This window comes from Delphinapterus leucas, chromosome 7, assembly GCF_059928025.1.
Source record: "Delphinapterus leucas isolate spDelLeu-1000000601 "Yukka" chromosome 7, BTC_Dleu_Yukka2, whole genome shotgun sequence".
NCBI lineage: Eukaryota > Metazoa > Chordata > Mammalia > Artiodactyla > Monodontidae > Delphinapterus > Delphinapterus leucas.
This window is the reverse complement of record NC_143135.1, coordinates 118,838,876-118,910,964: the sequence shown is the minus strand read 5'-3', so window position 1 is coordinate 118,910,964 and position 72,089 is coordinate 118,838,876.

Below are 72,089 nucleotides of genomic sequence, written 5' to 3'. Positions count from 1 at the left end.
CCTGCAGTTTTGCGGCCAGCTCACAAGAAAGCGAGCTGAAGAAAGGAGCTCAAGGGCACTGTATTTCACAAACCTGCAGAGTTATGAATGACAGCTATCGTCCAAAAATGTATTGAAGTAAGTCTTCGAAGAGGACTTGAAAGCGGGACAGAATTTCAGGAAAACGATTTCAGGGGGTAGACTGGAATTGCACTTAAAGCATAGGAAAATAGGCAGAACGTCGACAATGATGCATTTGGCCAAAAAGGGCATATGCGTTTTATCCTGAATATATTCAGGAAAAAACGCATACGCCCATTTTTGGCCAACAAAGCAAGCGTGTTTAGGAAATCTGCACTACAATGAAGTCTCACTGCCCCCCGGTCAAAAGGGCCATCTGAAAAAAGTGTAAAATCCAGAAAGGCAGGACAGGTCATGGAGAACAGGGAGCCTCGTTATACTGATGGGCGGAATGTAAATGGACAACAGCCACTCTGGAGAAGTGTATGGTGTTTCCTGAAACACGTAGGAAACAAAGCAACACAGCCTATGGCACTTCCACTTATGGTCCTATAGCTTAGGGAAATTAAAATCAAAAACACACAGCCACCCCAAAGTTTGGGACGGCTCTGTTTACAAGAACCTCGTCTACGGTACAAGTTAAATATCCGAGAAAGCAAAAAATGGATAAAGAAGTTGTGGTACGTACGTATAATGGAATAACACTCAGCAATGAAATCTACGTCATCAGGCCCATAGCGGCATAATGAGTGGATTCAGATACGAGGATCCTACGAGAAATATGTCACACAGAAAAAGAAACATCATAAGATATCACTAATACACGGAATGTAAACTTGGCTACACATGAACTGAATTACAAAACAGAACAGGGTCGCCAATTTAGAAAACCAACTTATGCTTGCTTTTTGGGAAAGGTGAGTTGGGGTGCTGCATAAAAACAGAGATTGAAATTCGCACAGACACCGTTCCATACGCCAAATATGTAATAGACAAGACCTACTCCTTGCTCAATGAAATAGACTCAACACCCCATATTCAACGCCTAGGAATATACCTGCCTAGGAAGAATCTTAAAACCCATGGATTTATATGTCTCCGTAAGAGAATCAAGCGTGTGTTCAGTGGCCTAAACGCAGCAGTGAAAATCCGATAAATCACATTATCAAAATAAATTTCAAAAACAAAACACAATGACAGTGAAATAGAGAGCAATTCTTAAATAATTCACTCAGGGCTTCTGATGCAACCTGGATTTACCACATCTACACAAAGAGCTGGGGAGACATAAGGCCGGACACTTCGGCCTGATAGCTTTGGTGAGGTTTGGTGAGCAAATGCAGACCCTTTGAAGTCATACTGCATGGTACCCATTCCATGGGTCCCAACTCTCCAGGTTTAAGGGATTCTTCCTTCCGCTAAATCATGTATGGGAAACCCAGAGTGTGGTCCACCATGTGATTGGGAAACGTTTTCAAATGCATCTCAGTTTTCGTCCCTTTATACTCGGGTTCACCATTCCAGACGCTTAACTAACACTCTCCCCACTTGGAGAGTCAGTGCCTTTAACCTCCTGTTTTGCACATTTTGCAATTTCTGCGCAAGATGAACAGGAATAGGGAGAACCAGTGAGAGCCTAGCTGTAGTTGTCTGCACGTGCAAATGTAACGCTCATTTCCCACCAGGACGAGGAATTAAAAAAACGCTCAGCATGCCCTGCCGGAACAAGACTAGGGCCTGAAGCAATCCTGCGGTTTTGCGACCAGCTCACAAGAAAACAAGTTGAAGAAAGGAGCTCAGGGGCACTGTAATTCACAAACATGCAGAGTTATAAATGACAGCTATCGTCCAAAAATATATTGAAGTAAGTCTGCGAAGAGGACTTGGAAGCTGGGCAGAAAATCAGGAAAACGATTTCAGGGGGTAGACTGGAATTGCACTTAAAGCATAGGAAAAGACGCAGAACGGCGACAATGATGCACTTGGCCAAAAATGGCGTATGCGTTTTTTCCTGAATATATTCAGGAAAAAACGCATATGCCCTTTTTGGGAAACCAAGCAAGCATGTAAGAAATCTGAACTACAATGAAGTCTCACTGCCCCCCGGTCAAAAGGGCCATCTGAAAAAAGTGTAAAATCCGGAAAGGCAGGACAGGCCATGGAGAAGAGGGAGCATTGTTTTGCTGATGGGCGGGATGTGAATTGCCAACAGCCACTCTGGAGATGTGTATGCTGTTTCCTGAAACACGAAAGAAACAAAGCAACACAGCCTATGGCACTTCCACTTATGATCCTATAGCTTAGGGAAATTAAAATCAAAACCACACAGCCACCCCAAAGTTTGGAACGGCTCTGTTTACAGGAACCTCGTCTACGGTACAAGTTAAATATCCCAGAATGTGAAAAATGGATAAAGAAGTTGTGGTACGTACGTACAATGGAATATCACAGAGCAATGAAATCTATGTCATCAGGCCCATAGGGGCATAATGAGTGGATTCAGGTACGATGATTCTAAGTGAAATAGGTCACACAGAAAAAGAAACAGCATAAGATATCACTAATACACGGAATGTATACTTGGCTACACATGAACTGAATTACAAAACAGAACAGGGTCTCCAATTTAGAAAACCAACTTATGCTAGCTTTTTGGGAAAGGTGACTTGGGGTGCTGCATAAAAAGAGATTGAAATTCGCACAGATACCGTTCCATACGCCAAATATGTAATAGACAAGGCCTACTCCTTTTTCAACGAAATGGACTCAACACCCCATATTCAACGCCTAGGAATATACCTGCCTAGTAAGAATCTTAAAACCCATTGATTTATATGTCTCCATAAGAGAATCAAGCGTGTGTTCAGTGGCCTAAATGCAGCAGTGAAAATCCAATAAATCCCATTATCAAAATAAATTTCAAAAACAAAACACAATGACAGTGAAATAGAGAGCAATTCTTATATAATTCACTCAGGGCTTCTGATGCAACCTGGATTTACCACATCTACACCCAGAGCTGGGGAGACATAAGGCCAGACACTTCGGCCTGATAGCATTGGTGAGGTTTGATGAGCAAATGCAGAACCTTTGAAGTCATACTGCATGGTACCCATTCCAGGGGTCCCAACTCTCCAGGTTTAAGGGATTCTTCCTTCAGCTAAAACATGCATGGGAAACCCACAGTATTGTGCACCGTGTGACCGGGAAACGTTTTCAAATGCATCTCAGTTTTCGTCCCATTGTACTCGGGTTCACCATTCCAGACCCTTTACTAACACTCTCCCCACTTGGAGAGTCAGTGCCTTTAACCTCCTGTTTGGCACAGTTTGCAATTTCTGCGCAAGATGAACAGGAATAGGGAGAACCAATGAGAGACTAGCTGTAGGTGTCTGCACGGGCGAATTTAATGCTCATTTCCCACCAGGACGAGGAATTAACCAAAGGCTCAGCATGCCGTGCCGGAACCAGATTAGGGCCTGAAGCAATCCTGCGGGTTTGCGGCCAGCTCACAAGATAGCAAGTTGAAGAAAGGAGCTCAGGGGCACTGTAACTCACAAACCTGCAGAGTTATAAATGACAGCTATTGCCCAAAAATATATTGAAGGAAGGCTGCGAAGACGACTTGTAAACGGTGCAGAATTGCAGGAAAATGATTTCAGGGTGTAGACGGGAATTGCATTTAAAGCATAGGAAAAGAGGCAGAACGTCGACAATGATGCTCTTGGCCAAAAAGGGCGTATGCGTTTTTTCCTGAATATATTCAGGAAAAAACGCATACGCCCTTTCGGCCAACCAAGCAAGCATGTTAAAGAAATCTGCACTACAATGAAGTCTCACTACCCACCGGTCAAAAGGTCCATCTGAAAAAAGTGTAAAATCCAGAAAGGCAGCACAGGCCATGGAGAACAGGGAGCCTTGTTATGCTGATGGGCAGGATGTAAATTGCCAACAGCCACTCTGGAGAAGTGTATGGTGTTTCCCGGAACACCGAAAAAACAAAGCTACGGAGCCTACGGCACTTCCACTTATGGTCCTATAGCTTAGGGAAATTAAAATCAAAAACACACAGCCACCCCAAAGTGTCGGACGGCTCTGTTTACAAGAACCTCGTCTACGGTACAAGTTAAATATCCCAGAATGTGAAAAATGGATAAAGAAGTTGTGGTACGTACGTACAATGGAATATCACTCAGCAATGAAATCTATGTCATCAGGCCCGTCGCGGCATAATGAGTGGATTCAGGTACGATGATTCTAAGTGAAATAAGTCACACAGAAAATGAAACATCATAAGATATCACTACTACACGGAATGTAAACTTGGCTACACATGAACTGAATTACAAAACAGAAGAGGGTCTCAAATTTAGAAAACCAACTTATGCTTGCTTAAGGGGAAAGGTGAGTTGGGGTGCTGCATAAAACCAGAGATAGAAATTAGCACAGATACCTTTCCATAAGCCAAATATGTAATAGTCAAGACCTACCCCTTGCTCAACGAAATGGACTAAACACCCCATATTCAACGCCTAGGAATACACCTGACTAGTAAGAATCTTCAAACCCATGGATTTATATGTCTCGATAAGAGAATGAAGCGTGTGTACAGCGGCATGAATGCAGCAGAGAAAATCCGATAAATCCCATTATCAAAATGAATTACACAAACAAAACCCAAGGACAGTGAAATAGAGAGCAATTCTTAAATAATTCATTCAGGGCTTGTGATGCAACCTGGATTTACCACATCTACACCCAGTGCTGAGTGAGACATAAAGTTGGGCACTTCGGGCTGATAGCATTGGTGAGGTTCGATGAGCAAATGCAGACCCTTTGAAGTCATACAGCATGGTACCCATTCCATGGGTCCCAACTCTCCAAGTTTAAGGGATTCTTCCTTCAGCTAAAACATGCATGGGAAACCCACAGTATGGTGCACCGTGTGACCGGCAAACGTTTTCAAATGCATCTCAGTTTTCTTCCCCTTTTACTCGGGTTCACCATTCCAGACCCTTTACGAACACTCTCCCCACTTGGAGAGTCAGTGCCTTTAACCTCCTGTTGGGCACACTTTGCAATTTCTGCGCAAGATGAAAAGCAATAGGGAGAACGAATGAGAGACTAGCTCTAGGTATCTGCACGGGCAAATTTAACGCTCATTTCCCACCAGGAAGAGGAATTAACCAAAGGCTCAGCATGCCGTGCCGGAACCAGATTAGGGCCTGAGGCAATCCAGTGGGTTTGCGGCCAGCTCACAAGATAGCGAGTTGAAGAAATGAGCTCAGGGGCACTGTAACTCACAAACATGCAGAGTTATAAATGACAGCTATCGTCCAAAAATATATTGAAGGAGGTCTGCAAAGAGGACTTGAAAGCGGGGAAGAATTGCAGGAAAACGATTTCAGGGGGTAGACGGGAATTGCATATAAAGCATAGGAAAAGAGGCAGAAAGTCAACAATGATGCTCTTGGCCAAAAAGTGCGTATGCGTTTTTTCCTGAATATATTCAGGAAAAAACGCATACGCCCTTTTTGGCCAACCAAGCAAGCATGTTAAAGAAATCTGCACTACAATGAAGTCTCACTGCCCCCCGGTCAAAAGGGCCATCTGAAAAAAGTGTAAAATCCAGGAATGCAGCACAGGCCATGGAGAACAGGGAGCCTTGATATGTTGATGGGTGGGATGTAAATTGCCAACAGCCACTCTGGACAAGTGTATGGTGATTCCTGGAACACATAAAAAACAAAGCAACGAAGCCTACGGCACTTCCACTTATGGTCCTATAGCTTAGGGAAATTAAAATCAAAAACACACAAACACCCCAAAGTTTCGGACGGCTCTGTTTAAAAGAACCTCGTCTACGGTACAACTTAAATATCCCAGAATGTGAAAAATGGATAAAGTAGTAGTGGTACCTACATACAATGGAATATCACTCAGCAATAAAATGTATGTCATCAGGCCCGTCGCGGCATAATGAGTGGATACATGTACGAAGATACTAAGTGAAATAAGTCACACAGAAAATGAAACATCATAAGATATCACTAATACACGGAATGTAAACTTGGCTGCACATGAACTGAATTACAAAACAGAACAGGGGCTCAAATTTAGAAAAACAACTTATGCTTGCTTAAGGGGAAAGGTGAGTTGGGGTGCTGCATAAAACCAGAGATAGAAATTAGCACAGATACCTTTCCGTAAGCCAAATAGGTAATAGTCAAGACCTACCACTTGCTCAACGAAATGGACTAAACAACCCATATTAAACGCCTAGGAATACACCTGACTAGTAAGAATCTTCAAACCCATGGATTTATATGTCTCCGTAAGAGAAAGAAGCCTTTGTACAGTGGCATGAATGCAGCAGAGAAAATCCGATAAATCCCATTATCAAAATGAATTACACAAACAAAACACAAGGACAGTGAAATAGAGAGCAATTCGTAAATAATTCATTCAGGTCTTGTGATGCATCCTGGATTTACCACATCTACACCCAGAGCTGAGTGAGACATAAGGTTGGGCACTTCGGGCTGATAGCATTGGTAAGGTTCGATGAGCAAATGCAGACCCTTTGAAGTCATACTGCATGGTACCCATTCCATGGTTCCCACCTCTCCAGATTTAAGGGATTCTTCCTTCAGCTAAAACATGCATGGGAAACCCACAGTATGGTGCACCGTGTGTCCGACAAACGTTTTCAAATGCATCTCAGTTTTTGTCCCCTTTTACTTGGGTTCACCATTCCAGACTCTTTACTAACACTCTCACCACTTGGAGAGTAGGTGCCTTTAACCTCCTGTTGGGCACAGTTTGCAATTTCTGCGCAAGATGAACAGGAATAGGGAGAACCAATGAGAGACTAGCTCTAGGTGTCTGCACGGGCAAATTTAACGCTCATTTCGCACCAGGAAGAGGAATTAACCAAAGGCTCATCATGCCGTGCTGGAACCAGATTAGGGCCTGAAGCAATCTTGCGGGTTTGCGGACAGCTCACAAGATAGCGAGTTGAAGAAAGGAGCTCAGGGGCACTGTAACTCACAAACCTGCAGATTTATAAACGACAGCTATCGTCCAAAAATATATTGAAGGAAGGCTGCGAAGACGACTAGAAAGCGGGGCAGAATTGCAGGAAAACGATTTCAGGGGGTAGACGGGAATTGCATTTAAAGCATAGGAAAAGAGGCAGAACGTCAACAATGATGCTCTTGGCCAAAAAGGGCGTATGCGTTTTTTCCTGAATATATTCAGGAAAAAACGCATACGCCCTTTTTGGCCAACCAAGCAAGCATGTTAAAGAAATCTGCACTACAATGAAGTCTCACTGCCCCCCGGTCAAAAGGGCCATCTGAAAAAAGTGTAAAATCCAGAAAGGCAGCACAGGCCATGGAGAACAGGGAGCCTTGTTATGCTCATGGGTGGGATGTAAATTGCCAACAGCCACTCTGGAGAAGTGTATGGTGTTTCCTGAAACACCTAAAAAACAAAGCAACGGAGCCTACGGTACTTCCACTTATGGTCCTATAGCTTAGGGAAATTAAAATAAAAAACACACAGCCACCCCAAAGTTTCAGACGGCTCTGTTTACAAGAACCTCGTCTACGGTACAAGTTAAATATCCCAGAAAGCGAAAAATGGATAAAGAAGTTGTGGTACGTACGGACAATGGAATATCACTCACCAATGAAATCTATGTCATCTGGCCCGTCGTGGCATAATGAGTGGATTCAGGTACGATGATTCTAAGAGAAATAAGTCACACAGAAAATGAAACATCATAAGTTATCTCTAATACACCGAATGTAATCTTGGCTACACATGAACTGAATTACAAAACAGAACAGGGTCTCAAATTTAGAAAACCAACTTATGTTTGCTTAAGGGGAAAGGTGAGTTGGGGTGCTGCATAAAACCAGAGATAGAAATTAGCACATATACCTTTCCATACGTCAAATATGTAATAGTGAAGACCTACCCCTTGCTCAACGAAATGGGCTAAACACCCTATATTCAACGCTTAGGAATACACCTGACTAGTAAGAATCTTCAAACCCATGTATTTATATGTCTCCATAAGAGAATCAAGCATGTGTACAGCTGCATGAAGGCAGCAGAGAAAATCCGATAAATCCTATTATCAAAATGAATTACAAAAACAAAACACAATGACTGTGAAATAGAGAGCAATTCTTAAATAATTCATTCAGGGCTTGTGATGCAACCTGGATTTACCTCATCTACACCCAGAGCTGAGTGAGACATAAGGTTGGATACTTCGGGCTGATAGCGTTGGTGAGGTTCGATGAGCAAATGCAGACCATTTGAAGTCGTACTGCATGGTACCCATTCCATGGGTCCTTACTCTCCAGGTTTAAGCGATTCTTCCTTCAGCTAAAACATGCATAGGAAACCCACAGTATGGTGCACCGTGTGACCGGGAAACGTTTTCAAATGCATCTCAGTTTTCGTCCCCTTTTACTCGGGTTCACAATTCCAGACCCTTTACTAACACTCTCCCCACTTGGAGAGTCAGTGCCTTTAACCTCCTGTTTGGCACAGTTTGCAATTTCTGCGCAAGATGAACAGGAATAGGGAGAACCAATGAGAGACTAGCTGTAGGTGTCTGCATGGGCAAATTTAACGCTCATTTCCAACCAGGAAGAGGAATTAACCAAACGCTCAGCATGCCGTGCTGGAACCAGATTAGGGCCTGAAGCAATCCAGTGGGTTTGCGGCCAGCTCACAAGAAAGCGATTTGAAGAAAGGAGCTCCGGGGCACTGTAATTGAAAACCTGCAGTGTTATAAATGACAGCTATCGTCCAAAAATATATTGAAGGAAGGCTGCGAAGAGGACTTGAAAGCGGGGCAGAATTGCAGGAAAACGATTTCAGGGGGTAGACTGGAATTGCATTTAAAGCATAGGAAAAGAGGCAGAACGTCGACAATGATGCACTTGGCCAAAAAGGGCGTATGCGTTTTTTCCTGAATATATTCAGGAAAAAGCACCTACTCCCTTTTTGGCCAACCAAGCAAGCATGTTAAAGAAATCTGCACTACAATGAAGTCTCACTGCCCCCCGGTCAAAAGGGCCATCTGAAAAAAGTGTAAAATCCAGAAATGCAGCACAGGCCATGGAGAACTGGGAGCCTTGTTATGCTGATGGGTGGGATGTAAATTGCCAACAGCCACTCTGGAGAAGTGTATGGTGTTTTCTGAAACACCTAAAATACAAAGCAACGGAGCCTACGGCACTTCCACTTATGGTCCTATAGCTTAGGGAAATTAAAATCAAAAACACACAGCCACCCCAAAGTTTCAGACGGCTCTGTTTACAAGAACCTCGTCTACGGTACAAGTTAAATATCCCAGAAAGCGAAAAATGGATAAAGAAGTTGTGGTACGTACGTACAATGGAATATCACTCACCAATGAAATCTATGTCATCTGGCCCGTCGTGGCATGATGAGTGGATTCAGGTACGATGATTCTAAGAGAAATAAGTCACACAGAAAATGAAACATCATAAGTTAACTCTAATACACCGAATGTAATCTTGGCTACACATGAACTGAATTACAAAACAGAACAGGGTCTCAAATTTAGAAAACCAACTTATGTTTGCTTGAGGGGAAAGGTGAGTTGGGGTGCTGCATAAAACCAGAGATAGAAATTAGCACATATACCATTCCATACGTCAAATATGTAATAGTCAAGACCTACGCCTTGCTTAACGAAATGGGCTAAACACCCTATATTCAACGCCTAGGAATACACCTGACTAGTAAGAATCTTCAAACCCATGGATTTATATGTCTCCATAAGAGAATCAAGCATGTGTACAGCTGCATGAAGGCAGCAGAGAAAATCCGATAAATCCTATTATCAAAATGAATTACAAAAACAAAACACAATGACAGTGAAATAGAGAGCAATTCTTAAATAATTCATTCAGGGCTTGTGATGCAACCTGGATTTACCTCATCTAAACCCAGAGCTGAGTGAGACATAAGGTTGGACACTTCGGGCTGATAGCATTGGTAAGGTTCGATGAGCAAATGCAGACCATTTGAAGTCATTCTACATGGTACCCATTCCATGGGTCCCAACTCTCCAGGTTTAAGCGATTCTTCCTTCAGCTAAAGCATGCATGGGAAGCCCACAGTATGGTGCACCGTGTGACCGGGAAACATTTTCAAATGCATCTCAGTTTTTGTCCCCTTTTACTCGGGTTCACCATTCCAGACCCTTTACTAACACTCTCCCCACTTGGAGAGTCAGTGCCTTTAACCTCCTATTTGGCACAGTTTGCAATTTCTGCGCAAGATGAACAGGAATAGGGAGAACCAATGAGAGACTAGCTGTAGGTGTCTGCACGGGCAAATTTAACGCTCATTTCCAACCAGGAAGAGGAATTAACCAAACGCTCAGCATGCCGTGCCGGAACAAGATTAGGGCCTGAAGCAATCCTGCGGGTTTGCGGCCAGCTCAAAAGAAAGCGATTTGAAGAAAGGAGCTCAGGGGCACTCTAATTCACAAACCTGCAGAGTTATAAGTGACAGCTATCATCCAAAAATATATTGAAGGAAGGCTGTGAAGAGGACTTGAAAGCGGGGCAAAATTGCAGGAAAACGATTTCAGGGGGTAGACTGGAATTGCATTTAAAGCATAGGAAAAGAGGCAGTACGTCGACAATGATGCACTTGGCCAAAAAGGGCATATGCGTTTTTTCCTGAATATATTCAGGAAAAAACTCATACGCACTTTTTGGCCAACCAAGCAAGCATGTTAAAGAAATCTGCACTACAATGAAGTCTCACTGCCCCCCAGTCAAAAGGGCCATCTGAAAAAAGTGTAAAATCCAGAAAGGCAGCACAGGCCATGTAGAACAGGGAGCCTTGTTATGCTGATGGGCGGGATGTGAACTGCCAACAGCCACTCTGGAGAAGTGTATGGTGTTTCCTGAAACACGTAGGAAACAAAGCAACACAGCCTATGGCACTTCCACTTATGGTCCTATAGCTTAGGGAAGTTAAAATCAAAAACACACAGCCACCCCAAAGTTTGGGTCGGCTCTGTTTACAAGAACCTCGTCTACGGTACAAGTTAAATATCCCAGAAAGCGAAAATGGATAAAGAAGTTGTGGTACATACGTACAATGGAAAATCACTCAGCAATGAAATCTATGTCATCTGGCCCTTAGCGGCATAATGAGTGGATTCAGGTACAATGATTCTACGTGAAATAAGTCACACAGAAAAAGGAACATCATAAGATATCACTAATACATGGAATGAAACTTGGCTACACATGAACTGAATTACAAAACAGAAGAGGGTCTCCAAGTTAGAAAACCAACTGATGGTTGCTTATGGGGAAAGGTGAGTTGGGGTGCTGCATAAAACCAGAGATTGATATTAGCACAGAAACTGTTCCATAAACCAAATATGTAATAGAAAAGACCTACTCCTTGCTCAACGAAATGGAGTCAACACCCCATATTCAACGCCTAGGAATATACCTGACTAGTAAGGATCTTAAAACCCATGGATTTATATGTCTCCGTAAGAGAATCAAGCATGTGTACAGCGGCCTAAACGCATCAGTGAAAATCCGATATATCCCATTATCAAAATAAATTTCAAAAACAAAACACAATGACACTGAAAAAGAGGGCAATTCTTAAATAATTCATTCAGGGCTTGTGATACAACCTGGATTTAGCACATCTTCAACCAGAGCTGGGTGAGACATAAGGCTGGACACTTCGGGCTGATAGCATTGGTGAGGTTCGGTGAGCAAATGCAGAACATTTGAAGTCATACTGCATGGTACCCATTCCATGGGTCCCAACTCTCCAGGTTTAAGGGATTCTTCCTTCAGCTAAAACATGCATGGGAAACCCAGAGTATGGTCCACCTTGTGATTTGGATTCGTTTTCAAATGCATCTCAGTTTTTTTCCCCTGGTACTAGGGTTCAATATTCCAGACCCGTCAATAACACTCTCCCCATATATATATTCAGGAAAAAACGCATACGCCCTTTTTGGCCAACCAAGCAAGCGTGTAAAGAAAATCTGCACTACAATGAAGCCTCACTGCCCCCCGGTCAAAAGGGCCATCTGAAAAAAGTGTAAAATCCAGAAAGGCAGGACAGGCCATGGAGAACATGTAGCCTTGTTATGCTGATGGGCGGGATGTGAACCGCCAAAAGCCACTCTGGAGAACTGTATGGTGTTTCCGGAAACACGTAGGAAACAAAGCAACACAGCCTATGGCACTTCCACTTATGGTCCTATAGCTTAGGGACATTAAAATGAAAAACACAGAGCCACCCCAAAGTTTGGGACGGCTCTGTTTACAAGAACCTCGTCTACGATACAAGTTAAATATCCCAGAAATCGAAATATGGATAAAGAAGATGTGGTACGTATGTACAATGGAATATCACTCAGCAATGATATCTATGTCATCAGGCCAGTAGTGGCATAATGAATGGATTCAGGTATGATGATTTTACGTGAAATAAGTCACACAGAAAAAGAAACATCATAAGTTATCACTAATACATGGAATGTAAACTTGGCTACACATGAACTGATCTACAAAACAGAACACGGTCTCAAATTTAGAAAACGAACTTACGCTTGCTTATGGGGAAAGGTGAGTTGGCGTGCTGCATAAAACCAGAGATTGAAATTAGCACAGATATCTTTCCATAAGCCAAATATATAATAGACAAGACCTACTCCTTGCTCAACGAAATGAACTCAACACCCCATATTCAACGCCTCGGAATATACCTGACTAGTAAGAATCTTAAAACCCATGGATTTATATCTCTCCGTAAGAGAATCAAGCGTGTGTACAGTGGCCTAAACGCAGCAGTGAAAATCGGATAACTTCCTTTATCAAAAAAAATTTCAAAAACAAAACACAATGACAGTGAAATAGAGAGCAATTCTTAAATAATTCATTCAGGGCTTGTGATGCAACCTGGATTTACCACATCTACACCCAGAGCTGGGTGAGACATAAGGCTGGACCCTTCGCGCTGATACCATTGGTGAGGCTCGGTGAGCAAATGCAGACCGTTTGAAGGCATACTGCATGGTACCCATTCCATGGGTCCCAACTCTCCAGGTTTAAGGGATTCTTCCTTCAGCTAAAACATGCATGAGAAACGCAGAGTATATTCCACCATGTGATTGCGAAACGTTTTCAAATGCATCTCAGTTTTTGTGCCCTGGTACTCGGGTTCACCATTCCAGACGCTTTACTAACACTCTCCCCACTTGGAGAGTCAATGCCTTTAACATCCTGTTCAGCACAGTTTGCAATTTCTGAGCAAGATGAACAGGAATAGGGAGAACCAATGAGAGACTCGCTGTAGGTGCCTGCACGGGCAAGTGTAACGACCATTTCCCACCAGGAAGAGGAATTAACCAAAGGGTCAGCGTGCCCTGCCAGAAACAGATTAGCGCCTGAAGCATTCCTGCGGTTTTCGGCCAGCTCACAAGAAAGCGAGTTGAAGAAAGGAGCTCAGGGGCACTCTAATTCACAAACCTGCAGAGTTATGAATGACAGCTATCGTCCAAAAATATATTGAAGTAAGTCTGCGAAGAGGACTGGAAAGGGGGGCAGCATTTGAGGAAAACTATTTCAGGGGGTAGACTGGAATTGCACTTAAAGCATAGGAAATGAGGCAGAATGTCGACAATGATGCACTTTGCCAAAAAGGGCGTATGCATTTTTTCCTGAATATATTCAGGAAAAAACGCATACACCCTTGATGGCCAACCAAGCAAGCCTGTAAAGGAAATCTGCACCAAGGGCAGAAAGCTGTTGGGGGGATGGTGGTGTGAAGAGTTGAGAGATTGGGATTGACATGTATACATTTATATGTATAAAATAGATAACCAATAAGAACCTGCTGTATAAAAAATAAGATTAAAAATTAAAAAAAATAAAATTAAAAAGTAAAACAGAAAAAATATTCTTCCCTCCACATACATGTATTTATATGAATAAATTATTTCTATGCTTATATTTGTAAATGCAAAAAAGAGGAATGAAATCTACCTTGAACCAAAAACGAAAAATAGAAAAAACAAACAGAATCCACAAGTTACACAGAGGAAAACCATATCAGGACACTTGCTCCAGTTGTAAACAATTCTGAAGTTGGTCAGTGGTGGGGAATCATCTCCCATACAGCCAGCAGGCCCCACGCAACAAGCGTCCTCATTGCAAAGCTGGGGGACCGTGCTGAGGCATCTGTGAGTAAACGTGGTCCGAGCCCCAGGCCAGCTGCTGCTGAAATGTTCCCACCCTTCCCAGATAAAACACCTGAATATGTTCAAGGACTTGAAAGCCTAGAGGAAGGGCAATGGAGCCACACGAGTGATTGCATGCCAGCCAACTTGGTGCCTGCAGGCCAGCCAGGATGGTCCTGGCCCTGGGTGCTCTTCTGGAAGCTTTCCATTTCCCTGCCTGAGATACCCCTCCTGTCCCGGCCCCCACTGATTTCTTCCTTCCTCACGTCTGCCCAGGGAGAAATTCCAGCGCCAGGTGTGGGTGACACATCCTCTTCTTTAGCAGGTGGCATCTTGACAACTGCTGCAGAAAGTCCAGCAGAGCCCCACTCACACTGGGCCACCCACAACGCCGTGACCTGTCACTCCCTCCCACCAGCCCAGCCCCGAGACTGCTGACAGGGCAGAGAAAATGGCGTCAGGCACAGCTGCAGGGGTTCTTGCTGCCTGGAGCGGTGTTTATATTGATCTCAAAACAGGCACACCTGGGGAGGGCTGGCCGGCATGGTCAGGCTGCCCAGGTCAGCCAATCATCACCCCTCAGGGTCTCACAGTTGCAGAAAATGGAACTTGCTGAATCGGCCAGGTCCAAGGAACAGGTGTGGGCTCTTGAGAGTCAGGATAGACAATGGGCTGCAGCTCTGGCTTGTATTCTAATCATTTTATCTGGCCCATGAGTGGGAGACAGCTTCAAGAAAACCCTGGCCTAATAAGAGGACCCCAGGAGTCAGGGAGAGGAGGGGTGGGTGGTGGGTGGAGACAGAGGCCTGGTGCCCCGGGTGCAGTGGAAGTCTCTGGAAGACCAGGTGGTGGCAGGCCGTACAGAGTGATGCCCAGGGTCACAGACCTGTCGGAGTTGCTATTTGTTAGTTCAAGTCCTGCTCTGAGGTGCTCTGTGTCAGATCTGAGTGACAGGTGAGCTGAGAGTGCTCTGCAATGAGGGCAATGTGCACGGTTCCTGTGTGCCCTGCCCTGCCACAGTACCTGCAAGTGTAGCTCTGTATCCTGGGAGGGAGCTGACCACGAGAGCCCCATGGGCTGCAGGGGACCTGCCCAGGGAACCCCATATCCTGGGATGGGTCTGACCATGAGAGCCCCATGGGCTGGTGTGGAGGTGGGGTACCTGCCCAGGTGAGCTCCATATCCTGAGATTGGCCTGACCACGAGAGCCCCATGGGCTGCCAGGGGCCTGGTAAAGATGTCAGGATCGTCAGTGAAGCCACCGAGTATATACCTCCAGTAGTTCCTAATTCCTACACCCTGCTGGTCATTCTACCAACCACCAGGAGATGGTATTCTGTATTAGTCTTCAATGATGCCTTCTTTTGTATGCCATTAGTCCCAGAGTCACAAGAAATTTTGGCTTGTAAGTGGCAGGACTCAACATACAACTAAAACAATACATCCAGGCCGTCTTGCCCCAAGTGTTCAAAAATTCCCACACCATCTTTGGGGAAAGCTTAGCTAAAGACGTAAAAGTTCTACCTCTGGAAAAGGAAACACTCCTTCAATATGCTGACGACATTCTGATCACCAGCCCTACTAAGGAGGCCTCTGAACTACCAAGCCAATAAAGGATAGAAGTTGTCCAAGAAAAAGCTCAAATATCACAGACTACGGTGACCTGCCTGGGCTTCATTCTCACAGAAGGTCGGAGAAGCTCATCCCAGGAAAGGGAAGAAACAATTTACAGCCTTACCCCTTTCTAAAACTAGAAGACAGCTTAGGGGTTCCTGGGGAGGCCAGAGTTTGCTGCTTCTGGATCCCTAACTACAGTCTACTAGCTGGGCCTCTATATGAAACACTGAAAGGAAAAGATGATGATCCTTTTGAATAGAATCCAGAAGTGGCCTTTCAAGAATGGAAAGAGCAGTCAATTCAGACCCTTGCCCTGGAACTCCCTAATTTAGCTAAACCCTTTGACCTTTACATTCCTGGTGAAAGGTGAATTGCCATTGGAGTATTAGTGCAAAACCTGGGACCACTTGAAATGGAACAATGCAAGAATGCCATCCAGGTAGGATAAACTATAGTCACCAAGGGGCTTGGCCCACTGCAACATCTGGCCAACATACTGGCGGTATCTAAAAACCTGGAAATCAGCAGCCCAAAAGGCCACCTCCCTCCTAAGGGAAAAGGACCCCACGTGGTGTTCCTAACCCCCAACCATGCCCTGAAGTTGCAGGGTTTGCTCCGTGGGCACACTGACCTCCAGTGAGGAAGCCCTCCTACTCCAACATCCAGAGAGATATCCGGGGGCAACGGGGCACCATGACGACACATGTGACCATCACTTGACCTGGAGTTTCTCTCATAAAACAACAAGAGTGTGTCACAAAAGAGTAGACTACTGCTTGCAGGACTTACTGCACCCAGAGGGGAGGTAATAATCTTGGCAGGGGAACCGTATATCACGCTGTCACCATAGAAAAGCCTACAGACACCGTGATGATGGTGACCAGTAAGACCGGCTGGACTCCTGTTTACTTCAAAAGGCTGTTGACTCAGTGGCCATCATGGTCCTTCATCACAACTGACCCTGGACTGTCCGGGAGTTGAGCAGGCAGGGTCCTGACACCTGGTGCTGTTTTTACGTTAATTCAGAGGCCTAACTGAAGAAAGTGCAGACTACTAGTCAGAGCATCTAGGCTGGCAGAAACGGTCAGCCTAAAGTGTCTGAACAAATGTGTGGCGGGGTGAAAGTGGACCTCACAGCGTCACTGCACATTTCCTTCCCGGACCCTTAAAGGTCATTAGAATCTATAACACTTCCAATGCTCATGCTCAGGCAGATGAACAGGGAGGCTGGAGGCCTGGGGACAATCAACGTCACCTAGAGGCTGCTGGGGAGAAGTTCTGACCCTCGCCCACGGGTATAAGGGCTCCTAACTCAGCACTCAGCAGTTACAGAAGAAGGGTCTGCACCCTCAGCACTCCAAGAATGAGGAAGAGGACAAAAGGCAGAAGAGGGGTTTGTCCCAGGCAAAGCCCATTAAAAATCCCTGGGAGATAAAAATAGAATCTGGGCAATAAAATAAAGTCTAACCTTTTTTATCCTTTGTGCTTTGTCTAATTTCATGTGCTCCTAGGGTCCCGCATACAGAGGTTCCACACCCGGCACTTCAGACCAGATTTCCTAGTACAGAATGGCTGGGTCGACACATCAGGTCCTGGGGCCCAGTGCAGACTCCGCGATATAGAGCCTGAGCTGCAGCCAACAGGGCCCTCGAGAGCTCTGCCCCCTCCCTCCCACTGAATCTGACAGGATCTCTACACAGCAGCCCAGCCCACAGCCCACGGGGTAGCACATGCTCTCACCTCTCCATTCTCTGATCAAAATATAAAGTTTCCTTTGCTTCTGAACCAAACTCAGTCTCGATCTTTTGGCTCCAATGACACTGGGCGTGGGGACACTTGTTGGGGTCCACTCTGGAGGATCAGTAACAGAAATTGAGAACGTTGTAACTTCAATGAACAGATGTGTGAGCCAAACTATAATTAACATAGAACAGTGTATAAGGCTCGGGTAAAATAAGATGTTTCTAACACTTCCATTTGATATTTCCATCACTTTATTATAAGCAAGTTCAGTGAAAAGGTTTGTCTTATTTGTCAGGTCAATATTAGAGAAGCGAAGTGATTTCTTTCCAAGGATGTACATCTAATAATCTTGGTTAAAGCTTCAATCTTGTTTTAAATGCTTTTCCATTGAAAATGATACCTCTCATTCAGCTCCCCCATTTCTGAGAAGTATAAAATCTTATAATTTATTATTACCAAAGTGGAAAGGTGGTAGGAGGGATAAATTAACAGTTTGGGATTAACACATACACACTGCTATGTATAAAATAGATCGTCAACAAGGAACTACTCTATAGCACAGGGAACTACACTCAATATTTTGCAATAACCTATAAGGGGAAATAATCTGAAAAAGAATAGATATTTTTATTGACATCATCTATCAATGACAGTTAAAATGGAACCTAAGGGAAGCCGGTGGTCAGTGCTTCTGACCCTGAAGACTTCAATCATCTAAAGTTTGGACTCTGCCTACTTCCCAAGGCCCTTAATGAACCTATGTGTAGCCGTAGCTTAAAAAATTCCCCAGTTTGGGTAGCGGAGAGACACTGATTTTGAAAAAGCCCTGGTGTTCTCCTCACATGAACGGGACACTTCCTACAGCTAAAACATGCCTGTCACACCCAGAGGATGGTATATCGTCTGATCGGGAAGAGTTTGGAAAAGGCATCTCATCTCCTCATCTCCTGGTGCTCGGGTTCACCACTCCGGCGTCTTTACTAACAGTCTCCCCACTTGGAGATGTCAGCACTGTCAACATCCTGTTGCACACAGTTTGGAATTTGTCCAAGGATGAAGCAGAAGGAGGAGGAACAATGAGAGACAAGTCCTAGGTTTTCGGACAGACATATGTCACTCTAATTTCCAATCAGGAAGACGAATTGACCAAAGGCTAGGGTTGCCCATGGAAACAGAATAGGGCTTGAGGAAATCCCGCTGCTTTGTGGCCAGTTCCCATAAACACAAGTTGAAAAATGGAACTCAGGGACACTAAAATTCACGAAACTGCAGAGTTGAAAATATCTATCACTGAAAAATGTCTTGAGGAAAGTCAGAGAAAAGGACTTGTAAGCAACAGAGAAGGGCAGGAAAGGGATTGGATGAGGTAGAAAGGACTCGCCATTAAGCACAAGAAAAGGGGCTGAACATTGCCAACATTGCAGTTGGCCAAAAAGGGTGTATGCATCTTTTTCTGTATATATTCAAGAAAAGGGCATACACTTTTTTAGCCAACCAAACAGGTGGGCACTGGAAATCAATACTACAAAACATATCACTTCGCATCAGTCAGAAGAGCCTTCCTCATAAAGTGTAAACACCAGAAATGCAGGACAGGGCAAGGAGAAAAGGGAGCCCTGTGAGGCTTATAGTGGAAATGTATATTGCCAACGGTCACTCTGGAAAAGTGTATTGTGATTACTAAAGCATCTAAAAAATGAGCTACAGAGCACAGGGCACTTGCACTCATGGACGTATATCTTGGGAAAAAGAAAAATCGAGAGGACACAGGCACCCCAATGTTTACCGCCTCTCTGTTTAATATATCCTCGATTAGGTTATAATTTATATGTCTCTGGAGGGAAAAAATGGACAGAGGTGTGGCACTTATGTAGAGTGGAATATTACTCAGCCTGAAAATCAATGAAACATGGCCAGTTGTAACAACCCCAGAGGAGTTACGTATGATCATTTGAAGTCACATAATTCAAAAAGACAAAGACATACGATATTACTAATACATGGAATGTAAACGTGGCTACAAATGAACTGAATTACAAAAGAGAACGGGGTCTCAAATTTAGAAAACCAACTTATGCTTGCTTAAGGATCAAGGAGAGTTGGGGTGCTGCATAAAACCAGAGATTGAAATTAGCACAGATACCGTTCCATAAGCCAAATATGTAATAGAAAAAACCTACTTCCTGGTCAACGAAATGGACTCAACACCCCATATTCAGTGCCTAGGAATATACAGGATGAGTAAGAGTCTTAATACCTATGGATTTATATGTCTCGATAAGAGAATCAAGCGTGTGTACAGTGACAAAAACGCAGCAGTGAAAATCAGCTAAATCCCATTATCAAAATAAATTTCAAAAACAAAAAAAATGACAGTGAAATAGAGAGCAATTCTTAAATAATTCATTCAGGGCTTGTGATGCAACCTGGATTTACCTCATCTACACCCAGAGCTGCGTGAGACATAAGTTTGGAGACATCGGGCTGATAGCATTGGTGAGGTTCAATGAGCAAATGCAGACCATTTGAAGTCATACTGTATGGTACCCTTTCCATGGGTCCCAACTCTCCAGGTTTAAGCGATTCTTCCTTCAGCTAAAACATGCATAGGAAACCCACAGTATGGTGCACCGTGTGACCGGGAAACATTTTCAAATGCATCTCAGTTTTCGTCCCCTTTTACTCGGGTGCACAATTCCAGACCCTTTACTAACACTCTCCCCACTTGGAGAGTCAGTGCCTTTAACCTCCTATTTGGCACAGTTTGCAATTTCTGCGCAAGATGAACAGGAATAGGGAGAACCAATGAGAGACTAGTTGTAGGTGTATGCACGGGCAAATTTAACGCTCATTTCCCACCAGGAAGAGGAATTAACCAAACGCTCAGCATGCCGTGCCGGAAATAGATTAGGTCCTGAAGCAATCCTGCCGGTTTGCGGCCAGCTCACAAGAAAGCGATTTGAAGAAAGGAGCTCAGGGGCACTGTAATTCACAAACCTGCAGAGTTATAAATGACTGCTATCATCCAAAAATATATTGAAGGAAGGCTGCGAAGACGACTTGAAAGCGGGGCAGAATTGCAGGAAAACGATTTCAGGGGGTAGACTGGAATTGCATTTAAAGCATAGGAAAAGAGGCAGAACGTCGACAATGATGCACTGGGCCAAAAAGGGCGTATGCGAATTTTCCTGAATATATTCAGGAAAAAACGCATACGCCCTTTTTGGCCAACCAAGCAAGCATGTTAAAGAAATCTGCACTACAATGAAGTCTCACTGCCCCCGGGTCAAAAGGGACATCTGAAAAAAGTGTAAAATGCAGAAATGCAGCACAGGCCATGGAGAACAGGGAGCCTTGTTATGCTGATGGGTGGGATGTAAATTGCCAACAGCCACTCTGGAGAAGTGTATGGTGTTTCCTGAAACACCTAAAAAACAAAGCAATGGAGCCTATGGCACTTCCACTTATGGTCCTATAGCTTAGGGAAATTAAAATCAAAAACACACAGCCACCCCAAAGCTTTAGACAGCTCTGTTTACAAGAACCTCGTCTACGGTACAAGTTAAATATCGCAGAAAGCAAAAAATGGATAAAGAAGTTGTGGTACGTACGTACAATTGAATATCACTCACGAATGAAATCTATGTCATCTGGACCGTCGTGGCATAATGAGTGGATTCAGGTACGATGATTCTAAGAGAAATAAGTCACACAGAAAATGAAACATCATAAGATATCACTAATACACGGAATGTAATCTTGGCTACACATGAACTGAATTACAAAACAGAACAGGGTCTCAAATTTAGAAAACCAACTAATGTTTGCTTAAGGGGAAAGGTGAGTTGGGATGCTGCATAAAACCAGAGATAGAAATTAGCACAGATACCATTCCATACGTCAAATATGTAATAGTCAAGACCTACCCCTTGCTCAACGAAATGGGCTAAACACCCTATATTCAACGCCTAGGAATACACCTGACTAGAAAGAATTTTCAAACCCATGGATTTATATGTCTCCATAAGAGAATCAAACATGTGTACATCTGCATGAAGGCAGCAAAGAAAATCCGATAAATCCCATTATCAAAATGAATTACAAAAACAAAACACAATGACAGTGAAATAGAGAGCAATTCTTAAATAATTCATTCAGGGCTTGTGGTGCAACCTGGATTTACCTCATCTAAACCCAGAGCTGAGTGAGACATAAGGTTGGGCACTTCGGGCTGATAGCATTGGTGAGGTTCGATGAGCAAATGCAGACCCTTTGAAGTCATACAGCATGGTACCCATTCCATGGGTCCCAACTCTCCAAGTTTAAGGGATTCTTCCTTCAGCTAAAACATGCATGGGAAACCCACAGTATGGTGCACCGTGTGACTGGCAAACGTTTTCAAATGCATCTCAGTTTTCGTCCCCTTTTACTCGGGTTCACCATTCTAGACCCTTTACAAACACTCTCCCCACTTGGAGAGTCAGTGCCTTTAACCTCCTGTTGGGCACAGTTTGCAATTTCTGCGCAAGATGAAAAGGAATAGGGAGAACGAATGAGAGACTAGCTCTAGGTGTCTGCACGGGCAAATTTAACGCTCATTTCCTACCAGGAAGAGGAATTAACCAAAGGCTCAGCATGCCGTGCCGGAACCAGATTAGGGCCTGAGGCAATCTTGTGGGTTTGCGGCCAGCTCACAAGATAGCGAGTTGAAGAAATGAGCTCAGGGGCACTGTAACTCACAAACCTGCAGAGTTATAAATGACAGCTATCGTCCAAAAATATATTGAAGGAAGGCTGCGAAGACGACTTGTAAGTGGGGCAGAATTGCAGGAAAACGATTTCAGGGGGTAGACGGGAATTCCATTTAAAGCATAGGAAAAGAGGCAGAACGTCGACAATGATGCTCTTGGCCAAAAAGGGCGTCTGCCTTTTTTCCTGAATATATTCAGGAAAAAACGCATACGCACTTTTTGGCCAACCAAGCAAGCATGTTAAAGAAATCTGCACTACAATGAAGTCTCACTGCCCCCCGGTCAAAAGGGCCATCTGAAAAAAGTGTAAAATCCAGAAAGGCAGCACAGGCCATGGAGAACAGGGAGCCTTGTTATGCTGATTGGCGGGATGTAAATTGCCAACAGCCACTCTGGAGAAGTGTATGGTGTTTCCCGGAACACCGAAAAAACAAAGCTACGGAGCCTACGGCACTTCTACTTATGGTCCTATAGCTTAGGGAAATTAAAATCAAAAACACACAGCCACCCCAAAGTGTCGGACGGCTCTGTTTACAAGAACCTCGTCTACGGTACAAGTTAAATATCCCAGAATGTGAAAAATGGATAAAGAAGATGTGGTATGTACGTACAATGGAATATCACTCAGCAATGTAATCTATGTCATCAGGCCCGTCGCGGCATAATGAGTGGATTCAGGTACGATGATTCTAAGTGAAATAAGTCACACAGAAAATGAAACATCATAAGATATCACTACTACACGGAATGTAAACTTGGCTACACATGAACTGAATTACAAAACAGAACAGGGTCTCAAATTTAGAAAACCAACTTATGCTTGCTTAAGGGGAAAGGTGAGTTGGGGTGCTGCATAAAACCAGAGATAGAAATTAGCACAGATACCTTTCCATAAGCCAAATATGTAATAGTCAAGACCTACCCCTTGCTCAACAAAATGGACTAAACACCCCATATTCAACGCCTAGGAATACACCTGACTAGTAAGAATCTTCAAACCCATGGATTTATATGTCTCCGTAAGAGAATGAAGCGTGTGTACAGCGGCATGAATGCAGCAGAGAAAATCCGATAAATCCCATTATCAAAATGAATTACACAAACAAAACCCAAGGACAGTGAAATAGAGACCAATTCTTAAATAATTCATTCAGGGCTTGTGATGCAACCTGGATTTACCACATCTACACCCAGAGCTGAGTGAGACATAAGGTTGGGCACTTCGGGCTGATAGCATTGGTGAGGTTCGATGAGCAAATGCAGACCCTTTGAAGTCATACAGCATGGTACCCATTCCATGGGTCCCAACTCTCCAAGTTTAAGGGATTCTTCCTTCAGCTAAAACATGCATGGGAAACCCACAGTATGGTGCACCGTGTGACTGGCAAACGTTTTCAAATGCATCTCAGTTTTCGTCCCCTTTTACTCGGGTTCACCATTCTAGACCCTTTACAAACACTCTCCCCACTTGGAGAGTCAGTGCCTTTAACCTCCTGTTGGGCACAGTTTGCAATTTCTGCGCAAGATGAAAAGGAATAGGGAGAACGAATGAGAGACTAGCTGTAGGTGTCTGCACGGGCAAATTAAACGCTCATTTCCCACCAGGAAGAGGAATTAACCAAAGGCTCAGCATGCCTTGCCAGAACCAGATTAGGGCCTGAGGCAATCCTGCGGGTTTGCGGCCAGCTCACAAGATAGCGAGTTGAAGAAAGGAGCTCAGGGGCACTGTAACTCACAAACCTGCAGAGTTATAAATGAGAGCTATCGTCCAAAAATATATTGAAGGAAGGCTGCGAAGGCGACTTGTATGCGGGACAGATTTTCAGGAAAACGATTTCAGGGGGTAGACGGGAATTGCATTTAAAGCATAGGAAAAGAGGCAGAACGTCGACAATGATGCTCTTGGCCAAAAAGGGCGTATGCGTTTTTTCCTGAATATATTCAGGAAAAAACGCATACGCCCTTTTTGGCCAACCAAGCAAGCATGTTAAAGAAATCTGCACTACAATGAAGTCTCACTGCCCCCCGGTCAAAAGGGCCATCTGAAAAATGTGTAAAATCCAGAAAGGCAGCACAGGCCATGGAGAACAGGGAGCCTTGTTATGCTGATGGGCGGGATGTAAATTGCCAACAGCCACTCTGGAGAAGTGTATGGTGTTTCCCGGAACACCGAAAAAACAAAGCTACGGAGCCTACGGCACTTCCACATATGGTCCTATAGCTTAGGGAAATTAAAATCAAAAACACACAGCCACCCCAAAGTGTCGGACGGCTCTGTTTACAAGAACCTCGTCTACGGTACAAGTTAAATATCCCAGAATGTGAAAAATGGATAAAGAAGTTGTGGTACGTACGTACAATGGAATATCACTCAGCAATGTAATCTATGTCATCAGGCCCGTCGCGGCATAATGAGTGGATTCAGGTACGATGATTCTAAGTGAAATAAGTCACACAGAAAATGAAACATCATAAGATATCACTACTACACGGAATGTAAACTTGGCTACACATGAACTGTTTTACAAAACAGAACAGGGTCTCAAATTTAGAAAACCAACTTATGCTTGCTTAAGGGGAAAGGTGAGTTGGGGTGCTGCATAAAACCAGAGATAGAAATTAGCACAGATACCTTTCCATAAGCCAAATATGTAATAGTCAAGACCTACCCCTTGCTCAACAAAATGGACTAAACACCCCATATTCAACGCCTAGGAATACACCTGACTAGTAAGAATCTTCAAACCCATGGATTTATATGTCTCCGTAAGAGAATGAAGCGTGTGTACAGCGGCATGAATGCAGCAGAGAAAATCCGATAAATCCCATTATCAAAATGAATTACACAAACAAAACCCAAGGACAGTGAAATAGAGAGCAATTCTTAAATAATTCATTCAGGGCTTGTGATGCAACCTGGATTTACCACATCTACACCCAGAGCTGAGTGAGATATAAGGTTGGGCACTTCGGGCTGATAGCATTGGTGAGCTTCGATGAGCAAATGCAGACCCTTTGAAGTCATACAGCATGGTACCCATTCCATGGGTCCCAACTCTCCAAGTTTAAGGGATTCTTCCTTCAGCTAAAACATGCATGGGAAACCCACAGTATGGTGCACCGTGTGACTGGCAAACGTTTTCAAATGCATCTCAGTTTTCGTCCCCTTTTACTCGGGTTCACCATTCCAGACCCTTTACGAACACTCTCCCCACTTGGAGAGTCAGTGCCTTTAACCTCCTGTTGGGCACAGTTTGCAATTTCTGCGCAAGATGAAAATGAAGAGGGAGAACGAATGAGAGACTAGCTGTAGGTGTCTGCACGGGCAAATTTAACGCTCATTTCCCAGCAGGAAGAGGAATTAACCAAAGGCTCAGCATGCTGTGCCGGAACCAGATTAGGGCCTGAGGCAATCCTGTGGGTTTGCGGCCAGCTCACAAGATAGCGAGTTGAAGAAAGGAGCTCAGGGGCACTGTAACTCACAAACCTGCAGAGTTATAAATGAGAGCTATCGTCCAAAAATATATTGAAGGAAGGCTGCGAAGAGGACTTGTAAGCGGGACAGATTTGCAGGAAAACGATTTCAGGGGGTAGACGGGAATTGCATTTAAAACATAGGAAAAGAGGCAGAACGTCGACAATGATGCTCTTGGCCAAAAAGGGCGTATGCGTTTTTTCCTGAATATATTCAGGAAAAAACGCATACGCACTTTTTGGCCAACCAAGCAAGCATGTTAAAGAAATCTGCACTACAATGAAGTCTCACTGCCCCCCGGTCAAAAGGGCCATCTGAATAAAGTGTAAAATCCAGAAAGGCAGCACAGGCCATGGAGAACAGGGAGCCTTGTTATGCTGATGGGCGGGATGTAAATTGCCAACAGCCACTCTGGAGAAGTGTATGGTGTTTCCCGGAACACCGAAAAAACAAAGCTACGGAGCCTACGGCACTTCCACTTATGGTCCTATAGCTTAGGGAAATTAAAATCAAAAACACACAGCCACCCCAAAGTGTCAGACGGCTCTGTTTACAAGAACCTCGTCTACGGTACAAGTTAAATATCCCAGAATGTGAAAAATGGATAAAGAAGTTGTGGTACGTATGTACAATGGAATATCACTCAGCAATGAAATCTATGTCATCAGGCCCGTCGCGGCATAATGAGTGGATTCAGGTACGATGATTCTAAGTGAAATAAGTCACACAGAAAATGAAACATCATAAGATATAACTACTACACGGAATGTAAACTTGGCTACACATGAACTGAATTACAAAACAGAACAGGGTCTCAAATTTAGAAAACCAACTTATGCTTGCTTAAGGGGAAAGGTGAGTTGGGGTGCTGCATAAAACCAGAGATAGAAATTAGCACAGATACCTTTCCATAAGCCGAATATGTAATAGTCAAGACCTACCCCTTGCTCAACGAAATGGACTAAACACTCCATATTCAACGCCTAGGAATACACCTGAGTAGAAAGAATCTTCAAACCCATGGATTTATATGTCTCCGTAAGAGAATGAAGCGTGTGTACAGCGGCATGAATGCAGCAGAGAAAATCCGATAAATCCCATTATCAAAATGAATTACACAAACAAAACCCAAGGACGTGAGATAGAGAGCAATTCTTAAATAATTCATTCAGGGCTTGTGATGCAACCTGGATTTACCACATCTACACCCAGAGCTGAGTGAGACATAAGGTTGGGCACTTCGGGCTGATAGCATTGGTGAGGTTCGATGAGCAAATGCAGACCCTTTGAAGTCATACAGCATGGTACCCATTCCATGGGTCCCAACTCTCCAAGTTTAAGGGATTCTTCCTTCAGCTAAAACATGCATGGGAAACCCACAGTATGGTGCACCGTGTGACTGGCAAACGTTTTCAAATGCATCTCAGTTTTCGTCCCCTTTTACTCGGGTTCACCATTCCAGACCCTTTACGAACACTCTCCCCACTTGGAGAGTCAGTGCCTTTAACCTCCTGTTGGGCACAGTTTGCAATTTCTGCGCAAGATGAAAAGGAATAGGGAGAACCAATGAGAGACTAGCTCTAGGTGTCTGCACGGGCAAATTTAACGCTCATTTCCCACCAGGAAGAGGAATTAACCAAAGGCTCAGAATGCCGTGCCGGAACCAGATTAGGGCCTGAAGCAATACTGCGGGTGTGCAGGCAGCTCACAAGATAGCGAGTTGAACAAAGGAGCTCAGGGACACTGTAATTCACAAACCTGCAGAGTTATAAATGACAGCTATCGTCCAAAAATATATTGAAGGAAGGCTGCGAAGAGGACTTGAAAGGGGGGCAGAATTCCAGGAAAACGATTTCAGGAGGTAGACGGGAAGTGCACTGAAAGCATAGGAGAAGAGGCAGTACCTCGACAATGATGCACTTGTTCAAAAAGTACATATGCGTTTTTTCCAAGGCCCTCCTTAATGAGGGTAGGGGGCTCCCAGCATGCTTCAGTGGCCAACAGAGGGCCCACATCGCCAAGGTGACGTGAGCCAGCCAGGCAGGAGTGACCTCACATCAGAGGGCCCACCTCACAGAAGGGTAAGGGACCCAGCCATTATCAGACTCTCACCAGAGGGCCCACATCAGCAAGGGGCTGTGAACCAGGCAGGAGTGTCTTCACACCCGTGGGGCCACATCATTGCAAGTTGAGGTACCCAGCACATGTGGCCTCAAACCAGAGAACCCACATCTCCATGGGTCGCGGAGCGAGGCAGGCAGGATGAACCTCAAAACACGTGGCCCATTGTATAAAAAAGGTGAGGAATCCAGCAGTTGGAACATCCCAGCAGGCGGCCCCAAAGCACCGAGGCTATGGGATCCAGGCAATGATGAACTCACAACAGAGGGCCCTCATCATGAAACTGTGAGCAACCTAGCCATTGTGACCTCAGAGGACAAGGCCCACATCCCCATGGGGAAGCGAACCAAGCAGGAGTGTCATCGCACCAGTGGGCACACATCAGAAAATGTGGGGAGCCCAGCAGTTAGGGCCTGATGCCAGAGGGCCCTCATCACCGAGGAGAGGAGGCTCCCAGCAGGCTCCAACTGCTACAAGAGGGCCAACGTCGCCAATGCGGGGTGTGCCAGCCAGGCAGGAGTGACCTCAGAGCAGAGGGCCAACCTCAAAAAAGTGTGAGGAACCCAAAGAGGATTAGACTCTCACCAGAGGGCCCACATCACCAAGAGGATCAGAACCAGGCAGGACTGTCTTCACACCAGGGTGACCACATCATAGAAAGGTGAGGAACCCAGCACATGTGGCCTAAACCAGAAGACCCACATCTCCAAGGGGCTCGGAGTGAGGCATGCAGGAGTAGCCTCACAACACAGGGCCCATAGAATAAAAAAGCTGAGGAATCCTGCAGTGGGAACCTCCCAGCAGGCGGCCCAGAGCACCGAGTCTATGCGATCCAGGCTGCAGTGAACTCACAGCAGAGGGCCCATATCATGAAACTGTGAGCAACCCAGCCATTGGGACCTCACAGCAGAAGGCCCACATCCCCATGGGGTTGGGAACATGGCAAGAGTGTCCTCGCACCACTTAGCACGTATCAGAAAAAGTGGGTACCCAGCAGTTACGGCCTGACGCTAGAGAGCCCTCATCACCGAGGGGAGGTGGCTCCCAGCAGGCTCCAACTGCCACAAGAGGGCCGATGTCGTCAAGGCGGGGTGTGCCAGCCAGTCAGTAGTGACCTCACAACAGAGGGCCCACCTCACAGAAGGGTGAGGAACCCAGCCAGGATCAGACTCACACCAGAGGGCCCACATCACCAAGGGGATAGAAACCAGGCAGGAGTGTCTTCACACCAGTGGGGCCACATCATCGAAAGGTGAGGGACCCAGCACACGTGGCCTCTAACCAGAGGACACACATCACCAAGGGGCTGGGAGTGAGTCAGGCAGGAGGAGTCTCCAAACAGAGGGCCCATAGAAGAAAAAAGGTGAGGAATCCCGCAGTTGGAACCTCCCCGCAGGCGGCCAGGAGCAGCGAGGCTATGGGATCCAGGCCGGAGTGAACTCACACCAGAGGGCCCTCATCATGAAACTGAGCCACCCACCGTTGGGACCTCAGAGCAGAAGGCCCATATTCCCATGGGGTTGGAAACCTGGCAGGAGTGTACTCACACCACAGGGCGCACATCAGAAAATTTTGGGAGCCCAGGAGTTAGAGCCTGACGCCAGAGGGCCCTCATTACCGAGGGGAGGAGACTCCCAGCAGGCACCAACTCCCAACTGAGGGCCCACGTCGCCAAGGTGACGTGTGCCAGTCAGGCAGGAGTGACCTCACAGCAGAGGGCCTACCTCACAGAAGGGTGAGGAAACCAGCCAGGATAAGACTCTCACCAGAGAGCCCACATCACCAAGAGGACCGGAACAAGACAGGAGTGTCCTCACACCAGTGTGGCCACATTATAGAAAGGTGACGAACCCAGCACATGTGGCCTAAACCAGAGGACCCACATTTCCAAGGTGCTCCGAGTGAGGCAGGCAGGAGTAGCCTAACAACACAGGGCCCACAGAATAAAAAATGTGAGGAATCCAGCAGTTGGAACCCCCCAGCAGGTGGCCCAGAGTACGGAGTCTATGGGATCCAGGCCACAGTGAACTCACAGCAGAGGGCTCACATCATGATACTGTGAGCAACCCAGCTGGTGGGACCTCAGAGCAGAAGGCCCACATCCCCATGGGGATGGGAACGTGGCAGGAGTGTACTCGCACGACAGGGCACATATCAGAAAATTTTGGGAGCCCATGAGTTAGGGCCTGACGCCAGAGGGCCCTCATTACCGAGGGGAGGAGACTCCCAGCAGGCACCAACTCCCAACTGAGGGCCCACATCGCCAAGGTGATGTGTGCCAGCCAGGCAGGAGTGACCTCACAGCAGAGGGCCCACCTCCCAGAAGGGTGAGGAATCCAGCCAGGATCAGACTCTCACCAGAGGGCCCCCATCACCAAGGGGATGGGAACCAGGCAGGAGTGTCCTCACACCAGTGGGGCCACATCAATAAAGGTGAGGAAACCGGCACATGTGGCCTCAAACCAGAGGACCTACATCACAAAAGGGCTGGGAGTGAGTCAGGAAGGAGGAGCATGAAAACACAGGACCCAAAGAATAAAAATGGTAAGGAATCCAGCAGTAGGAACCTCCCAGCAGGCGGCTCAGAGCACAGAGTCTATGGGATCTAGGCCTGAGTGAACTAACACCAGAGAGCCAACATCCTGAAACTGTGAACAACACAGGTGTTGGGACCATAGAGCAGAAGGCACATGGGGATGGGAACCTGGCAGGAGTGCCCTCACACCACTTAGCACGTATCAGAAAATGTGGGTAACCAGCAGTTAGGGCCTCATGCCAGAGGGCCTCATCACTGAGGGGAGGAGGCTCCCAGAGGGCTGCAACTGCCACCAGAGGGCCGACGTCGCCAAGGCGGGGTGTGTCAGCCAGGCAGGAGTGACCTCAGAGAAGAGGGCCCACCTCACAGAAGTGTGAGGAGCCCAACCAGGATCAGACTCTCACTGGAGGGCTCACATCACCAAGGGGATGGGAACCAGGCAGGAGTGTCCGCACACCAGTGGGGCCACATCTGCGAAAGGTGAGGAACCCAGCACATGTGGCCTCAAACCAGAGGACACACATCACCAAGGGGCTGGGAGTGAGGCAGGTGTCTGGAGGGGCACATTTAACTCTAATTTCCCACCAGGAAGAGGAATTAACCAAAGGCTCAGAGTGCCGTGCGGGACCCTGATTACGGCCTGAAGCAAACCTGCGGTTCTGTGGCCAGCTTTCAAGGAAACGAGTTAAGAAAGGAAACCACAGGCACTGTAATTCACAAACCTGCAGAGTTATAAATGACAGCTATTGGCAAAAATATATTGAAGTAAGTCTGCACAGAGGACTTGAAAACGAGGCAGAATTGCAGGAATCATATTTCAGGAGGTAGATTGGAATTGCATTTAAAGCATGTGAAAAGCGGCAGATCTTTGACAGTGATGCACTTGGACAAAAAGTGCGTATACATTTTTTCCTGAATATATTCAGGAAAAAACGCATATGCCCTTTGTGGCCAACCAAGAATTCGAGCAATGGAAATCCGCACTACAATGAACTCTCATTTCCCATACGTCAAAAGAGCCATCTGAAAAAAGTGTAAAACCCAGAAACACAGGACAGGCCATGGAGAACAGGGAGCCTTGTTATGCTGATGGACGGGATGTAAATTGCCAACAGACACTCTGGTGATGTTTATGGTGTATGCTGAAACATCTAAAAAACAAAGCTACAGAGCCTACGGCACTTCCACTTATGGTCCTATAGCTTAGGGAAATTAAAATCAAAAACACACAGCCACCCCAAAGTGTCGGACGGCTCTGTTTACAAGAACCTCGTCTACGGTACAAGTTAAATATCCCAGAATGTGAAAAATGGATAAAGAAGTTGTGGTACGTACGTACAATGGAATATCACTCAGCAATGAAATCTATGTCATCAGGCCCGTCGCGGCATAATGAGTGGATTCAGGTACGATGATTCTAAGGGAAATAAGTCACACAGAAAATGAAACATCATAAGATATCACTACTACACGGAATGTAAACTTGGCTACACATGAACTGAATTACAAAACAGAACAGGGTCTCAAATTTAGAAAACCAACTTATGCTTGCTTAAGGGGAAAGGTGAGTTGGGGTGCTGCATAAAACCAGAGATAGAAATTAGCACAGATACCTTTCCATAAGCCAAATATGTAATAGTCAAGACCTACCCCTTGCTCAACGAAATGGACTAAACACCCCATATTCAACACCTAGGAATACACCTGACTAGTAAGAATCTTCAAACCCATGGATTTATATGTCTCCGTAAGAGAATGAAGCGTGTGTACAGCGGCATGAATGCAGCAGAGAAAATCCGATAAATCCCATTATCAAAATGAATTACACAAACAAAACCCAAGGACAGTGAGATAGAGAGCAATTCTTAAATAGTTCATTCAGGGCTTGTGATGCAACCTGGATTTACCACATCTACACCCAGAGCTGAGTGAGACATAAGGTTGGGCACTTCGGGCTGATAGCATTGGTGAGGTTCGATGAGCAAATGCAGACCCTTTGAAGTCATACAGCATGGTACCCATTCCATGGGTCCCAACTCTCCAAGTTTAAGGGATTCTTCCTTCAGCTAAAACATGCATGGGAAACCCAAAGTATGGTGCACCGTGTGACTGGCAAACGTTTTCAAATGCATCTCAGTTTTCGTCCCCTTTTACTCGGGTTCACCATTCCAGACCCTTTACGAACACTCTCCCCACTTGGAGAGTCAGTGCCTTTAACCTTCTGTTGGGCACAGTTTGCAATTTCTGCGCAAGATGAACAGGATTAGGGAGAACCAATGAGAGACTAGCTGTAGGTGTCTGCACGGGCAATTTAATGCTCATTTCTCACCAGGATGTGGAATTAACCAAAGGCTCAGAATGCCGTGCCGGAACCAGATTAGGGCCTGAAGCAATACTGCGGGTGTGCAGGCAGCTCACAAGATAGCGAGTTGAACAAAGGAGCTCAGGGACACTGTAATTCACAAACCTGCAGAGTTATAAATGACAGCTATCGTCCAAAAATATATTGAAGGAAGGCTGCGAAGAGGACTTGAAAGGGGGGCAGAATTCCAGGAAAACGATTTCAGGAGGTAGACGGGAAGTGCACTGAAAGCATAGGAGAAGAGGCAGTACCTCGACAATGATGCACTTGTTCAAAAAGTACATATGCGTTTTTTCCAAGGCCCTCCTTAATGAGGGTAGGGGGCTCCCAGCATGCTTCAGTGGCCAACAGAGGGCCCACATCGCCAAGGTGACGTGAGCCAGCCAGGCAGGAGTGACCTCACATCAGAGGGCCCACCTCACAGAAGGGTAAGGGACCCAGCCATTATCAGACTCTCACCAGAGGGCCCACATCAGCAAGGGGCTGTGAACCAGGCAGGAGTGTCTTCACACCCGTGGGGCCACATCATTGCAAGTTGAGGTACCCAGCACATGTGGCCTCAAACCAGAGAACCCACATCTCCATGGGTCGCGGAGCGAGGCAGGCAGGATGAACCTCAAAACACGTGGCCCATTGTATAAAAAAGGTGAGGAATCCAGCAGTTGGAACATCCCAGCAGGCGGCCCCAAAGCACCGAGGCTATGGGATCCAGGCAATGATGAACTCACAACAGAGGGCCCTCATCATGAAACTGTGAGCAACCTAGCCATTGTGACCTCAGAGGACAAGGCCCACATCCCCATGGGGAAGCGAACCAAGCAGGAGTGTCATCGCACCAGTGGGCACACATCAGAAAATGTGGGGAGCCCAGCAGTTAGGGCCTGATGCCAGAGGGCCCTCATCACCGAGGAGAGGAGGCTCCCAGCAGGCTCCAACTGCTACAAGAGGGCCAACGTCGCCAATGCGGGGTGTGCCAGCCAGGCAGGAGTGACCTCAGAGCAGAGGGCCAACCTCAAAAAAGTGTGAGGAACCCAAAGAGGATTAGACTCTCACCAGAGGGCCCACATCACCAAGAGGATCAGAACCAGGCAGGACTGTCTTCACACCAGGGTGACCACATCATAGAAAGGTGAGGAACCCAGCACATGTGGCCTAAACCAGAAGACCCACATCTCCAAGGGGCTCGGAGTGAGGCATGCAGGAGTAGCCTCACAACACAGGGCCCATAGAATAAAAAAGCTGAGGAATCCTGCAGTGGGAACCTCCCAGCAGGCGGCCCAGAGCACCGAGTCTATGCGATCCAGGCTGCAGTGAACTCACAGCAGAGGGCCCATATCATGAAACTGTGAGCAACCCAGCCATTGGGACCTCACAGCAGAAGGCCCACATCCCCATGGGGTTGGGAACATGGCAAGAGTGTCCTCGCACCACTTAGCACGTATCAGAAAAAGTGGGTACCCAGCAGTTACGGCCTGACGCTAGAGAGCCCTCATCACCGAGGGGAGGTGGCTCCCAGCAGGCTCCAACTGCCACAAGAGGGCCGATGTCGTCAAGGCGGGGTGTGCCAGCCAGTCAGTAGTGACCTCACAACAGAGGGCCCACCTCACAGAAGGGTGAGGAACCCAGCCAGGATCAGACTCACACCAGAGGGCCCACATCACCAAGGGGATAGAAACCAGGCAGGAGTGTCTTCACACCAGTGGGGCCACATCATCGAAAGGTGAGGGACCCAGCACACGTGGCCTCTAACCAGAGGACACACATCACCAAGGGGCTGGGAGTGAGTCAGGCAGGAGGAGTCTCCAAACAGAGGGCCCATAGAAGAAAAAAGGTGAGGAATCCCGCAGTTGGAACCTCCCCGCAGGCGGCCAGGAGCAGCGAGGCTATGGGATCCAGGCCGGAGTGAACTCACACCAGAGGGCCCTCATCATGAAACTGAGCCACCCACCGTTGGGACCTCAGAGCAGAAGGCCCATATTCCCATGGGGTTGGAAACCTGGCAGGAGTGTACTCACACCACAGGGCGCACATCAGAAAATTTTGGGAGCCCAGGAGTTAGAGCCTGACGCCAGAGGGCCCTCATTACCGAGGGGAGGAGACTCCCAGCAGGCACCAACTCCCAACTGAGGGCCCACGTCGCCAAGGTGACGTGTGCCAGTCAGGCAGGAGTGACCTCACAGCAGAGGGCCTACCTCACAGAAGGGTGAGGAAACCAGCCAGGATAAGACTCTCACCAGAGAGCCCACATCACCAAGAGGACCGGAACAAGACAGGAGTGTCCTCACACCAGTGTGGCCACATTATAGAAAGGTGACGAACCCAGCACATGTGGCCTAAACCAGAGGACCCACATTTCCAAGGTGCTCCGAGTGAGGCAGGCAGGAGTAGCCTAACAACACAGGGCCCACAGAATAAAAAATGTGAGGAATCCAGCAGTTGGAACCCCCCAGCAGGTGGCCCAGAGTACGGAGTCTATGGGATCCAGGCCACAGTGAACTCACAGCAGAGGGCTCACATCATGATACTGTGAGCAACCCAGCTGGTGGGACCTCAGAGCAGAAGGCCCACATCCCCATGGGGATGGGAACGTGGCAGGAGTGTACTCGCACGACAGGGCACATATCAGAAAATTTTGGGAGCCCATGAGTTAGGGCCTGACGCCAGAGGGCCCTCATTACCGAGGGGAGGAGACTCCCAGCAGGCACCAACTCCCAACTGAGGGCCCACATCGCCAAGGTGATGTGTGCCAGCCAGGCAGGAGTGACCTCACAGCAGAGGGCCCACCTCCCAGAAGGGTGAGGAATCCAGCCAGGATCAGACTCTCACCAGAGGGCCCCCATCACCAAGGGGATGGGAACCAGGCAGGAGTGTCCTCACACCAGTGGGGCCACATCAATAAAGGTGAGGAAACCGGCACATGTGGCCTCAAACCAGAGGACCTACATCACAAAAGGGCTGGGAGTGAGTCAGGAAGGAGGAGCATGAAAACACAGGACCCAAAGAATAAAAATGGTAAGGAATCCAGCAGTAGGAACCTCCCAGCAGGCGGCTCAGAGCACAGAGTCTATGGGATCTAGGCCTGAGTGAACTAACACCAGAGAGCCAACATCCTGAAACTGTGAACAACACAGGTGTTGGGACCATAGAGCAGAAGGCACATGGGGATGGGAACCTGGCAGGAGTGCCCTCACACCACTTAGCACGTATCAGAAAATGTGGGTAACCAGCAGTTAGGGCCTGATGCCAGAGGGCCTCATCACTGAGGGGAGGAGGCTCCCAGCGGGCTGCAACTGCCACCAGAGGGCCGACGTCGCCAAGGCGGGGTGTGTCAGCCAGGCAGGAGTGACCTCAGAGAAGAGGGCCCACCTCACAGAAGTGTGAGGAGCCCAACCAGGATCAGACTCTCACTGGAGGGCTCACATCACCAAGGGGATGGGAACCAGGCAGGAGTGTCCGCACACCAGTGGGGCCACATCTGCGAAAGGTGAGGAACCCAGCACATGTGGCCTCAAACCAGAGGACACACATCACCAAGGGGCTGGGAGTGAGGCAGGTGTCTGGAGGGGCACATTTAACTCTAATTTCCCACCAGGAAGAGGAATTAACCAAAGGCTCAGAGTGCCGTGCGGGACCCTGATTACGGCCTGAAGCAAACCTGCGGTTCTGTGGCCAGCTTTCAAGGAAACGAGTTAAGAAAGGAAACCACAGGCACTGTAATTCACAAACCTGCAGAGTTATAAATGACAGCTATTGGCAAAAATATATTGAAGTAAGTCTGCACAGAGGACTTGAAAACGAGGCAGAATTGCAGGAATCATATTTCAGGAGGTAGATTGGAATTGCATTTAAAGCATGTGAAAAGCGGCAGATCTTTGACAGTGATGCACTTGGACAAAAAGTGCGTATACATTTTTTCCTGAATATATTCAGGAAAAAACGCATATGCCCTTTGTGGCCAACCAAGAATTCGAGCAATGGAAATCCGCACTACAATGAACTCTCATTTCCCATACGTCAAAAGAGCCATCTGAAAAAAGTGTAAAACCCAGAAACACAGGACAGGCCATGGAGAACAGGGAGCCTTGTTATGCTGATGGACGGGATGTAAATTGCCAACAGACACTCTGGTGATGTTTATGGTGTATGCTGAAACATCTAAAAAACAAAGCTACAGAGCCTACGGCACTTCCACTTATGGTCCTATAGCTTAGGGAAATTAAAATCAAAAACACACAGCCACCCCAAAGTGTCGGACGGCTCTGTTTACAAGAACCTCGTCTACGGTACAAGTTAAATATCCCAGAATGTGAAAAATGGATAAAGAAGTTGTGGTACGTACGTACAATGGAATATCACTCAGCAATGAAATCTATGTCATCAGGCCCGTCGCGGCATAATGAGTGGATTCAGGTACGATGATTCTAAGTGAAATAAGTCACACAGAAAATGAAACATCATAAGATATCACTACTACACGGAATGTAAACTTGGCTACACATGAACTGAATTACAAAACAGAACAGGGTCTCAAATTTAGAAAACCAACTTATGCTTGCTTAAGGGGAAAGGTGAGTTGGGGTGCTGCATAAAACCAGAGATAGAAATTAGCACAGATACCTTTCCATAAGCCAAATATGTAATAGTCAAGACCTACCCCTTGCTCAACGAAATGGACTAAACACCCCATATTCAACGCCTAGGAATACACCTGACTAGTAAGAATCTTCAAACCCATGGATTTATATGTCTCCGTAAGAGAATGAAGCGTGTGTACAGCGGCATGAATGCAGCAGAGAAAATCCGATAAATCCCATTATCAAAATGAATTACACAAACAAAACCCAAGGACAGTGAGATAGAGAGCAATTCTTAAATAGTTCATTCAGGGCTTGTGATGCAACCTGGATTTACCACATCTACACCCAGAGCTGAGTGAGACATAAGGTTGGGCACTTCGGGCTGATAGCATTGGTGAGGTTCGATGAGCAAATGCAGACCCTTTGAAGTCATACAGCATGGTACCCATTCCATGGGTCCCAACTCTCCAAGTTTAAGGGATTCTTCCTTCAGCTAAAACATGCATGGGAAACCCAAAGTATGGTGCACCGTGTGACTGGCAAACGTTTTCAAATGCATCTCAGTTTTCGTCCCCTTTTACTCGGGTTCACCATTCCAGACCCTTTACGAACACTCTCCCCACTTGGAGAGTCAGTGCCTTTAACCTCCTGTTGGGCACAGTTTGCAATTTCTGCGCAAGATGAACAGGATTAGGGAGAACCAATGAGAGACTAGCTGTAGGTGTCTGCACGGGCAATTTAATGCTCATTTCTCACCAGGATGTGGAATTAACCAAAGGCTCAGAATGCCGTGCCGGAACCAGATTAGGGCCTGAAGCAATACTGCGGGTGTGCAGGCAGCTCACAAGATAGCGAGTTGAACAAAGGAGCTCAGGGACACTGTAATTCACAAACCTGCAGAGTTATAAATGACAGCTATCGTCCAAAAATATATTGAAGGAAGGCTGCGAAGAGGACTTGAAAGGGGGGCAGAATTCCAGGAAAACGATTTCAGGAGGTAGACGGGAAGTGCACTGAAAGCATAGGAGAAGAGGCAGTACCTCGACAATGATGCACTTGTTCAAAAAGTACATATGCGTTTTTTCCAAGGCCCTCCTTAATGAGGGTAGGGGGCTCCCAGCATGCTTCAGTGGCCAACAGAGGGCCCACATCGCCAAGGTGACGTGAGCCAGCCAGGCAGGAGTGACCTCACATCAGAGGGCCCACCTCACAGAAGGGTAAGGGACCCAGCCATTATCAGACTCTCACCAGAGGGCCCACATCAGCAAGGGGCTGTGAACCAGGCAGGAGTGTCTTCACACCCGTGGGGCCACATCATTGCAAGTTGAGGTACCCAGCACATGTGGCCTCAAACCAGAGAACCCACATCTCCATGGGTCGCGGAGCGAGGCAGGCAGGATGAACCTCAAAACACGTGGCCCATTGTATAAAAAAGGTGAGGAATCCAGCAGTTGGAACATCCCAGCAGGCGGCCCCAAAGCACCGAGGCTATGGGATCCAGGCAATGATGAACTCACAACAGAGGGCCCTCATCATGAAACTGTGAGCAACCTAGCCATTGTGACCTCAGAGGACAAGGCCCACATCCCCATGGGGAAGCGAACCAAGCAGGAGTGTCATCGCACCAGTGGGCACACATCAGAAAATGTGGGGAGCCCAGCAGTTAGGGCCTGATGCCAGAGGGCCCTCATCACCGAGGAGAGGAGGCTCCCAGCAGGCTCCAACTGCTACAAGAGGGCCAACGTCGCCAATGCGGGGTGTGCCAGCCAGGCAGGAGTGACCTCAGAGCAGAGGGCCAACCTCAAAAAAGTGTGAGGAACCCAAAGAGGATTAGACTCTCACCAGAGGGCCCACATCACCAAGAGGATCAGAACCAGGCAGGACTGTCTTCACACCAGGGTGACCACATCATAGAAAGGTGAGGAACCCAGCACATGTGGCCTAAACCAGAAGACCCACATCTCCAAGGGGCTCGGAGTGAGGCATGCAGGAGTAGCCTCACAACACAGGGCCCATAGAATAAAAAAGCTGAGGAATCCTGCAGTGGGAACCTCCCAGCAGGCGGCCCAGAGCACCGAGTCTATGCGATCCAGGCTGCAGTGAACTCACAGCAGAGGGCCCATATCATGAAACTGTGAGCAACCCAGCCATTGGGACCTCACAGCAGAAGGCCCACATCCCCATGGGGTTGGGAACATGGCAAGAGTGTCCTCGCACCACTTAGCACGTATCAGAAAAAGTGGGTACCCAGCAGTTACGGCCTGACGCTAGAGAGCCCTCATCACCGAGGGGAGGTGGCTCCCAGCAGGCTCCAACTGCCACAAGAGGGCCGATGTCGTCAAGGCGGGGTGTGCCAGCCAGTCAGTAGTGACCTCACAACAGAGGGCCCACCTCACAGAAGGGTGAGGAACCCAGCCAGGATCAGACTCACACCAGAGGGCCCACATCACCAAGGGGATAGAAACCAGGCAGGAGTGTCTTCACACCAGTGGGGCCACATCATCGAAAGGTGAGGGACCCAGCACACGTGGCCTCTAACCAGAGGACACACATCACCAAGGGGCTGGGAGTGAGTCAGGCAGGAGGAGTCTCCAAACAGAGGGCCCATAGAAGAAAAAAGGTGAGGAATCCCGCAGTTGGAACCTCCCCGCAGGCGGCCAGGAGCAGCGAGGCTATGGGATCCAGGCCGGAGTGAACTCACACCAGAGGGCCCTCATCATGAAACTGAGCCACCCACCGTTGGGACCTCAGAGCAGAAGGCCCATATTCCCATGGGGTTGGAAACCTGGCAGGAGTGTACTCACACCACAGGGCGCACATCAGAAAATTTTGGGAGCCCAGGAGTTAGAGCCTGACGCCAGAGGGCCCTCATTACCGAGGGGAGGAGACTCCCAGCAGGCACCAACTCCCAACTGAGGGCCCACGTCGCCAAGGTGACGTGTGCCAGTCAGGCAGGAGTGACCTCACAGCAGAGGGCCTACCTCACAGAAGGGTGAGGAAACCAGCCAGGATAAGACTCTCACCAGAGAGCCCACATCACCAAGAGGACCGGAACAAGACAGGAGTGTCCTCACACCAGTGTGGCCACATTATAGAAAGGTGACGAACCCAGCACATGTGGCCTAAACCAGAGGACCCACATTTCCAAGGTGCTCCGAGTGAGGCAGGCAGGAGTAGCCTAACAACACAGGGCCCACAGAATAAAAAATGTGAGGAATCCAGCAGTTGGAACCCCCCAGCAGGTGGCCCAGAGTACGGAGTCTATGGGATCCAGGCCACAGTGAACTCACAGCAGAGGGCTCACATCATGATACTGTGAGCAACCCAGCTGGTGGGACCTCAGAGCAGAAGGCCCACATCCCCATGGGGATGGGAACGTGGCAGGAGTGTACTCGCACGACAGGGCACATATCAGAAAATTTTGGGAGCCCATGAGTTAGGGCCTGACGCCAGAGGGCCCTCATTACCGAGGGGAGGAGACTCCCAGCAGGCACCAACTCCCAACTGAGGGCCCACATCGCCAAGGTGATGTGTGCCAGCCAGGCAGGAGTGACCTCACAGCAGAGGGCCCACCTCCCAGAAGGGTGAGGAATCCAGCCAGGATCAGACTCTCACCAGAGGGCCCCCATCACCAAGGGGATGGGAACCAGGCAGGAGTGTCCTCACACCAGTGGGGCCACATCAATAAAGGTGAGGAAACCGGCACATGTGGCCTCAAACCAGAGGACCTACATCACAAAAGGGCTGGGAGTGAGTCAGGAAGGAGGAGCATGAAAACACAGGACCCAAAGAATAAAAATGGTAAGGAATCCAGCAGTAGGAACCTCCCAGCAGGCGGCTCAGAGCACAGAGTCTATGGGATCTAGGCCTGAGTGAACTAACACCAGAGAGCCAACATCCTGAAACTGTGAACAACACAGGTGTTGGGACCATAGAGCAGAAGGCACATGGGGATGGGAACCTGGCAGGAGTGCCCTCACACCACTTAGCACGTATCAGAAAATGTGGGTAACCAGCAGTTAGGGCCTGATGCCAGAGGGCCTCATCACTGAGGGGAGGAGGCTCCCAGCGGGCTGCAACTGCCACCAGAGGGCCGACGTCGCCAAGGCGGGGTGTGTCAGCCAGGCAGGAGTGACCTCAGAGAAGAGGGCCCACCTCACAGAAGTGTGAGGAGCCCAACCAGGATCAGACTCTCACTGGAGGGCTCACATCACCAAGGGGATGGGAACCAGGCAGGAGTGTCCGCACACCAGTGGGGCCACATCTGCGAAAGGTGAGGAACCCAGCACATGTGGCCTCAAACCAGAGGACACACATCACCAAGGGGCTGGGAGTGAGGCAGGTGTCTGGAGGGGCACATTTAACTCTAATTTCCCACCAGGAAGAGGAATTAACCAAAGGCTCAGAGTGCCGTGCGGGACCCTGATTACGGCCTGAAGCAAACCTGCGGTTCTGTGGCCAGCTTTCAAGGAAACGAGTTAAGAAAGGAAACCACAGGCACTGTAATTCACAAACCTGCAGAGTTATAAATGACAGCTATTGGCAAAAATATATTGAAGTAAGTCTGCACAGAGGACTTGAAAACGAGGCAGAATTGCAGGAATCATATTTCAGGAGGTAGATTGGAATTGCATTTAAAGCATGTGAAAAGCGGCAGATCTTTGACAGTGATGCACTTGGACAAAAAGTGCGTATACATTTTTTCCTGAATATATTCAGGAAAAAACGCATATGCCCTTTGTGGCCAACCAAGAATTCGAGCAATGGAAATCCGCACTACAATGAACTCTCATTTCCCATACGTCAAAAGAGCCATCTGAAAAAAGTGTAAAACCCAGAAACACAGGACAGGCCATGGAGAACAGGGAGCCTTGTTATGCTGATGGACGGGATGTAAATTGCCAACAGACACTCTGGTGATGTTTATGGTGTATGCTGAAACATCTAAAAAACAAAGCTACAGAGCCTAGGGCACTTCCACTTTTGGCCCTATAGCTTAAGAAAATTAAAATCAACAAGACACAGCCAACACAATATCCAGGGCTGCTGTGTTTACAAGAACCTCGAGTCCAGTACAAATTAAATATCCCAGAAAGAAAAAAATGGATAAAGGAGTTGTCCTACTTACGTACAACGGAATATCACTCAGCAATGAAATCAATGTCATCAGGCCTGTAGCAGCAAATTGAGTGGATTTAAGTATGATGATTCTAAGAGAAATATGTCACACAGAGAAACATAATTATCATAAGATATCACAAATAGAGGGAGTGTAAACTTGGCTACACATAAACTGAATTACACAACCGAACAGAGTCTCACATTTAGATAAAAACTTATGCTTGCTTAAGGGGAAAGTTGAGTTGGGGTGCTGTATAAAACCAGAGATTGAAATGAGCACACATACCGTTCCATAAGCCAAATATGTAATAGACAAGACCTACTCTTTGCTCAACGAAATAGACTAATCCATGGTGTATCACCTCACACCTGTTAGAATGGGCATCATCAGAAAATCTACAAACAACAAATGCTGGAAAGGGTGCGGAGATAAGGAACCCTCTTCCACTATTGTTGGGAATGTAAATTGATGCAGTCACTGTGGAGAACATTATGGAGTTTCTTATAAAACTAAGAATAGAATTGCCATATAATACAGCAATCCCACTACTGGGCATATACCCAGACAAAACCATAAAACGAAAAGAGACATTCACCGCAATGTTCATTGCATCACTATTTACAATATCCAGGTAATGGAAGCAACCTAAATGCCCACAGACAGACGAATGCATAAAGATGAGGTACATATATAAAATGGAATATTACTAAGCCATAAAACGGAATGAAATTGGGTCATTTGTAGAGACGTTGATGGATCTAGAGACTGTCATACAGAGTGAAGTAAGTCAGAAAGAGAAAAACAAATCCTGTATATAAATGCATATATGTGGAACCTAGAAAAGTTGTACAGATGAACCGTTTTGCAAGGCAGAAATAGAGCAACAGATGTAGACAACAAACGTATGGACACCAAGGGGGGAAAGCTGTTAGGGGGGTGGTGGTGGGAGGAGTTGAGAGATTGGGATTGGCATGTATACATTTCTATGTATAAAATAGGTAACCAAAAAGAACCTGCTGTATAAAAAATTAAAATAAAATTCAAAATTACAAAAAGTAAAACAGAAAAAATATTCTTCCCTTCACATACATGTATTTATATGAATAAATTATTTCCATGCTTATATCTGTAAATACAAAAAAGAGGAATAAAATCTACCTTGAACCAAAAACGAAAAAAAGAAAAAAAAACAGAACCCACCAGTTACACAGAGGAAAACCGTATCAGGGCCCTTGCTCCAGTTGTAAACAATTCTGAAGTTGGTCAGTGGTGGGGAATCATCTCCCATTCAGCCAGCATGCCCCACGCAACAAGCGTCCTCATTGCAAAGCTGGGGGCCCGTGCCGAGGCATCTGTGAGTAAACGTGGGCCGAGCCCCAGGCCAGCTGCTGCTGAAATGTTCCCACCCTTCCCAGGTAAAACACCTGAATATGTACAAGGACTTGAAAGCCTAGAGGAAGGGCCATGGAGCCACATGAGCGACAGCATGCCAGCCGACTTGGTGCCTGCAGGCCAGACAGGATGGTCCTGGCCCTGGGTGCTCTTCTGGAAGCTTTCCATTTCCCTGCCTGAGATACCCCTCCTGTCCCGGCCCCCACTGCTTTCTTCCTTACTCACCTCTGCCCAGGGAGAAATTCCAGCGGCAGGTATGGGTGACACATGCTCTTCTTTAGCAGGTGGCATCTTGGCAACTGCTGCAGAAAGTCCAGCAGAGCCCCACTCACACTGGGCCACCCACAAAGCCGTGGCCTCTCACTCCCTCCCACCAGTCCAGCCCCGAGACTGCTGACAGGGCAGAAAATGGCGTCAGGCACAGCTGCAGGTGCTCTTGCTGCCTGGAGCGGTGTTTATATTGATCTCAACCCAGGCACACCTGGGGAGGGATGGCCGGCACGGTCAGGCTTCCCAGGCCAGCCAATAATCACCCCTCAGGGGCTCACAGTTGCAGAAACTGGAACTTGCTGAATCGGCCAGGTCCAAGGAACAGGTGTGGGCTCCTGAGAGTCAGGATAGACAAGGGGCTGCAGCTCTGGCTTGTTTTCTAATTATATTATCTGGCCCATGAGTGGGAGACAACTTCAAGAAAACCCTCTCCTAATGAGAAGTACCCAGGAGTCAGGGAGAGCAGGGGTGGGTGGTGGGTGGAGACAGAGGCCTGGTGCCCCGGGTGCAGTGGAAATCTCTGGAAGACCAGGTGGAGGGAGGCCACACAGAGTGATGCCCAGGGTCACAGACCTGTCGGAGCTGCTGTTTGTTAGTTCAAGTCCTGCTCTGAGGTGCTCTGTGTCAGATCTGAGTGACAGGTGAGCTGGGAGTGCTCTGCAATGAGGGCGATGTGCATGGCTCCTGTGTGCCCAGCCCTGCCACGGTACCTGAAAGGGTAGCTCTGTATCCTGGGAGGGGCCTGACCACGAGAGCCCCATGGGCTGCAGGGGAACCTGCCCAGGGAGCCCCATATCCTGGGAGGGGCCTGAACACGAGAGCCCCGTGGGCTGGGATGGGGGTGGGGTACCTGCCCAGGTGAGCTCCATATCCTGGGATTGGCCTGACCTCGAGAGCCCCATGGGCTGCTGGAGTCTTGGTAAAAGATGTCAGAACAGTCAGTGAAGCCGCCGAGGATATACCTCCAGTAGTTCCTAAACCCTACACCCTGCTGGTCATTCTACTAACCACCAGGACATGGTATTCTGTATTAGTCTTCAATGAAGCCTTCTTTTGTATTCTATTAGTCCCAGAGTCACAAGAAATTTTGGCTTGTGAGTGGCAGGACTCAACATACAACTAAAACAATACTTCCGGGCCGTCTTGCCCCAAGGGTTCAAAAATTCCCACACCATCTTTGGGGAAAGCTCAGCTAAAGGCCTAAAAGTTCTACCTCTGGAAAAGGAAACACTCCTTCAATATGCAGACGACATTCTGATCGCCAGCCCTACTAAGGAGACCTCTGAACTACCAAGCCAATAAAGGATACAAGTTGTCCAAGAAAAAGCTCAAATATCACAGACTATGGTGACCTGCGTGGGCTGCATTCTCACAGAAGGTCGGAGAAGCCCATCCCAGGAAAGGGAAGAAACAATTTACAGCCTTACCCATTTCTAAAACTAGAAGACAGCTTAGGGGTTCCTGGGGAGGCCAGGGTTTGCTGCTTCTGGATCCCTAACTACAGTCTACTAGCTGGGCCTCTATATGAAACACTGAAAGAAAAAGATGATGATCCTTTTGAATAGAATCCAGAAGTGGCCTTTCAAGAATGGAAAGAGCAGTCAATTCAGACCCTTGCCCTGGAACTCCCTAATTTAGCTAAACCCTTTGACCTTTACATTCCTAGTGAAATTTGAATGGCCATTGGAGTATTAGTGCAAAACCTGGGACCACTTGAAATGGAACAATGCAAGAATGCCATCCAGGTAGGATAAACTACGGTCACCAAGGGGCTTGGCCCACCGCCACATCTGGCCAAGATACTGGCAGTATCTGAAAACCTGGAAATCAGCAGCCCAAAAGGCCACCTCCCTCCTAAGGGAAAAGGACCCCACGTGGTGATCCTAACCCCCAACCATGCCCTGAAGTTGCAGGGTTTGCTCCGTGGGCACACTGACCTTGAGTGAGGAGGTCCTCCAACTCCAACCTCCAGAGAGATAACCGGGGCAAAGGGGCACCATGACGACTCGTGTGACCATCACTTGACCTGGAGTTTCTCTCATAAAACAACAAGAGTGTGTCCCAAAAGAGTAGACTACTGCTTGCAGGACTTACTGCACCCAGAGGGGAGGTAATAATCTTGGCAGGGGAACCGTATATCACGCTGTCACCATAGAAAAGCCTACAGACACTGTAATGATGGTGGCCAATAAGACCGGCTGGACTCCTGTTTACTTCAAAAGGCTGTTGACTCAGTGGCCATCATGGTCCTTCATCACCACTGACCCTGGACTGTCTGGGAGTTGAGCAGTCAGGGTCCTGACACCTGGTGCTGTTTTTACGTTAATTCAGGGGCCTAACTGAAGAAAGCACAGACTACTGGTCAGAGCATCTAGGCTGGCAGAAACGGTCAGCCTAAGGTGGCCGAACAAATGTGGGGCGGGGTGAAACTGGACCTCACAGTGTCACTGCACATCTCCTTCCTGGACCCTTAAAGGTCATTAGAATCTATAACACTACCAATACTTGTGCTCAGGCGGACGAGCAGGGAGGCAGGAGGCCTGCGGACAATCAACGTCACCTGGAGGCTGCTGGGGAGAAGTTCTGACCCTCGCCCACGGGTATGAGGGCTCCTAACTCAGCACTCAGCAGTTACAGATGAAGGGTCTGCACCCTCAGCACTCTAAGAATGAGGAAGGGGACAAAATGCAGAAGAGGGGTTTGTCCCAGGCAAAGCCCATTAAAAATCCCTGGGAGATAAAAATAGAATCTGGGCAATAAAATAAAGTCTAACCTTTTTTATCCTTTGTGCTTTGTCTAATTTCACGTGCTCCTAGGGTCCCGCATACAGAGGTTCAACAGCCGGCACTTCAGACCAGATTTCCTAGTGCAGAATAGATGGGTCGACACCTCAGCTCCTGGGGCACGGTGCAGACTCTGCGATATAGAGCCTGAGCTGCAGCCAACCGGGCCCTCGAGAGCTCCGCCCCCTCCCTCCCACTGACTCTGACAGGATCTCTACACAGCAGCCCAGCCCACAGCCCACGGGGTAGCACATGCTCTCACCTCTCCATTCTCTGATCAAAATATAAAGTTTCCTTTGCTTCTGAACCAAACTCAGTATCGATCTGTTGGCTCCAATGACACTGGGCAGGGGGACACTTGTTGGGGTCCACTCTGGAGGATCAGTAACAGAAATTGAGAACATTGTAACTTCAGTGAACAGATGTGTGAGCCAAACTGTAATTAACATAGAACAGTGTATAAGGCTCGGGTAAAATAAGATGTTTCTAACACTTCCATTTGATATTTCCATCACTTTATTATAAGCAAGTTCAGTGAAAGGTTTGTCTTATTTGTCAGGTCAATACTAGAGAAACGAAGTGATTTCTTTCCAAGGATGTACATCTAATAATCTTGGTTAAAGATTCAATCTTGTTTTAAATGCTTTTCCATTGAAAATGATACCTCTCTTTCAGCTCCCCCATTTCTGAGAAGTATAAAATCTTATAATTTATTATTACCAAAGGAGAAAGGTGGGAGGAGGGATAAATTAACAGTTTGGGATTAACACATACACACTGCTATGTATAAAATCGATCATCAGCAAGGAACTACTGTACAGCACAGGGAACTACACTCAATATTTTGCAATAACCTATAAGGGGAAATAATCTGAAAAAAGAATAGATATTTTTATTGACATCATCTATTAATGACAGTTAAAATGGAACCTAAGGGAAGCCGGTGGTGAGTGCTTCTGACCCTGAAGACGTCAATCATCTAAAGTTTGGACTCTGCCTACTTCCCAAGGCCCTTAATGAACATATGTGTAGCCGTAGCTTAAAAAATTCCCCAGTTTGGGTTGTGGAGAGACAGTGATTTTGAAAAAGCCCTGGTGTTCTCCTCACATGAATGGGACACTTCCTACAGCTAAAATATGCCTGTCACACCCAGAAGATGGTATACCGTCTGATCGGGAAGAGTTTGGAAAAGGCATCTCATCTCCTCATCTCCTGGTGCTCGGGTTCACCCCTCCAGCGTCTTTACGAACAGTCTCCCCACTTGGAGATGTCAGCACTGTCAACATCCTGTTGCATACAGTTTGGAATTTGTCCAGAGGATGAAGCAGAAGGAGGAGGAACAATGAGAGACAAGTCCTAGGTGTTCGGACAGGCACATGTCACTCTAATTTCCAATCAGGAAGACGAATTGACTAAAAGCTAGGGTTGCCCATGGAAACAGAATAGGGCTTGAGGAAATCCCGCTGTTTTGTGGCCAGTTCCCATAAACACAAGTTGAAAAATGGAACTCAGGGTCGCTAAAATTCACGAAACTGCAGAGTTGAAAATATCTCTCACTGAAAAATGTCTTGAGGAAAGTCAGAGAAAAGGACTTGTAAGCAACGGAGAATGGCAGGAAAGGGATTGGAAGAGGTAGAAAGGACTCGCCATTAAGCACAAGAAAAGGGGCTGAACATTGCCAACATTGCAGTTGGCCAAAAAGGGTGTATGCGTCTTTTTCTGTATATATTCAAGAAAAGGGCATACACTTTTTTAACCAACCAAACAGGTGGGCACTGGAAATCAGTACTACAAAACATATCACTTCGCATCAGTCAGAAGAGCCTTCTTCATAAACTGTAAACACCAGAAATGCAGGACAGGGCAAGGAGAAAAGGGAGCCCTGTGAGGCTTATAGTGGAAATGTATATTGCCAATGGTCACTCTTGAGAAGTGTATTGTGTTTACTAAAGCATCTAAAAAATGAGCTACAGAGCACAGGGCACTTGCACTCATGGACGTATATCTTGGGAAAGACAAAAATGGAGAGGACACAGGCACCCCAATGTTTACCGCCTCTCTGTTTAAAAGATCCTCGACTAGGATATAATTTATATGTCTCTGGAGGGAAAAAATGGATAGAGGTGTGGCACTTATGTAGAGTGGAATATTACTCAGCCTGAAAATCAGTGAAATATGGCCAGTTGTAACAACCCCAGAGTAGTTACGTATGATCATTCAAAGTCACATAATTCAAAAAGAAAAAGACATACGATATTACTAATACATGGAATGTAAACGTGGCTACAAATGACCTGAATTACAAAACAGAATGGGGTCTCAAATTTAGAAGACCAACTTATGTTTGCTTAAGGAAAAAGGAGAGTTGGGGAGCTGCATAAAACCAGAGATTGAAATTAGCACAGATACCGTTCCATAAGCCAAATATGTAATAGAAAAAACCTACTCCCTGGTCAACGAAATGGACTCAACACGCCATATTCAACACCTACGAATACACCTGACTAGTAAGAATCTTCAAACTCATGGATTTATATGTCTCCGTAAGAGAATCAAGCGTGAGTACAGCGGCATGAAAGCAGCAGTGAAAATGCGATAAATCCCATTATCAAAATGAATTAAAAAAACAAAACACAAGGACAGTGAAATAGAGAGCAATTCTTAAATAATTCATTCAGGGCTTGTGATGCAACCTGGATTTACCACATCTACACCCAGAGCTGAGTGAGACATAAGGTTGGGCACTTCGGGCTGATAGCATTGGTGAGGTTCGATGAGCAAATGCAGACCCTTTGAAGTCATACTGCATGGTACCCATTCCATGGGTGCCAACTCTCCAGGTTTAAGGGATTCTTTCTTCAGCTAAAACATGCATGGGAAACCCACGGTATGGTGCACCGTGTGACCAGGAAAGGTTTTCAAATGCATCTCAGTTTTCGTCCCCTTTTACTCGGGTTCACCATTCCAGACCCTTTACTAACACTCTCCCCACTTGGGGAGACAGTGCCTTTAAACTCCTGTTTGGCACAGTTTGCCATTTCTGCGCAAGATGAACAGGAATAGGGAAAACCAATGAGAGACTAGCTGTAGGTTTCTGCATGGGCAAATTTAACGCTCATTTCCCACAAGGAAGAGGAATTAACCAAAGCCTCAGCAAACAGTGCCGGAACCAGATTAGGGCCTGAAGCAATCCTGCGGGTTTGCGGCCAGCTCACAAGAAAGCGAGTTGAAGAAATGACCTCAGGGGCACTGTAATTCACAAGGCTGCAGAGTTATAAATGACAGCTATCGTCCAAAAATATATTGAAGGAAGGCTGCGAAGAGGAATTTTAAGCGGGACAGAATTGGAGGAAAACGATTTCAGGGAGTAGACTGGAATTGCATTTAAACCAAAGGAACAGAGGAAGAACGTCGACAATGATACACTTGGCCAAAAAGGGCGTATGCGTTTTTTTCTGAATATATTCAGGAAAAAACGCATACGCCCTTTTTGGCCAACCAAGCAAGCATGTTAAAGATATCTGCACTAAAATGAAGTCTCACTGCTCCCCGGTCAAAAGGGCCATCTGAAAAAAGTGTAAAATCCAGAAAGGCAGCACAGGCCATGGAGAACACGGAGCCTTGTTATGCTGATGGGTGGGATGTAAATTGCCCACAGCCACTCTAGAGAAGTGTATGGTGTTTCCTCAAACACCTAAAAAGAAAGCAACGGAGCCTACAGCACTTCCACTTATGGTCCTATAGCTTAGGGAAATTAAAATCAAAAACACACAGCCACCCCAAAGTGTCGGACGGCTCTGTTTACAAGAACCTCGTCTACGGTACAAGTTAAATATCCCAGAATGTGAAAAATGGATAAAGAAGATGTGGTACGTACGTACAAAGGAATATCATTCAGCAATGAAATCTATGTCATCAGGCCCGTCGCGGCATAATGAGTGGATTCAGGTACGATGATTCTAAGTGAAATAAGTCACACAGAAAATGAAACATCATAAGATATCACTAATACACGGAATGTAAACTTGGCTACAAATGAACTGAAGTACAGAACAGAACAGGGTCTCAAATATAGAAAACCAACTTATGCTTGCTTAAGGGGAAAGGTGATTTGGGGTGCTGCATTAAAGCAGAGATAGAAATTAGCACAGATACCTTTCCAAAAGCCAAATATGTAATAGTCAAGACCTACCCTTTACTCAACGAAATGGACTAAACACCCCATAGTCAACGCCTAAGAATACACCTGAGTAGTAAGAATCTTGAAACCCATGGACTCATATGTCTCCGTAAGAGAATGAAGCGTGTGTACAGCGGCATGAATGCAGTAGAGAAAATCCGATAAATCCCATTGTCAAAATGAATTACAAAAACAAAACACAAGGACAGTGAAATAGAGAGCAATTCTTAAATAATTCATTCAGGGCTTGTGATGCAACCCGGATTTACCACCTCTACACCCAGAGCTGAGTGAGACATAAGGTTGGGCACTTCGGGCTGATAGCATTGGTGAGGTTAGATGAGCAAATGCAGACCCTTTGAAGTAATACTGCATGGTACCCATTCCATGGGTCCCAACTCTCCAGGTTTAAGGGATTCTTCCTTCAGTTAAAACATGCATGGGAAACCCACAGTATGGTGCACCGTGTGACAGGCAAACGTTTTCAAATGCATCTCAGTTTTCGTCCCCTTTTACTTGGGTTCACCATTCCAGACCCTTTACTAACACTCTCCCCACTTGGAGAGTCAGTGCCTTTAACCTCCTTTGGGCACAGTTTGCAATTTCTGCGCAAGATGAACAGGAATAGGGAGAACCAATGAGAGACTAGCTGTAGGTGTCTGCACGGGCAAATTTAACGCTCATTTCCCACCAGGAAGAGGAATTAACCAAAGGCTCAGCATGCCGTGCCGGAACCAGATTAGGGCCTGAAGCAATCCTGCGGGTTTGCGGCCAGCTCACAAGATAGCGAGTTGAAGAAAGGAGCTCAGGGGCACTGTAACTCACAAACCTGCAGAGTTATAAATGACAGCTATCGTCCAAAATTATATTGAAGGAAGTCTGCAAAGACGACTTGTAAGCAGGACAGATTTGCAGGAAAACGATTTCTGGGGGTAGACGGGAATTGCTTTTAAAGCATAGGAAAAGAGGCAGAACGTCGACAATGATGCTCTTGGCCAAAAAGGGCGTATGCGTTTTTTCCTGAATATATTCAGGAAAAAACGCATACGCCCTTTTTGGCCAACCAAGCAAGCATGTTAAAGAAATCTGCACTACAATGAAGTCTCACTGCCCCCCGGTCAAAAGGGCCATCTGAAAAAAGTGTAAAATCCAGAAAGGCAGCACAGGCCATGGAGAACAGGGAGCCTTGTTATGCTGATGGGCGGGATGTAAATTGCCAACAGCCACTCTGGAGAAGTGTATGGTGTTTCCGGGAACACCGAAAAAACAAAGCTACGGAGCCTAAGGCACTTCCACTTATGGTCCTATAGCTTAGGGAAATTAAAATCAAAAACACACAGCCACCCCAAACTGTCGGACGGCTCTGTTTAAAAGAACCTCGTCTACGGTACAAGTTAAATATCCCAGAATGTGAAAAATGGATAAAGAAGTTGTGGTACGTACGTACAATGGAATATCACTCAGCAATGAAATCTATGTCATCAGGCCCGTCGCGGCATAATGAGTGGATTCAGGTACGATGATTCTAAGTGAAATAAGTCACACAGAAAATGAAACATCATAAGATATCACTACTACACGGAATGTAAACTTGGCTACACATGAACTGAATTACAAAACAGAACAGGGTCTCAAATTTAGAAAACCAACTTATGCTTGCTTAAGGGGAAAGGTGAGTTGGGGTGCTGCATAAAACCAGAGATAGAAATTAGCACAGATACCTTTCCATAAGCCAAATATGTAATAGTCAAGACCTACCCCTTGCTCAACGAAATGGACTAAACACCCCATATTCAACGCCTAGGAATACACCTGACTAGTAAGAATCTTCAAACCCATGGATTTATATGTCTCCGTAAGAGAATGAAGCGTGTGTACAGCGGCATGAATGCAGCAGAGAAAATCCGATAAATCCCATTATCAAAATGAATTACACAAACAAAACCCAAGGACAGTGAAATAGAGAGCAATTCTTAAATAATTCATTCAGGGCTTGTGATGCAACCTGGATTTACCACATCTACACCCAGAGCTGAGTGAGACATAAGGTTGGGCACTTCGGGCTGATAGCATTGGTGAGGTTCGATGAGCAAATGCAGACCCTTTGAAGTCATACAGCACGGTACCCATTCCATGGGTCCCAACACTCCAAGTTTAAGGGATTCTTCCTTCAGCTAAAACATGCATGGGAAACCCACAGTATGGTGCACCGTGTGACTGGCAAACGTTTTCAAATGCATCTCAGTTTTCGTCCCCTTTTACTCGGGTTCACCATTCCAGACCCTTTACGAACACTCTCCCCACTTGGAGAGTCAGTGCCTTTAACCTCCTGTTGGGCACAGTTTGCAATTTCTGCGCAAGATGAAAAGGAATAGGGAGAACCAATGAGAGACTAGCTGTAGGTGTCTGCACGGGCAAATTTAACGCTCATTTCCCACCAGGAAGAGGAATTAACCAAAGGCTCAGCATGCCGTGCCGGAACCAGATTAGGGCCTGATGCAATCCTGTGGGTTTGCCGCCAGCTCACAAGATAGCGAGTTGAAGAAAGGAGCTCATGGGCACTGTAACTCACAAACCTGCAGAGTTATAAATGACAGCTATCGTCCAAAAATATATTGAAGGAAGGCTGCGAAGACGACTTGTAAGCGGGACAGATTTGCAGGAAAACAATTTCAGGGGGTAGACGGGAATTGCATTTAAAGCATAGGAAAAGAGGCAGAACGTCGACAATGATGCTCTTGGCCAAAAAGGGCGTATGCGTTTTTTCCTGAATATATTCAGGAAAAAACGCATACGCCCTTTTTGGCCAACCAAGCAAGCATGTTAAAGAAATCTGCACTACAAAAATGTCTCACTGCCCCCCGGTCAAAAGGGCCATCTGAAAAAAGTGTAAAATCCAGAAAGGCAGCACAGGCCATGGAGAACAGGGAGCCTTGTTATGCTGATGGACGGGATGTAAATTGCCAACAGCCACTCTGGAGAAGTGTATGGTGTTTCCCGGAACACCGAAAAAACAAAGCTACGGAGCCTACGGCACTTCCACTTATGGTCCTATAGCTTAGGGAAATTAAAATCAAAAACACACAGCCACCCCAAAGTGTCGGACGGCTCTGTTTACAAGAACCTCGTCTACGGTACAAGTTAAATATCCCAGAATGTGAAAAATGGATAAAGAAGTTGTGGTACGTACGTACAATGGAATATCACTCAGCAATGAAATCTATGTCATCAGGCCCGTCGCGGCATAATGAGTGGATTCAGGTACGATGATTCTAAGTGAAATAAGTCACACAGAAAATGAAACATCATATGATATCACTACTACATGGAATGTAAACTTGGCTACACATGAACTGAATTACAAAACAGAACAGGGTCTCAAATTTAGAAAACCAACTTATGCTTGCTTAAGGGGAAAGGTGAGTTGGGGTGCTGCATAAAACCAGAGATAGAAATTAGCACAGATACCTTTCCATAAGCCAAATATGTAATAGTCAAGCCCTACACCTTGCTCAACGAAATGGACTAAACACCCCATATTCAACGCCTAGGAATACACCTGACTAGTAAGAATCTTCAAACCCATGGATTTATATGTCTCCGTAAGAGAATGAAGCGTGTGTACAGCGGCATGAATGCAGCAGAGAAAATCCGATAAATCCCATTATCAAAATGAATTACACAAACAAAACCCAAAGACAGTGAAATAGAGAGCAATTCTTAAATAATTCATTCAGGGCTTGTGATGCAACCTGGATTTACCACATCTACACCCAGAGCTGAGTGAGACATAAGGTTGGGCACTTCGGGCTGATAGCATTGGTGAGGTTCGATGAGCAAATGCAGACCCTTTGAAGTCATACAGCATGGTACCCATTCCATGGGTCCCAACTCTCCAAGTTTAAGGGATTCTTCCTTCAGCTAAAACATGCATGGGAAACCCACAGTATGGTGCACCGTGTGACTGGCAAACGTTTTCAAATGCATCTCAGTTTTCGTCCCCTTTTACTCGGGTTCACCATTCCAGACCCTTTACGAACACTCTCCCCACTTGGAGAGTCAGTGCCTTTAACCTCCTGTTGGGCACAGTTTGCAATTTCTGCGCAAGATGAAAAGGAATAGGGAGAACGAATGAGAGACTAGCTCTAGGTGTCTGCACGGGCAACTTTAACGCTCATTTCCCACCAGGAAGAGGAATTAACCAAAGGCTCAGCATGCCCTGCCGGAACCAGATTAGGGCCTGATGCAATCCTGTTGGTTTGCCGCCAACTCACAAGATAGCGAGTTGAAGAAAGGAGCTCAGGGGCACTGTAACTCACAAACCTGCAGAGTTATAAATGACAGCTATCGTCCAAAAATATATTGAAAGAAGGCTGCGAAGACGACTTGTAAGCGGGACAGATTTGCAGGAAAACGATTTCAGGGGGTAGACGGGAATTGCATTTAAAGCATAGGAAAAGAGGCAGAACGTCGACAATGATGCTCTTGGCCAAAAAGGGCGTATGCGTTTTTTCCTGAATATATTCAGGAAAAAACGCATACGCCCTTTTTGGCCAACCAAGCAAGTATGTTAAAGAAATCTGCACTACAATGAAGTCTCACTGCCCCCCGGTCAAAAGGGCCATCTGAAAAAAGTGTAAAATCCAGAAAGGCAGCACAGGCCATGGAGAACAGGGAGCCTTGTTAGGCTGATGGGCGGGATGTAAATTGCCAACAGCCACTCTGGAGAAGTGTATGGTGTTTCCCGGAACACCGAAAAAACAAAGCTACGGAGCCTACGGCACTTCCACTTATGGTCCTATAGCTTAGGGAAATTAAAATCAAAAACACACAGCCACCCCAAAGTGTCGGACGGCTCTGTTTACAAGAACCTCGTCTACGGTACAAGTTAAATATCCCAGAATGTGAAAAATGGATAAAGAAGTTGTGGTACGTACGTACAATGGAATATCACTCAGCAATGAAATCTATGTCATCAGGCTCGTCGCGGCATAATGAGTGGATTCAGGTACGATGATTCTAAGTGAAATAAGTCACAGAGAAAATGAAACATCATAAGATATCACTACTACACGGAATGTAAACTTGGCTACACATGAACTGAATTACAAAACAGAACAGGGTCTCAAATTTAGAAAACCAATTTATGCTTGCTTAAGGGGAAAGGTGATTTGGGGTGCTGCATAAAACCAGAGATAGAAATTAGCACAGATACCTTTCCATAAGCCAAATATGTAATAGTCAAGACCTACACCTTGCTCAACGAAATGGACTAAACACCCCATATTCAACGCCTAGGAATACACCTGACTAGTAAGAATCTTCAAACCCATGGATTTATATGTCTGCGTAAGAGAATGAAGCGTGTGTACAGCGGCATGAATGCAGCAGAGAAAATCCGATAAATCCCATTATCAAAATGAATTACACAAACAAAACCCAAGGACAGTGAAATAGAGAGCAATTCTTAAATAATTCATTCAGGGCTTGTGATGCAACCTGGATTTACCACATCTACACCCAGAGCTGAGTGAGACATAAGGTTGGGCACTTCGGGCTGATAGCATTGGTGAGGTTCGATGAGCAATTGCAGACCCTTTGAAGTCATACAGCATGGTACCCATTCCATGGGTCCCAACTCTCCAAGTTTAAGGGATTCTTCCTTCAGCTAAAACATGCATGGGAAACCCACAGTATGGTGCACCGTGTGACTGGCAAACGTTTTCAAATGCATCTCAGTTTTCGTCCCCTTTTACTCGGGTTCACCATTCCAGACCCTTTACGAACACTCTCCCCACTTGGAGAGTCAGTGCCTTTAACCTCCTGTTGGGCACAGTTTGCAATTTCTGCGCAAGATGAAAAGGAATAGGGAGAACGAATGAGAGACTAGCTCTAGGTGTCTGCACGGGCAAATTTAACGCTCATTTCCCACCAGGAAGAGGAATTAACCAAAGGCTCAGCATGCCGTGCCGGAACCAGATTAGGGCCTGAAGCAATCCTGTAGGTTTGCCGCCAGCTAACAAGATAGCGAGTTGAAGAAAGGAGCTCAGGGGCACTGTAACTCACAAACCTGCAGAGTTTTAAATGACAGCTATCGTCCAAAAATATATTGAAGGAATGCTGCGAAGACGACTTGTAAGCGGGACAGATTTGCAGGGAAACGATTTCAGGGGGTAGACGGGAATTGCATTTAAAGCATAGGAAAAGAGGCAGAACGTCGACAATGATGCTCTTGGCCAAAAAGGGCGTATGCGTTTTTTCCTGAATATATTCAGGAAAAACCGCATACGCACTTTTTGGCCAACCAAGCAAGCATGTTAAAGAAATCTGCACTACAAAGTTGTCTCACTGCCCCCCGGTGAAAAGGGCCATCTGAAAAAAGTGTAAAAACCAGAAAGGCAGCACAGGCCATGGAGAACAGGGAGCCTTGTTATGCTGATGGGCGGGATGTTAATTGCCAACAGCCACTCTGGAGAAGTGTTTGGTGTTTTCCGGAACACCTAAATAACAAAGCAACGGAGACTACGGCATTTCCACTTATGGTCCTATAGTTTAGGGACATTAAAATCAAAAACACACAGCCACCCCAAAGTGTCAGACGGCTCTATTTACAGGAACCTCGTCTACGGTACAAGGTAAATATCCCAGAATGTGAAAAATGGATAAAGAAGTTGTGGTACGTACGTACAATGGAATATCACTAAGCAATGAAATCTATGTCATCAGGCCCGTCGCGGCATAATGATTGGATTCAGGTACAATGATTCTAAGTGAAATAAGTCACACAGAAAATGAAACATCATAAGATATCACTACTACACGGAATGTAATCTTGGCTACACATGAACTGAATTGCAAAACAGAACAGGGTCTCAAATTTAGAAAACCAACTTATGTTTGCTTAAGGGGAAAGGTGAGTTGGGGTGCTGCATAAAACCAGAGATAGAAATTAGCACAAATACCATTCCATACGTCAAATACGTAATAGTCAAGACCTACCTCTTGTTCAACGAAATGGGCTAAACACCCTATATTCAACGCCTAGGAATACACCTGACTAGTAAGAATCTTCAAACCCATGGATTTATATGTCTCCATAAGAGAATCAAGCGTGTGTACAGCTGCATGAAGGTAGCAGATAAAATCCGATAAATCCCATTATCAAAATGAATTACAAAAACAAAACACAATGACAGTGAAATAGAGAGCAATTCTTAAATAATTCATTCAGGGCTTGTGATGCAACCTGGATTTACCTCATCGACACCCAGAGCTGAGTGAGACATAAGGTTGGACACTTCGGGCTGATAGCATTGGTGAGGTTCGATGAGCAAATGAAGACCATTTGAAGTCATACTGCATGGAACCCATTCCATGGGTCCCAACTCTCCAGGTTTAAGCGATTCTTCCTTCAGCTAAAACATGCATGGCAATCCCACAGTATGGTGCACCGTGTGACCGGGAAACGTTTTCAAATGAATCTCAGTTTTCGTCCCCTTTAATTCGGGTTCACTATTCCAGACCCTTTACTAACACGCTCCCCACTTGCAGAGTCAGTGCCTTTAACCTCCTGTTTGGCACAGTTTGCAATTTCTGCGCAAGATGAACAGGAATAGGTAGAACCAATGAGAGACTAGCTGTAGGTGTCTGCACGGGCAAATTTAACGCTCATTTCCCACCAAGAAGAAGAATTAACCAAAGGCTCAGCATGCCGTGCCGCAACAAGATTGGGGCCTGAAGCAATCCTGCGGGTTTGCGGCCAGCTCAAAAGAAAGCGATTTGAAGAAAGGAGCTCAGGGGCACTGTAATTCACAAACATGCAGAGTTATAAATGACAGCTATCGTCCAAAAATATATTGAAGGAAGGCTGCGAAGAGGACTTGAAAGCGGGGCAGGATTGCAGGAAAACAATTTCAGGGCGTAGACGGGAATGCATTTAAAGCATAGGAAAAGAGGCAGAACGTCGACAATGATGCTCTTGGCCAAAAAGGGCATATGCGTTTTTTCCTGAATATATTCAGGTAAAAACGCATACGCCCTTTTTGGCCAACCAAGCAAGCATGTTAAAGAAATCTGCACTACAATGAAGTCTCACTGTCCCCCGGTCAAAAGGGCCATCTGAAAAAAGTGTAAAATCCAGAAAGGCAGCACAGGCCATGGAGAACAGGGAGCCTTGTTATGCTGATGGGCGGGATGTAAATTGCCAACAGCCACTCTGGAGAAGTGTATGGTGTTTCACGGAACACCGAAAAAACAAAGCTACGGAGCCTACGGCACTTCCACTTATGGTCCTATAGCTTAGGAAAATTAAAATCAAAAACACACAGCCACCCAAAAGTCTCGGACGGCTCTGTTTACAAGAACCTCGTCTACGGTACAAGTTAAATATCCCAGAATGTGAAAACTGGATAAAGAAGTTGTGGTACGTACGTACAATGGAATATCACTCAGCAATGAAATCTATGTCATCAGGCCCGTCGCGGCATAATGAGTGGATTCAGGTACGATGATTCTAAGTGAAATAAGTCACACAGAAAATGAAACATCATAAGATATCACTACTACACGGAATATAAACTTGGCTACACATGAACTGAATTACAAAACAGAACAGGGTCTCAAATTTAGAAAACCAACTTATGCTTGCTTAAGGGGAAAGGTGAGTTGGGGTGCTGCATAAAACCAGAGATAGAAATTAGCACAGATACCTTTCCATAAGCCAAATATGTAATAGTCAAGACCTACCCCTTGCTCAACGAAATGGACTAAACACCCCATATTCAACGCCTAGGAATACACCTGACTAGTAAGAATCTTCAAACCCATGGATTTATATGTCTCCGTAAGAGAATGAAGCGTGTGTACAGCGGCATGAATGCAGCAGAGAAAATCCGATAAATCCCATTATCAAAATGAATTACACAAACAAAACCCAAGGACAGTGAGATAGAGAGCAATTCTTAAATAATTCATTCAGGGCTTGTGATGCAACCTGGATTTACCACATCTACACCCAGAGCTGAGTGAGACATAAGGTTGGGCACTTCGGGCTGATAGCATTGGTGAGGTTCGATGAGCAAATGCAGACCCTTTGAAGTCATACAGCATGGTACCCATTACATGGGTCCCAACACTCCAAGTTTAAGGGATTCTTCCTTCAGCTAAAACATGCATGGGAAACCCACAGTATGGTGCACCGTGTGACTGGCAAACGTTTTCAAATGCATCTCAGTTTTCGTCCCCTTTTACTCGGGTTCACCATTCCAGACCCTTTACGAACACTCTCCCCACTTGGAGAGTCAGTGCCTTTAACCTCCTGTTGGGCACAGTTTGCAATTTCTGCGCAAGATGAAAAGGAATAGGGAGAACCAATGAGAGACTAGCTCTAGTTGTCTGAACGGGCAAATTTAACGCTCATTTCCCACCAGGAATAGGAATTAACCAAAGGCTCAGCATTCCGTGCCCGAACCAGATTAGGGCCTGAGGCAATCCTGTGGGTTTGCGGCCAGCTCACAAGATAGCGAGTTGAAGAAAGGAGCTCAGGGGCACTGTAACTCACAAACCTGCAGAGTTATAAATGACAGCTATCGGCCAAAAATATATTGAAGGAAGGCTGCGAAGACGACTTGTAAGCGGGACAGATTTGCAGGAAAACGATTTCAGGGTGTAGACGGGAATTGCATTTAAAGCATAGGAAAAGAGGCAGAACGTCGACAATGATGCTCTTGGCCAAAAAGGGCGTATGCGTTTTTTCCTGAATATATTCAGGAAAAAACGCATACGCCCTTTTTAGCCAACCGAGCAAGCATGTTAAAGAAATCTGCACTACAATGAAGACTCACTGCCGCCCGGTCAAAAGGGCCATCTGAAAAAAGTGTAAAATCCAGAAAGGCAGCACAGGCCATGGAGAACAGGGAGCCTTGTTATGCTGATGGGCGGGATGTAAATTGCCAACAGCCACTCTGGAGAAGTGTATGGTGTTTACCGGAACACCGAAAAAACAAAGCTACGGAGCCGACGGCACTTCCACTTATGGTCCTATAGCTTAGGGAAATTAAAATCAAAAACACACAGCCACCCCAAATTGTCGGACGGCTCTGTTTACAAGAACCTCGTCTACGGTACGAGTTAAATATCCCAGAATGTGAAAAATGGATAAAGAAGTTGTGGTACGTACGTACAATGGAATATCACTCAGCAATGAAATCTATGTCATCAGGCTCGTCGCGGCATAATGAGTGGATTCAGGTACGATGATTCTAAGGGAAATAAGTCACACAGAAAATGAAACATCATAAGATATCACCACTACACGGAATGTAAACTTGGCTACACATGAACTGAATTACAAAATAGAACAGGGTCTCAAACTTAGAAAACCAACTTTTGCTTGCTTAAGGGGAAAGGTGAGTTGGGGTGCTGCATAAAACCAGAGATAGAAATTAGCACAGATACCTTTCCATAAGCCAAATATGTAATAGTCAAGACCTACCCCTTGCTCAACGAAATGGACTAAACACCCCATATTCAATGCCTAGGAATACACCTGACTAGTAAGAATCTTCAAACCCATGGATTTATATGTCTCCGTAAGAGAATGAAGCGTGTGTACAGCGGCATGAATGCAGCAGAGAAAATCCGATAAATCCCATTATCAAAATGAATTACACAAACAAAACCCAAGGACAGTGAAATAGAGAGCAATTCTTAAATAATTCATTCAGGGCTTGTGATGCAACCTGGATTTACCACATCTACACCCAGAGCTGAGTGAGACATATGGTTGGGCACTTCGAGCTGATAGCATTGGTGAGGTTCGATGAGCAAATGCAGACCCTTTGAAGTCATACAGCATGGTACCCATTCCATGGGTCCCAACTCTCCTAGTTTAAGGGATTCTTCCTTCAGCTAAAACATGCATGGGAAACCCACAGTATGGTGCACCGTGTGACTGGCAAACCTTTTCAAATGCATCTCAGTTTTCGTCCCCTTTTACTCGGGTTCACCATTCCAGACCCTTTACGAACACTCTCCCCACTTGGAGAGTCAGTGCCTTTAACCTCCTGTTGGGCACAGTTTGCAATTTCTGCGCAAGATGAAAAGGAATAGGGAGAACCAATGAGAGACTAGCTCTAGGTGTCTGCACGGGCAAATTTAACGCTCATTTCCCACCAGGAAGAGGAATTAACCAAAGGCTCAGCATGCCGTGCCGGAACCAGATTAGGGCCTGAAGCAATCCTGTGGGTTTGCGGCCAGCTCACAAGATAGCGAGTTGAAGAAAGGAGCTCAGGAGCACTGTAACTCACAAACCTGCAGAGTTATAAATGACAGCTATTGTCCAAAAATATATTGAAGGAAGGCTGCGAAGACGACTTGTAAGCGGGACAGATTTGCAGGAAAACGATTTCAGGGGGTAGACGGGAATTGCATTTAAAGCATAGGAAAAGAGGCAGAACATCGACAATGATGCTCTTGGCCAAAAAGGGCGTATGGGTTTTTTCCTGAATATATTCAGGAAAAAACGCATACGCCCTTTTTGGCCAACCAAGCAAGCACGTTAAAGAAATCTGCACTACAATGAAGTCTCACTGCCCCCGGTCAAAAGGGCCATCTGAAAAAAGTGTAAAATCCAGAAAGGCAGCACAGGCCATGGAGAACAGGGAGCCTTGTTATGCTGATGGGCGGGATGTAAATTGCCAACAGCCACTCTGGAGAAGTGTATGGTGTTTCCCGGAACACCGAAAAAACAAAGCTACGGAGCCTACGGCACTTCCACTTATGGTCCTATAGCTTAGGGAAATTAAAATCAAAAACTCACAGCCACCCCAAAGTGTCGGACGGCTCTGTTTACTAGAACCTCGTCTACGGTACAAGTTAAATATCCCAGAATGTGAAAAATGGATAAAAAAGTTGTGGTACGTACGTACACTGGAATATCACTCAGCAATGAAATCTATGTCATCAGGCCCGTCGCGGCATAATGAGTGGATTCAGGTACGATGATTCTAAGGGAAATAAGTCACACAGAAAATGAAACATCATAAGATATCACTAATACACGGAATGTAAACTTGGCTACACATGAACTGAATTACAAAACAGAACAGGGTCTCAAATTTAGAAAACCAACTTATGCTTGCTTAAGGGGAAAGGTGAGTTGGGGTGCTGCATAAAACCAGAGATAGAAATTAGCACAGATACCTTTCCATAAGCCAAATATGTAATAGTCAAGACCTACCCCTTGCTCAACGAAATGGACTAAACACCCCATATTCAACGCCTAGGAATACACCTGACTAGTAAGAATCTTCAAACCCATGGATTTATATGTCTGCGTAAGAGAATGAAGCGTGTGTACAGCGGCATGAATGCAGCAGAGAAAATCCGATAAATCCCATTATCAAAATGAATTACACAAACAAAACCCAAGGACAGTGAGATAGAGAGCAATTCTTAAATAATTCATTCAGGGCTTGTGATGCAACCTGGATTTACCACATCTACACCCAGAGCTGAGTGAGACATAAGGTTGGGCGCTTCGGGCTGATAGCATTGGTGAGGTTCGATGAGCAAATGCAGACCCTTTGAAGTCATACAGCATGGTACCCATTCCATGGGTCCCAACTCTCCAAGTTTAAGGGATTCTTCCTTCAGCTAAAACATGCATGGGAAACCCACAGTATGGTGCACCGTGTGACTGGCAAACGTTTTCAAATGCATCTCAGTTTTCGTCCCCTTTTACTCGGGTTCACCATTCCAGACCCTTTACGAACACTCTCCCCACTTGGAGAGTCAGTGCCTTTAACCTCCTGTTTGGCACAGTTTGCAATTTCTGCGCAAGATGAAAAGGAATAGGGAGAACCAATGAGAGACTAGCTCTAGGTGTCTGCACGGGCAAATTTAACGCTCATTTCCCACCAGGAAGAGGAATTAACCAAAGGCTCAGCATGCCGTGCCGGAACCAGATTAGGGCCTGAAGCAATCCTGTGGGTTTGCGGCCAGCTCACAAGATAGCGAGTTGAAGAAAGGAGCTCAGGGGCACTGTAACTCACAAACCTGCAGAGTTATAAATGACAGCTATTGTCCAAAAATATATTGAAGGAAGGCTGCGAAGACGACTTGTAAGCGGGACAGATTTGCAGGAAAACGATTTCAGGGGGTAGACGGGAATTGCATTTAAAGCATAGGAAAAGAGGCAGAACATCGACAATGATGCTCTTGGCCAAAAAGGGCGTATGGGTTTTTTCCTGAATATATTCAGGAAAAAACGCATACGCCCTTTTTGGCCAACCAAGCAAGCACGTTAAAGAAATCTGCACTACAATGAAGTCTCACTGCCCCCCGGTCAAAAGGGCCATCTGAAAAAAGTGTAAAATCCAGAAAGGCAGCACAGGCCATGGAGAACAGGGAGCCTTGTTATGCTGATGGGCGGGATGTAAATTGCCAACAGCCACTCTGGAGAAGTGTATGGTGTTTCCCGGAACACCGAAAAAACAAAGCTACGGAGCCTACGGCACTTCCACTTATGGTCCTATAGCTTAGGGAAATTAAAATCAAAAACTCACAGCCACCCCAAAGTGTCGGACGGCTCTGTTTACAAGAACCTCGTCTACGGTACAAGTTAAATATCCCAGAATGTGAAAAATGGATAAAAAAGTTGTGGTACGTACGTACACTGGAATATCACTCAGCAATGAAATCTATGTCATCAGGCCCGTCGCGGCATAATGAGTGGATTCAGGTACGATGATTCTAAGGGAAATAAGTCACACAGAAAATGAAACATCATAAGATATCACTAATACACGGAATGTAAACTTGGCTACACATGAACTGAATTACAAAACAGAACAGGGTCTCAAATTTAGAAAACCAACTTATGCTTGCTTAAGGGGAAAGGTGAGTTGGGGTGCTGCATAAAACCAGAGATAGAAATTAGCACAGATACCTTTCCATAAGCCAAATATGTAATAGTCAAGACCTACCCCTTGCTCAACGAAATGGACTAAACACCCCATATTCAACGCCTAGGAATACACCTGACTAGTAAGAATCTTCAAACCCATGGATTTATATGTCTGCGTAAGAGAATGAAGCGTGTGTACAGCGGCATGAATGCAGCAGAGAAAATCCGATAAATCCCATTATCAAAATGAATTACACAAACAAAACCCAAGGACAGTGAGATAGAGAGCAATTCTTAAATAATTCATTCAGGGCTTGTGATGCAACCTGGATTTACCACATCTACACCCAGAGCTGAGTGAGACATAAGGTTGGGCACTTCGGGCTGATAGCATTGGTGAGGTTCGATGAGCAAATGCAGACCCTTTGAAGTCATACAGCATGGTACCCATTCCATGGGTCCCAACTCTCCAAGTTTAAGGGATTCTTCCTTCAGCTAAAACATGCATGGGAAACCCACAGTATGGTGCACCGTGTGACTGGCAAACGTTTTCAAATGCATCTCAGTTTTCGTCCCCTTTTACTCGGGTTCACCATTCCAGACCCTTTACGAACACTCTCCCCACTTGGAGAGTCAGTGCCTTTAACCTCCTGTTGGGCACAGTTTGCAATTTCTGCGCAAGATGAAAAGGAATAGGGAGAACGAATGAGAGACTAGCTCTAGGTGTCTGCAAGGGCAAATTTAACGCTCATTTCCCACCAGGAAGAGGAATTAACCAAAGGCTCAGCATGCCGTGCAGGAACCAGATTAGGGCCTGAAGCAATCATGTGGGTTTGCGGCCAGCTCACAAGATAGCGAGTTGAAGAAAGGAGCTCAGGGGCACTGTAACTCACAAACCTGCAGAGTTATAAATGACAGCTATCGTCCAAAAATATATTGAAGGAAGGCTGCGAAGACGACTTGTAAGCGGGACAGATTTGCAGGAAAACGATTTCAGGGGGTAGACGGGAATTGCATTTAAAGCATAGGAAAAGAGGCAGAACGTCGACAATGATGCTCTTGGCCAAAAAGGGCGTATGCGTTTTTTCCTGAATATATTCAGGAAAAAACGCATACGCCCTTTTTGGCCAACCAAGCAAGCACGTTAAAGAAATCTGCACTACAATGAAGTCTCACTGCCCCCCGGTCAAAAGGGTCATCTGAAAAAAGTGTAAAATCCAGAAAGGCAGCACAGGCCATGGAGAACAGGGAGCCTTGTTATGCTGATGGGCGGGATGTAAATTGCCAACAGCCACTCTGGAGAAGTGTATGGTGTTTCCCGGACCACCGAAAAAACAAAGCTACGGAGCCTACGGCACTTCCACTTATGGTCCTATAGATTAGGGAAATTAAAATCAAAAACTCACAGCCACCCCAAAGTGTCGGACGGCTCTGTTTACAAGAACCTCGTCTACGGTACAAGTTAAATATCCCAGAATGTGAAAAATGGATAAAGAAGTTGTGGTACGTACGTACACTGGAATATCACTCAGCAATGAAATCTATGTCATCAGGCCCGTCACGGCATAATGAGTGGATTCAGGTATGATGATTCTAAGTGAAATAAGTCACACAGAAAATGAAACATCATAAGATATCACTACTACACGGAATGTAAACTTGGCTACACATGAACTGAATTACAAAACAGAACAGGGTCTGAAATTTAGAAAACCAACTTATGCTTGCTTAAGGGGAAAGGTGAGTTGGGGTGCTGCATAAAACCAGAGATAGAAATTAGCACAGATACCTTTCCATAAGCCAAATATGTAATAGTCAAGACCTACCCCTTGCTCAACGAAATGGACTAAACACCCCATATTCAACGCCTAGGAATACACCTGACTAGTAAGAATCTTCAAACCCATGGATTTATATGTCTCCGTAAGAGAATGAAGCGTGTGTACAGCGGCATGAATGCAGCAGAGAAAATCCGATAAATCCCATTATCAAAATGAATTACACAAACAAAACCCAAGGACAGTGAGATAGAGAGCAATTCTTAAATAATTCATTCAGGGCTTGTGATGCAACCTGGATTTACCACATCTACACACAGAGCTGAGTGAGACATATGGTTGGGCACTTCGGGCTGATAGCATTGGTGAGGTTCGATGAGCAAATGCAGACCCTGTGAAGTCATACAGCATGGTACCCATTCCATGGGTCCCAACTCTCCAAGTTTAAGGGATTCTTCCTTCAGCTAAAACATGCATGGGAAACCCACAGTATGGTGCACCGTGTGACCGACAAACGTTTTCAAATGCATCTCAGTTTTTGTACCATTTTACTTGGGTTCACCATTCCAGACCCTTTACTAACACTCTCACCACTTGGAGAGTAGGTGCCTTTAACCTCCTGTTGGTCACAGTTTGCAATTTCTGCGCAAGATGAAAAGGAATAGGGAGAACCAATGAGAGACTAGCTCTAGGTGTCTGCACGGGCAAATTTAACGCTCATTTCCCACCAGGAAGAGGAATTAACCAAAGGCTCAGCATGCCGTGCCGGAACCAGATTAGGGCCTGAGGCAATCCTGTGGGTTTGCGGCCAGCTCACAAGATAGCGAGTTGAAGAAAGGAGCTCAGGGGCACTGTAACTCACAAACCTGCAGAGTTATAAATGACAGCTATCGTCCAAAAATATATTGAAGGAAGGCTGCGAAGACGACTTGTAAGCGGGACAGATTTGCAGGAAAACGATTTCAGGGGGTAGACGGGAATTGCATTTAAAGCATAGGAAAAGAGGCAGAACATCGACAATGATGCTCTTGGCCAAAAAGGGCATATGCGTTTTTTCCTGAATATATTCAGTAAAAAACGCATACGCACTTTTTGGCCAACCAAGCAAGCATGTTAAAGAAATCTGCACTACAATGAAGTCTCACTGCCCCCCGGTCAAAAGGGCCATCTGAAAAAAGTGTAAAATCCAGAAAGGCAGCACAGGCCATGGAGAACAGGGAGCCTTGTTATGCTGATGGGCGGGATGTAAATTGCCAACAGCCACTCTGGAGAAGTGTATGGTGTTTACCGGAACACCGAAAAAACAAAGCTACGGAGCCGACGGCACTTCCACTTATGGTCCTATAGCTTAGGGAAATTAAAATAAAAAACACACAGCCTCCCCAAAGTGTCGGACGGCTCTGTTTACAAGAACCTCGTCTACGGTACGAGTTAAATATCCCAGAATGTGAAAAATGGATAAAGAAGTTGTGGTACGTACGTACAATGGAATATCCCTCAGCAATGAAATCTATGTCATCAGGCTCGTCGCGGCATAATGAGTGGATTCAGGTACGATGATTCTAAGTGAAATAAGTCACACAGAAAATGAAACATCATAAGATATCACTACTACACGGAATATAAACTTGGCTACACATGAACTGAATTACAAAACAGAACAGGGTCTCAAATTTAGAAAACCAACTTATGCTTGCTTAAGGGGAAAGGTGAGTTGGGGTGCTGCATAAAACCAGAGATAGAAATTAGCACAGATACCTTTCCATAAGCCAAATATGTAATAGTCAAGACCTACCCCTTGCTCAACGAAATGGACTAAACACCCCATATTCAACGCCTAGGAATACACCTGACTAGTAAGAATCTTCAAACCCATGGATTTATATGTCTCCGTAAGAGAATGAAGCGTGTGTACAGCGGCATGAATGCAGCAGAGAAAATCCGATAAATCCCATTATCAAAATGAATTACACAAACAAAACCCAAGGACAGTGAGATAGAGAGCAATTCTTAAATAATTCATTCAGGGCTTGTGATGCAACCTGGATTTACCACATCTACACCCAGAGCTGAGTGAGACATAAGGTTGGGCACTTCGGGCTGATAGCATTGGTGAGGTTCGATGAGCAAATGCAGACCCTTTGAAGTCATACAGCATGGTACCCATTCCATGGGTCCCAACTCTCCAAGTTTAAGGGATTCTTCCTTCAGCTAAAACATGCATGGGAAACCCACAGTATGGTGCACCGTGTGACTGGCAAACGTTTTCAAATGCATCTCAGTTTTCGTCCCCTTTTACTCGGGTTCACCATTCCAGACCCTTTACGAACACTCTCCCCACTTGGAGAGTCAGTGCCTTTAACCTCCTGTTGGGCACAGTTTGCAATTTCTGCGCAAGATGAAAAGGAATAGGGAGAAGAATGAGAGACCAGCTCTAGGTGTCTGCAAGGGCAAATTTAACGCTCATTTCCCACCAGGAAGAGGAATTAACCAAAGGCTCAGCATGCCGTGCCAGAACCAGATTAGGGCCTGAAGCAATCCTGTGGGTTTGCGGCCAGCTCACAAGATAGCGAGTTGAAGAAAGGAGCTCAGGGGCACTGTAACTCACAAACCTGCAGAGTTATAAATGACAGCTATCGTCCAAAAATATATTGAAGGAAGGCTGTGAAGACGACTTGTAAGCGGGACAGATTTGCAGGAAAACGATTTCAGGGGGTAGACGGGAATTGCATTTAAAGCATAGGAAAAGAGGCAGAACGTCGACAATGATGCTCTTGGCCAAAAAGGGCGTATGCGTTTTTTCCTGAATATATTCAGGAAAAAACGCATACGCCCTTTTTGGCCAACCAAGCAAGCACGTTAAAGAAATCTGCACTACAATGAAGTCTCACTGCCCCCCAGTCAAAAGGGTCATCTGAAAAAAGTGTAAAATCCAGAAAGGCAGCACAGGCCATGGAGAACAGGGAGCCTTGTTATGCTGATGGGCGGGATGTAAATTGCCAACAGCCACTCTGGAGAAGTGTATGGTGTTTCCCGGAACACCGAAAAAACAAAGCTACGGAGCCTACGGCACTTCCACTTATGGTCCTATAGCTTAGGGAAATTAAAATCAAAAACACACAGCCACCCCAAAGTGTCGGACGGCTCTGTTTACAAGAACCTCGTCTACGGTACAAGTTAAATATCCCAGAATGTGAAAAATGGATAAAGAAGTTGTGGTACGTACGTACAATGGAATATCACTCAGCAATGAAATCTATGTCATCAGGCCCGTCGCGGCATAATGAGTGGATTCAGGTACGATGATTCTAAGTGAAATAAGTCACACAGAAAATGAAACATCATAAGATATCACTAATACACGGAATGTAAACTTGGCTACACATGAACTGAATTACAAAACAGAACAGGGTCTCAAATTTAGAAAACCAACTTATGCTTGCTTAAGGGGAAAGGTGAGTTGGGGTGCTGCATAAAACCAGAGATAGAAATTAGCACAGATACCTTTCCATAAGCCAAATATGTAATAGTCAAGACCTACCCCTTGCTCAACGAAATGGACTAAACACCCCATATTCAACGCCTAGGAATACACCTGACTAGTAAGAGTCTTCAAACCCATGGATTTATATGTCTCCGTAAGAGAATGAAGCGTGTGTACAGCGGCATGAATGCAGCAGAGAAAATCCGATAAATCCCATTATCAAAATGAATTACACAAACAAAACCCAAGGACAGTGAAATAGAGAGCAATTCTTAAATAATTCATTCAGGGCTTGTGATGCAACCTGGATTTACCACATCTACACCCAGAGCTGAGTGAGACATAAGGTTGGGCACTTCGGGCTGATAGCATTGGTGAGGTTCGATGAGCAAATGCAGACCCTGTGAAGTCATACAGCATGGTACCCATTCCATGGGTCCCAACTCTCCAAGTTTAAGGGATTCTTCCTTCAGCTAAAACATGCATGGGAAACCCACAGTATGGTGCACCGTGTGACTGGCAAACGTTTTCAAATGCATCTCAGTTTTCGTCCCCTTTTACTCGGGTTCACCATTCCAGACCCTTTACGAACACTCTCCCCACTTGGAGAGTCAGTGTCTTTAACCTCCTGTTGGGCACAGTTTGCAATTTCTGCGCAAGATGAAAAGGAATAGGGAGAACGAATGAGAGACTAGCTCTAGGTGTCTGCACGGGCAAATTTAACGCTCATTTCCCACCAGGAAGAGGAATTAACCAAAGGCTCAGCATGCCGTGCCGGAAACAGATTAGGGCCTGAGGCAATCCTGTGGGTTTGCGGCCAGCTCACAAGATAGCGAGTTGAAGAAAGGAGCTCAGGGGCACTGTAACTCACAAACCTGCAGAGTTATAAATGACAGCTATCGTCCAAAAATATATTGAAGGAAGGCTGCGAAGACGACTTGTAAGCGGGACAGATTTGCAGGAAAACGATTTCAGGGGGTAGACGGGAATTGCATTTAAAGCATAGGAAAAGAGGCAGAACGTCGACAATGATGCTCTTGGCCAAAAAGGGCGTATGCGTTTTTTCCTGAATATATTCAGGAAAAAACGCATACGCCCTTTTTGGCCAACCAAGCAAGCACGTTAAAGAAATCTGCACTACAATGAAGTCTCACTGCCCCCCGGTCAAAAGGGTCATCTGAAAAAAGTGTAAAATCCAGAAAGGCAGCACAGGCCATGGAGAACAGGGAGCCTTGTTATGCTGATGGGCGGGATGTAAATTGCCAACAGCCACTCTGGAGAAGTGTATGGTGTTTCCCGGAACACCGAAAAAACAAAGCTACGGAGCCGACGGCACTTCCACTTATGGTCCTATAGCTTAGGGAAATTAAAATCAAAAACACACAGCCACCCCAAAGTGTCGGACGGCTCTGTTTACAAGAACCTCGTCTACGGTACAAGTTAAATATCCCAGAATGTGAAAAATGGATAAAGAAGTTGTGGTACGTACGTACAATGGAATATCACTCAGCAATGAAATCTATGTCATCAGGCCCGTCGCGGCATAATGAGTGGATTCAGGTACGATGATTCTAAGGGAAATAAGTCACACAGAAAATGAAACATCATAAGATATCACTAATACACGGAATGTAAACTTGGCTACACATGAACTGAATTACAAAACAGAACAGGGTCTGAAATTTAGAAAACCAACTTATGCTTGCTT